Raw genomic sequence first — 72,089 nt, forward strand, 5'->3', positions numbered from 1 at the left:
GATGTTCTTATTGTTTATTTTAATAGCTATAATAGTTTTAAAAGTTATGTACTGATAATAATGTTACATCAGCCTTTTAGGACACCTTTGAACACAAACTGTATTAACTCGGTTGGTTCATCAACAGTAATGGAATTATTATTGCTATAAGCCACAATTTCCATGGAAATTAAAATTGCAGTTTTTTAAATACTATAAATGATGTTTGGAAGTCCTGTAATCCTTGAATCAGAGAACTTACATTTTTATCTGTATTTTCAAGATCAATTGTAGTGTAAGAAGCACATTGGAAGAAAATCTATTCATATATTAATTTATAAAAGTGGTAAATATTGGAAAAGAAATTGCCCATGGTTGAATGCTGGGTCGTGAAAAGAACATAGGCTAGAATCGCAACATCCAGGTCCTTCCCAGACTCCGCTGCTTACCTGATGGTGGGACCAGGGGCTCCTCACTTCCTCTTTGGGCTTTGGGATTCCAAAACTGTAAAGTAAAGGTACAAAGGAAAGAACTGCATTATTTACAAGATCCTTTCAAGCTCTAAAATCCTGTTGCTTGTGGACAGTTTGTTCTTATTCCTCTGCAGCATATTTATATGGGCTCAAGATTTCATAGTCAGGTTTTCATCCTTTTTCTTAATCAACAAATCTCTCACTAACCTCTCATTCCTCTGCCTGCCAAACAGTCCAGCCAGAGGCTAGGACTGAAGGAAGGAGACTTGAAGCAGCGTCCTGCAACTGGTACTTCACCTACAATTTTGTAGTCTATTTATCGTACAACCTTGCCCAGTCCAGGAGACAAAGGAGCCTGAACTCCAAACAGAGCTCCCCTTGCCAAGCCATGCACCCATGAGGTTGCATCGCCCAGTGGCAACACCTTTTCCTAATTGCACAAAGGCACCAAAGAGGTTAGCAGCAGTCTTGCTCCCACCCCACTGGGCTCCACAGTTTCTTTGAGAGGCTGCCAGATTACTTTCTTGCTTCAGAGAAGACAGCTAAAGAACATAATTTTCACTATTGCTATTAATTTATTACTGTTTATTATTATTCTTAACAATGATGAAAAGCTTACATGCACATGAACCTAGAGAACTCTCAAAAGAAACACACTAGCTATATAATTTCAAAATTGAAAAGTTGTCCTTATACCACCAGACTATACACATGACAACAATCTAAGTCGTTAGCTGTAGTTTAAATTGTTTAGCTTAAATTGTTAGTTTCATGATTTGTTCTATAATCATACTATCCTGATTATAGTGTATCTCTGTTTAACTTCTATCCAAGTTTCTTTTTTTTTTTTTTAACTTTTTTACTTTTAACTTTGGGTACCTAGGACACGTATATATTTGTGGGGAACATGAAATGTTTTGATACAGGCATGCAATGTGAAATAAGCACATTATGGAAAATGGGGTATCCAGCTTCTCAAGACATTCATCCTTTGTGTTACTAACAATCCCATTATACTCTTAGTTATTTCAAAATGTACAATTAAGTTAAGTCACCCTGTCAAGTTTCTGACATCAGATTGCTCTCACACCATGCAATTCACAGAAACTTGAAGCTAGGACAAAAAATATATAGGCATGTAACACAGACTCAGCACAAGGAGTAAAGTGAAACCTCTTCCATGCAGGTGAGCTATCTCTTGGATGGATGGCCCATACCTCTATCCCCTCCTGAGCCACCTGGACTCCAAGTTACCTTACCTTGGAGACACAAGTAGATGCATTGGGTCTTGATATCAAGCTTCTGGCTGGGTGGTTTCCCTGAATCTTTTAAAGAGTTTTTAAATGATCCATCAAGATCCTTGTAAACACTGCCTCCATCATTGGTTGTCATTGGCTTGTTACACTTGGGGGAAGTCTAATTGGGCTGGATTGAGGCTAGTTCTTGTCCTTACTTCTTTCCTAAATAAGACCAAAATAGGAATTCACTGTGAAGCTAATAATGTTAAGCTTCAGAAACCCCTCACTTGTACCAACCCCTTCCAAACTTCTGGGAGGGACCTTAGCAATTCATTTACATGGTCAATTTTTTTGCAGTAAATAAAATATATTATCAGCAAAAACTATACAGCCAAAAAACTCAGGCTAAAAATTATGACGCTGAACTTCTACTTTGGGCCAAAATTGAATAACAGGAACTGTATTTACCATCCCACCTGAAACAACAAAAAACTAGATATGTATATTGTGTGTGCACGTGTGTGGGGGGTGGTGGGCGGTGAGTTCAGACTTTGGACATCAGGCAGCGCAGGTTAGTGATCCCTTATTAAAAAAGGATGTAAGCTCTATGAGTGCCCCAGCTTACTGCCTTGAAAAAGTATACAGGCTCAAGTAGAGAGAGGACAAACCCAGTGGTCTGAGTTGAGTTGATGAAGCTGAGAGTCTATTGAATCCAAGATGGCAGGGCAGAGTGTGGAGAAGAGAGTTGCACAGAGAAAAACCTTTGAAGATCTGTAGGTAGGTCTATTTGTGTCTTCAGCTAAGTAATGATCAACATATGCATAGGGAGAAACCAACCAAGGCCAGGAAAAAACATCTGCATGATAAAAAATTAAAAAAAAAAAAATCCCTAGAGCTCAAAAAGGGGAAAAATCATTTGTGTTTCTAAGAGCCTGGTGGAAAGCAGAGGAGGGAATAACATTCCCGGGGCATGAAGTACTCAGAAGGATATCGCTTCAGGAATGTTCAAAATCATCTCTGGAGAAAAGGCTGATCTCTAACAAAGCTTAAAAATCAAGCTTTGAAAGAAATTGTTCCCAAGTAACTGAAGTGCATCTAAGAACAAAGATCAAGAATATCTACAGAATACCAAAATTATCAGCACGCAACAAGGTAAAAATCTGAATTATTTTTTACATGCTGAAATTACATTTAAGCTTGGAAAACAGAAACATGGAAGATGTTAAAATGACTTAAACTGAACCCAGAGAATTATAAAATACAATATCTGAGGGTTTTTTTTAAGATACACTAGATGAGATTAACAGCAGATTAGAAACTACAGAAGAAAATATTAGTAAACTCAGAAATACAGAAACAGAAATATCCAAAATGAAACAATGAAAAAATTGAAGAAAGCATCAGCGAGTTGTGGGACAACCTCAAGTGACTAAATATACATATAATTGGAGACCATAAAGTGGAGAGGGAGGAGAAAGAAAACATATTTGAAGAAATAATGATTAGAAAATTTCCAAATTTAACAAAAACTATAAACACAGACTAAAGAAGCTCAAGGAACAACAAGCACAGTAAACATGAATAAACCTACATCAAACACATCATAGTCAAATTGATTTAAACCAATGAGAAAAGAGATCTTAAAAGTGGCTACATGAGAAAAGCCTCATTCTGTGTAGAGGAACAAGAATGATGGTAGACATCTTGTTGGAAACAGAGTAAACCAGAGTTCAGTGGCAGCACATCTTTAAAGAACTAAGAGAAGAAAAAAAATTAATGCCTAATTCTATAGCCAGAAAAAATACCTTTAAAAAATAAGTTGACACAAAAACTTGTTCAGCATGCAAAAGGTTGTTAACGTTAGCCTAAAGCTGCCTCTTTACACATTTTCAGTTTAGCCTAACAGTTTCTCTGTACACAGTGAACTCTAACCTAACTGGATGAATAACCTACTCATGAGCCAATCACTGAGTTCCAGCCAATCAAAGACAGCCAGCTGTTCAAACTGTGTTCAAATAAGCCAAATGCAGGGCTATAACCAATCTGGCTGTTTTTGTACATCACTTTTGTTTTCTGTACATCACTTTCCCTCTTCTGTCCATAAAGTTTCTCCTACCATATGCTAGAGTCTCTCTGAACCTATTCAGTTTCAGGTGCTGCCCAATTCTTGACTCATTCTTTGCTCAATTAAACTCTATTAAAGGTAATTTGTCTAAGGTTTTTTCTTTTAACAAGGTGAAAGAATCCATACTCAGCAGACCTGCACTATAAGAAATGCTAAAGGATGTTTTCAGGCAGGAGAGAAATAGTGTGAAGTAGAAATCTGAATCTACACAAAGAAGTGAAAAGTATCCTGAATTGTCAACCTATGGGTAAATATGAGGAATTTTTCATTTTTTAAATAAAACTGACTGTTTAAAGCAAAAATAACACCATATTGTGGGGATTTCCACACATATGTTAAGTAAAATGCATGACAAAATTGGCACAAAATTGGGAGTTTAAAAATGAATGAATATTATTGGAAGGTTATTATACTATATATGAAATGGTATAATATTACATAAAAGTAGACTGTGATAACTTTAAAAATACACCCACTTCACAGACACACACAAAACCCTAAAATTACTCAAAAATTAAAACAAAAAATTTTAGCTAATAAGCCAACAGAGAAGATAAAATGGAATTTTAAAAATATTCAATTAGTTCAAAAGAGGACAAATAAAGAGGAAAAAGGGAACACGAATAGAAGAGATAAGTAGAGGAAAATAGCAAGGTGGCACATTTAAATCCAGTGATCTCAGTAATCACATTCAACACAACTGGCTTTAACACTCCAACTAAAAGGCAGAGATTATCAGACTGGATAAAAAGGCAACATCAAGGCAGGAGAATGGTGTAAACCCAGGAGGTGGAGCTTGCAGTGAGCAGAGATCCAGCCACTGCACTCCAACCTGGGCGACAGAGCGAGACTCTGTCTCAAAAAAAAAAAAAAAGGCAACATCAGACTATACACTGCCGACAAGAAGTGCACTTTAAACATGAAAATACAAATAAGTTTGAAGTAAAACATAGGAAAAGATTATACAATGCTAATAAAAAAATGAAACATTGTATTTGCAATGCTAGTATTCATTTCAGAAAGATTTTAAAACAAAAATATCAGAAATAAAAAAGGTAATTTAATAATGATTAAAGGGTCAGTTTAATATGAAGATATAACAATCTGAAACATTTATGAACGGAATAACAGAGCTTCAAAATACATAAAACAAAAACAGAACTAAGTTGGTGATGGTAGTTCATTCCTGTAATCCCACCTACACAGAAGGCTGACGTGAGAGAATTGCTTGAGGCCAGGAGTTTAAGACCAGCCTGGACAACATAGTAAGACCTTATCTATTAATTTTTTTTTTTTTTTTACTAGCCGGATATGGTGGCATGCACCTGTGGTCCTACCTACTCAGGATGATGAGGCAAGAAGATCACTTGAGGCTAGGAGTTTGAGGCTGCAGTAAACTATCATCGCACCACTGTACTTCAGCCCAGGTGACAGAGCAGGACCCCATCTAAAAAACAAAAAACAAAAAGGGTGGGAAGCAGAGCAATATGGCTGAATAAAATCCTCTACTGATCATCCTCCTCACAGAAACACGAAATTTAACAATTATTTACATACAAAAAAGCACCGTCATAAGAAACAAAATCAGGTGAGTGATCACAGTACCTAGTTTTAACTTAACATCACTGAAAGAGACACTGAAGAGGGTAGAAAGGACAGTCTGGAATTACTATGCTACCCCTCTCCCATTCCCCAGCAGCGGACATGTAGTGTGCAGGGGGAATATGTGTGCTTGGGGGAAGGAGAGTACAGCAATTGTGGGACTTTGCATTGAAACTCAGTTCCGCCAACACCAGACAGAACTCGGCGGACACCCTACACAGGGAGCATTTAGACAAGCCCTAGCCAGAGGGGAATTGCCCACCCCAGTGGTCAAAACCTGAGTGTCAGCAAGCCTGACCACCATGAGCTAAAGTGCTCTAAATAAACTTGAAAGGCAGTCTAGGCCACAAGGACTGCATGTCCTAGTGCTGTGTTGGGCTCAGAGCTGGTAGACTTGGGGGGCACGTGACCTAGTGAGACACCAGCTGAGGCAGCTAATGGAGTGCTTGTACCACCCCTCCCCCAACCCCAGGCAGTGCAGCTCACAGCTCTAAAAGACGCCCCTTCCCTCTGCTTGGGAATAGGGGAAAGTGAAGAAGACTATGTCTTCCAACTTGGATACCAGCTCAGCCACAGTAGGATAGGCACCAGGCAGAGTTGTGAGGGCCCCATCGCAGGCCCTATCTCCTAAATGACATTTCCAGATACACCCTAGGCCAGAAGAGAACCTGCTGCCTTGAAGGGAAAGACACAGTCCTGGCAGGATTCATCACCTGCTAACTAAAGAGCTCTTGGGCCCTGAATACTCAGCAGTGTTGTGAGCCTTGGGTGAGACTCTGAGATATGCTGGCTTCAGGTGTGACCCAGCACATTCACAGCTGTGGTGGCTACAAGGAGAAGCTCCTTCTGCTTGAGAAAAGCAGAGAGAAGAGTAAAGGGGACTTTGTCTTGCAGCTTAGATACCAGTTTGGTCACAGTAGGGTAGAGCACCAAGCAGCCTCTTGGGATCCCCGATTCCAAGCCTCGGCTCTTAGACAGCATTTCTAGACCTACCCTGGGCCAGAGGGGAGCCAATTGCCCTGAAGGGAGAGATTCAGGATTGGTAGCCTTCATCACAAACTGGCTAAATTGCCCTTGATCCTTAAGTGGACATTGTCACTGGCACTACTCCTTGTGGGCCTGTGATGATTGTTGACATGGGGAAAGACTCCTCTGCCTGGGGAAAGGAGAGGGAAGAGTGGGAAGGACTTTGTTGTGTGGTTTCAATGCCAGCTCAGCCACAGTAGAATAGAGGACCACATAGATTTCTAAGGTTTCTGAGTCCTGGTCATGGCTCCCTGACACTACCTGTGGACCCACCCAGGCCCTGAGGGAACTTGCTGCCCTAAAGGGAAGGGCACAAACCTGGCTGGCTTTACCACCTGCTGATTGTAGAACCCTAGGGCCTTGAGCAAATGCAGGCAGTAGCCAGGTAGTAGTTACAGCAGGCCTTGAGCAAGACCCCATGCTGTGCTGGCTTCAGGTCTGACTCAGCACAGTCCCAGTAGTGGTGGCCACAGGGGTGCTTGTGTCACCCCTCCCCCAGCTCCAGGCAGCTCAGCACAGAGAGAAAAAGACTCCATTTCTTTGGAAGAAAGTAAGGGAACAAGAGTCTCTGATTGGTAATCCAGAGAATTCTTCCATATCTTATCCAAAACCACCAAGGCAGAACCCCTACAAGTCTCCAAGAACCATAGTATTACTGGGCTTGAGGTGTGCCCTACCAAAGATATGGCTTAGATAACAACACCAAAGTCCCTTCAAATACCTGGAAGCCCTTCTCAAGAAGAACAGGTGCAAACAAGCTCAGACTGCAAAGATACAATAAATACCTAACTCTTCAATGGCCAAACACTGATGAACATTCATAAGTATCAGGACCATCTGGGAAAACATGACCTTGCCAAATGAACTAAATAAAGCACAAGGAACCAATCCTGGGGAAACAGAGATATGTGTTTATTCAGACAGATAATTCAAAATAGCTGTTCTGAGGAAACTCAAAGCAATTTGAGATAACACAGAGAAGGAATTCAGAATCCTATCAGATACATTTAACAAAGGGATTGAAATAATTAAAAAAGAATCAAGCAGAAATTCTGGAGTTGAAAAATGCAAGTAACATACCAAAGAACGTATCAGAGTTCTTAACAGCAGAATTAAGCAGAACAAAGAATTAGTTAGCTTGGAGACATGCTTCTTGAAAATACACAGAGGAGACAAAAAAGAATACAACAGAATGAAGCACACCTATGAGATCTAGGAAATAGCCTTGAAAGGGCAAATCTAAGAGTTATTAGCCTTAAAGTGAAGGTAGAGAGAGATAGGAGTAGAAAGTTTATCCAAAGGGATAATAAAAGAGAACTTCCCAAACCTAAAGAAGGATATCAACATTCAAGTACAAGAAGGTTTTAGAACACCAAGCAGACTTAACCTAAAGAAGACCTACCTCGGCCGGGTGCAGTGGCTCATGCCTGTAATCCCAGCACTTTGGGAGGCCAAGGCAAGCAGATCATGAGGTCAAGAGATCAAGACCATCCTGGCTAACACGGTGAAACCCCATCTCTACTAAAAATACAAAAAATTAGCCGGGCGTTGTGGCAGGTGCCTGTAGTCCAAGTTACTTGGGAGGCTGAGGCAGGAGAATGGTGTGAACCTGGGAGGTGGAGCTTGCAGTGAGCAGAGATTGCACCACTGCACTCCAGCCTGGGCAACAGAGCGAGCCTCTGTCTCAAAAAAATAGAAGATCTACCTCAAGGCATTTAATAATCAAACTTCCAAAAGTCAAGGATAAAGAAAGGATCCTAAAAGCATTCAGAGAAAATAAAAAAAATAACACACAATGGAGCTCCAATACATCTGCCCCAGACTTTTCAGTGGAAAATTTACAGGCCAGGAGAGAGCAACATAACATATTTAAAGTGCTGAAGGGAAAAAAAATTGTTATTCTAGAATAGTATATTCAGTGAAAATATCCTTCAAACATGAAGGAGAAACAAAGACTTTCCAAGACAAACAAAAGCTGAGGAATTTAATCAACATCAGAACTGCCTTATAAGAAATGCTAAAGGGAGTTCAATCTGAAAGAAAAGAATGTTAATGAGCAATAAGAAATCATCTGAAGGTACAAAACTCATAATAATAAGTACACAGAAAAACATAGAATATTATAACATTATAATTGTGGTATGTAAACAACTCATATCTTAAGGATAAAAATGAAAAGATGAACCAATCAAAAACAATAACTACAACAACTTTTCAAGACATAGGCAGTGTAATAAGATATAAATAGAAACAACAAAAGTTAAAAAAGGGGGAGATGAAGTTAAAGTGTAGTTTTTATTAGTTTTCTTTTTGCTTGTTTATGCAATCAGCATCAACTTGTCATCACTTTAAAACAATGAGTTATAAGATAGTATTTACAAGTTTCATGGTAACATCAAATCTAAAAACATATAACGAATGCACAAAAAAATAAAAAGCACCAGAAAAAATCACCTTGACTAAAATGAAGACAGGAAAGAAGGAAGGGAAGACTACAAAACAACTAGAAAGCAAAATCAAAAGACATAAAGTGGCTGAATGGATAGAAAACATGACCTAACAATCTGTTGCCTACAAGAAACACACTTCACCAATAAAGACATATATACTGAATAAAAATGGATGGAAAAAGATATTCCATACAAATGGAAACCAAAAAAGAACAGGAATAGCTATACCTATAGCAGACAAAATAGATTTCAAGACAAAAGCTATAATAAGAGACATAGAAGGTCATTATAGAGTGATAAAGGGGTCAATTCAGCAAGGGGATACAATGATTATAAATATATATGCACGCAATTTGGGAGCACCCAGTTTAGCAAATATCATTAGAGCTAAAGAGAGAGAGAGACCCAAAACAATAATAGCTGGATACTTCAATACCCCACTTTCAGCATTGGACAGATCATCCGGTCAGAAAATCAACACAGAAACCTTGGACTTAATCTGCTCTATAGACCAAATGAACCTAATAGTTATTTACTTAACATTTCATCCAATAGCTGCAGAATACACACTCTTCTCCTTAGCACATGGATCATTCTCAAGGATAGAACATATGTTAGGCCACAAAACAAATCTTAAAACATTCAAAAAAAATTGAAATAATATCAAGTACCTTCTCTGACCACAGTGGAACAAAACTAGAAATCAATAACAAGAGGAATTCTGGAAACTATACAAATACATGGAAATTAAACAATATGCTCCTGAATGACCAGTGAGTCAATGAAGATATTAAGAAGGAAATTGAAAAATTTATTGAAACAAATGAAACACAATATACCAAAACCTATGGGATACAGTAAAAGTAGTACTAAGAAGGAAGTTTATACCTGTAAGTGCCTATATCAAGAAAGCAGAAAAACTTCAAATAAATGATCTACCAATCTTAAAGTACTAGAAAAACAAGAACAAATCAAACCCAAAGTTGGTAGAAGAAAAGAAATAATAAAGATCAAAGCAGATATAAATGAGATTGAAATAAAATAATATAAAATATCAATGAAACCAAAAGTTGGCTTTTTGAAAAGATAAACAAAATGAACAAATCTTTAGCCAGGCTAAGAAAAAAAAAAGAGAACAACCAAATAAATAAAATCCAAGATGAAAAAGGAGACATTATAACTGATACCACAGAAACTCAAAGGATCATTAGAGGCTACCATAAGCAACAACATGCCAATAAATTGAAAAACCCAGAATAAATTGATAAATTCCTAGACACATACAATCTACCAAGACTGAACCATGAAGAAATCCAAACCCCAAACAGACCAATAACAAATAATGTGATTGAAGTCACAATAAAAAGTCTCCCAGCAAAGAATAGCCTGGAACCCAATGGTTTTGCTGCTGAATTTTACCAAACATTTAAAGAACTAACACCAAATCCTACTCAAACTATTCCAAAAAATAAAGGAGGAGGGAACACTTCCAAATTAATTCTATGAGACCAGTATTACCTTGATACCAAAACCAGACAAAGACACATAAAAAAGGAAACCACAGGCCAATGTCCCTAACAAACATTGATACAAAAATCTTCAATAAAACACTAGCAAACCAAATTCAGCAACACATTAAAAAGATCATTCGTCATGACCAAGTGGGGTTTATTCCAGGGATGCAAGAATGGTTTGAAATATGCAAATCAGTGTAATACATTATATCAACAGAATGAAGACAAAAACTATATGATCATTTCAATTGATGTTGAAGATGCATTTGATAACAAATTCAACATCCTTTTATGATAAAACAAAAAAACTCAAAAAGCTAAGTATAGAAACAACATACCTCAACATAATAAAAGCCATGTACAGCAGACCCACAGCTAGTATCATACTGAATGGGGGAAAACAGAAAAGCCTTTCCTTTACAATCTGGAACATAACAAGGATGCCCACTTTCACCATTGGTATTCAACAGAGTACTGGAAGTTCTAGCTAGAGCAATCAGAAAAAGGAAAGAAACAAAGGGCATCTAAATTCAAAAAGAAGAAGTACAATTATCTTTCTTTGTAAATGATATGACTTTATGTTTGAAAAAACTTAGACTCCACTGAAAAACTATTAAAACTGATAGACAAATTCACTGAAGTTGCAGAATACAAAATCAACATTCAAAAATCAGTAACATTTCTATATGCCAATAGTGAACAATCTGAAAAAAATCAAGACAGTAATCCCATTTATAATAGCTATAAATAAAATAAAATACCTAGGAATTAACCAAAGAAATGAAAGATCTCTACAATGAAAGCTACAAAACATTGATCAAAGAAATTGAAGACACACAAAAAGATGAAAAGATACCCCATGTTCATGGATTGGAAGAATTAATATTGTTAAAATGTCCATGCTGCCCAAAGCAATCTACAGATTTAATGTAATCCCTATCAAAATACCAATGACAGTCTTCACAGAAACAGAAAAAAAAAAAAAAAATCCTAAAGCTTATATGGAACCACAAAAGACACAGAATAGCCAAAGCTATCCTGAGCAAAAAACAAAACTGGAGGAATCATATTACCTGACTTCAAATTACACTACAGACCTATAGTAACCAAAATAGCATGGTACTGGCATAAAGACAGACACATAGACCAATGGAACAGAATAGGGAACCCAGAAACAAATCTATACATCTACAGTGAATTCATTTTTGACAAAGGTGCCTAAAACATACATTGGGGAAAGGCTAGGCCCTTCAATAAATGGTGCTAGGAAAATTGGATAAGAATAAAACTAGACCGCTACCTCTCACCATACACAAAAATCAAAACAAATTAAAAACTTAAATCTAAAACCTCAAACTACGAAACTACTAAAAGAAAACACTGGAGAACCTCTCCAGGACATTGGAGTGGGCAAAGATTTATTGAGTAATACCCCACAAGCACAGGTAACCAAAGCAAAGACAGACAAATGTAATTATCAAGTTAAAAAGCATCTACCTGGCAAACAAAACAATCAACAAAGTGAACAGACTACCCACAGAATGGGAGAAGATATTTGCAAATTATCCACCTGACAAGGGATTAATAACCAGAATATACAAGGAGCTCAAACAACTCTATAGGAAAAAGAAATCTAATAATCCAATTTAAAAATGGGTGGAAGATCTGAACAGACATTTCTCAAAAGAAGATATACAAATGACAAACGAGTGTATGAAAAGGTGCTCAACATTTTGCTTTCTGTTCCCAGCAATGAGGACTATTTGAATCATCTGGATTTGGTTGATTTACTATCCTAAATCTTTATTTGAAATAGACCCTGTGTGCTACATTTGACACAGCTGCCCACAACTGACTTTTAGCGTTCTCTGAATGCATCTTCATCTAGTTCTCCACGGTTCTCTCTAAAAATTCCCAGGTTCCTATTCCTACCCATCCATTTAATGCAAATGTCTACAGGGTCTTTTACTCAAACAGTTTCTCACATGCACTCTTGGCGAGCTCATCTACTTGCCTGATTTTAACTTTCATTGTTTGAAGATTACTCCCAAATCTGTATCTCTAGCCCAGACCTCTCTCCTGAGCTCCAGGTCTATATCTACCACTACCTTCTGGAGTCTCCACTTAGATGTAGCAAGGTACCCCAAGTTCAATACATCTAAACCCCATAGCCAGGTCTGGTGGGACATGCTTGTAGTCCCAGCTACTTGGCAGGCTGAAGCAAAAGGATCACTTGAGCCCCAGAGTTCGAAGCTGCCGTGAGCTAGGATCATGCCACTGCCCTTCTGCCTGGGTGACAGAGCAAGATCCTGTCAATGAATGAATGAATGAATGACCCTACTTCTTGCCCTGGATTTCCCTACCTCACTGAGTGGCCCCATCATCCACCCATATACCGTCACTATAAATCTCAAGAGTCACTTGAGTCCTCCCACTTCCTCACTTGTGGTAGGCAGAATTCTAAGAGTGACCCCCCCCCATGACCCTTGCCTTTGTATATTCTCCTCTCTTTGAATTACGAATATGATTAGTTGCCATTCCCATGATTATGTTATGTTACATGGCAAAAAGGGAATTTTTTTTAGATGTAATTAATGTTACTAAATCAGTTGACTTTGGGTTAATCGCAGAAGAGATTATCCAGTTGGGACCAGTTAAATCACATGACCCCATTAAAAGAGAATTTTCTCTGGCCAGTGGCAGAAAAGGAAGTCAGATAGATTCTAAGCACGAGAAGAATCTGATGTAAGCTGGTGGCTTGAAAATGGAAGAGGGGAATTTGAGAAGAAGGTGAGTAACCTTTAGAAGCTGAAAACAGTTCTCAGCTGACAACTAGGAAAGATGTGGGAATTGAAATCTGTCCCAAACCTAAATGGGCATGGAACTGGATTCATCCCCAGAGCCTCCAGATAAGAACCTACCTTATCTGACATCTTGACTTCAGCCTTGTGGAACCTTAAGCAGAGAACCCAGGCAAGCCTTCTTTAACTCTGACCTACAGAACTGTGATGTAATTTTAAAAAAAAAGAATGAAAGGAAAGTACTCAACATCATGGATCATCAGAGAAATGCAAATCAAACCTACAATGAGATTTCATCTCGCCCCAGTTAAAATGGCTTTTATCCAAAAGACAGGCAGTTACAAATGCTGGCGAGGATGTGGAGAAACGGGAACCCTCATACGCTGTTGGTGGAAGTTTAAATTAGTACCATCACTAGGGAGCACAGTGTGGAGGTTCCTCAAAAACCTAAAAATAGTGGCTCATGCCTATAACCCCAATACTTTAGGAGGCCAAGGCAGGTGGATCGCCTGAGGTCAGCTGAGACTAGCCTGCCTAACATGTCGAAACCCTGTCTTTACCAAAAATACAAAAATTAGTCAGGTGTGGTAGCACTTGCCTATAGTCCCAGCTACTTGACAGGCTGAAGGAGGAGAATCAATTGAACCTGGGAGGAGGAGGTTGCAGTGAGCCAAGATCATGCCACTGCACTCGAGCCTGGGTGACAGAGCAAGACTCCATCTAGAAAAAAAAAAAAACCCTAAAAATAGAGCTACCATATTATCCAGCAATCCCACTGCTAGGTATGTACCCAAAAGAAAAGAAATCAGTATATTGAAGAGATACCTGCATTCCCATGTTTATTGCAGCATTATTCACAATAGCCAAGATTTGGAAACAACCTAAGTGTCCATCAAGAGACTAATGGATAAAGAAAATGTGGTACATATACACAATGGAGTACTATTCATCCATAAAAAGAATGAGATCCTGTCATTTGCAACATAGAAGGAACTGGAGGTCATTACGTTAAGTGAAATAAGTCAGGCATAGAACGACAAGCTTCTGGTCAGGTGTGGTGGCTCACACCTATAATCCCAGCACTTTGGGAGGCTGAGGCAGGTGGATCACCTGAGTTCAGGAGTTCAAGACCAGCCTGGCCAACATGGTGAAACCCTGTCTCTACTAAAAATACACAAATTAGCTGGGCTTGGTGGCAGTGCCTGTAATCCCAGCTACTCAGGAGGCTGAGGCAGAAGAATTGCTTCAACCTGGGAGGCAGAGGTTGCAGTTAGCTGAGATTGCACCACTGCATTCCAACCTGGGCAACAGAGTGAGACTCCATCTCAAAAAAAAGAAAGAAAGAAAGACAAGTTTCACATGTTCTCACTTATTTGTGGAAGCTAAAAATAAAAGCAATTGAACTCATGAAGATAGAAAGTAGAAGGATGGTTACCAGAGGCTGGGAAAGGTAATCAGGTGGGTAGAGGGGAAGTGTGGGGATGGTTAATGGGTACAAAAAAAAAAAACAGAAAGAATGAATAAGATCTAGTATTTGATAGCACAAGTCACTATAGTCAATAATAATTTAATTGTACATTTTTAAATAAGTAAAAGAGTATATCTGAATTGTTTGTAACACAAAGGATAAATGCTTGAGGGGATAGATACCCTATTTACTCTGATGTGATTATTACACATTGTATGCCTACATCAAAACATCTCATATACCCCACAAATATATACACCTACTATGAACCCCACAAATATTAAAAATTAAAAAGAAACCAAACTAAAAGAAATAAACAATCCACAATCCAGTTGGAAATTTCAAGACTTTGAATTGATAGAAAAAGCAGACTGAAAATTATTAAGTATATAGAAGATTTGAACACCACTATCAAGCAACATGACCTAATTGGCATTATAGATTACTTCACTCAACGAAAGCAAGACACATTCAAGTGCTTGCAAAACACCACAGTGGATTATCTGTGGACCGTAAAAACTGTCTTAGACAATTTCAAAGGAATTAAATCACACAAACGATGTGTCCTGACCATGATGAAATCAGTTACAGAAAGATCTTTGAAAATTCCCAAATATTTGCACACTAATTAACAGACATTTCAATAACCCATGGATCAAAGACAAAAATCTAAGGGAAAATTATGAAGTATTTTGAACTCAATGAAAATGAAAATACAACATAGCAAAATCCGTTAGAATACAGCTAAAGCAGTGCTTTGAAGGAAATGTATAGCACTAAATACATATATTAGAAAAGAAAGATCTGAAGTCAATGACTCCAGTTCACGCTTTAAACTAGAAAAAGAGGGCAAACTAAATCCAAAAGAAGAAAAAGAAAATAAATAATAAAGAGCAGAAATCAGTGAACTAAAAAAGAAAAATTGATGACAGTGAAATCTGATTATTTGAGAAAATAAATTGATCAACCTCTAGCTAGACTGATCAGAATAAAAAGAGAGGAAGACACAAGTTAACAATATTACGAGTGAGAGAGGACATCAGTATAGATCTTACATGTATTAAAAGGTAATAAGGAAGTATCACGAATAACTTCATGGCAATAAAGTTGACAACTTAGATAAAATAGACAAATTTCATTAAAGATACACAACATCAATGCTCATTTAAGAATAAATAAACAAGGGCCAAGCATGGGGATGTGTGCATGTAGTCCCAGCTACTCAGGAGGCAGGAGGAGGAGGATCTCTTGAGCTCAGGAGTTTGAGACCAGCCTGGGCCACATAGTGAGAACCCAACTCTAAAACAAAACAAAACAAAACAGAACAAATAAACCCTAAGAATAAATAGCATGAATAACTCTAAATCTAGTTTTAACATTGAATTTGTAGTGTGAAAGGCTATTCCAGGCTCAGGTTGGCTTTTTTGAGGTATTCTTCCTAACAATTTGACACAAATTCCTTCAGAAAAGTGAAGAGAAGGGAATTACTTTCCAACTCATTCTACTAGGCAAGCATGACCCTTATACAAAAAACCTCAGACCAATTTAAATACATTTAATCAAGTAGCAACATACGTTGAAATGAATTTGAAAAAGGTCTGGGGTTGGAAGACCAATTCGTAGGCTACAGAAACAGACTAAAAGGAAAACGGCAATTCTAATACTATAGTTACTTTTCTGCTAGAGTGATTCTACTCCATGTAACTAAAATCATACAAGGGCATACTTAAGATATTCCAGAGGACATGCAGAATTGGGAGGACTTAGCAGATGTGACTGAGGATGGGGACAAGACGGAAGTTGCAGGCATTCTCAGGAATATTAGGGGTTCAGTTCCAGGCCACCATAATAAAGTGAGTATCACAATAAAGCAAGTCACATAAATTCTTTGGCTTCCCAGTGTATATAAAAGTTATGTTTTATAACTATGGCCTATTGAGTGTGCAATACCACTATATCTAAAAAAGTATATATACCTTAATTTAAAATACTGCTAAAAAAAAAATGCTAGTGATTGTCTAAGCCTTCAGTGGGTCATAATCTTTTTGCTAGTAGAGGGTCTTGCCTTGATGTTGATAACTGCTAATAAATCAGGGTAGTGATTGGTGAAGGCTGAGGTAGCTGTAGCAATTTCTTAAAATAATAAAGTTTGTCACACTGATTGATTCTTCCTTTCACAGATTTCTCTGTAGCATGTGATGCTGACAGCACTTTACCCATGTAGTACTTTTAAAATCAGAGTCAATCCTTTCAAACCCTGCCACTGCTTTATCAATTAAGTTTAATTAATATTCTAAATCCTTTGTGGTCATTTCAACAACATTCATAGCATCTTCACCAGGAGTAGATTACATCTCAAGGAGCCAATTTCTTTGCTCATCCGTAAGAAGCAACTCTTCATCTCTTCAAGTTTTATCATGAGATTGCAGCAATTCAGTCACATCTTCAAGCTCCACTTCTAATTCTAGTTCTCATGCTATTTCTACATCTGCAGTGAAGTCCCTCAATGAAGTCTTAAGCCCCTCAAAGTCATCCATGTAGGTTGGAAGCAACTTCTTCCAAGCTCCTGTTGATGTTGATTTTTTTTTTTTTCTTTTTATCTTTTGAGACAGTTTCCCTCTGTTGCCCAGGCTGGAGTGTAATGGCGCAATCACAGCTCACTGCAACCTCCACCTCCCAAGCTCAAGCAATTCTCATGCCTCAGCCTCCTGGGTAGCTAGGATTACAGGCATGCACCCACCACGTCTGGCTAATTTTTGAATTTTAGTAGAGATGGGCTTTTGCCATGTTGGCCAGGCTGGTCTCAAACTCCTGACCTCAACTGATACACCCACCTCAGCCTCCCAACATGCTAGGATTACAGGCGTGAGCCACCCCGCCTGGCCTCATGTTGATGTTTTATTCTCCTCCCATGAATCACAAATGCTAATAGCATCTGGAATGGTAACTCTTTCCTAGGTTTCCAATGTACTTTGCCCAGATCCATCGGAGGAATCGCAATCTAGGACAGCTATAGCCTTTTGAAATGTGTTTCTTAAATAATAAGACTAAAAAGTCAAAATTACTCCTTGATCCATGGGCTACAGAATGAATATTGTTTGTACAGGCATGAAAGCATTAATCTCCTTGTACATTTCCATCAGAGCTCTTGGGCAACCAGGAGATTGTCAAGGAATAGTAATATTCTGAAAGGAATTTTTTTTTTTTTTTTAGCAATAGGTCTCAAAACTGTATTTAAAATAGTAAATCATGCTGTAAACAGATGTGTTGTTATCTAGGCCTTCTTCCGTTTATAAAGCACAGGCAGAATAGATTCAGCACAATTCTTAAGGACTCTAGGATTTTCAGAATGATAAATTAGCTTTGGCTTCAACTTCAAGTCACCAGCTGCACTAGCTCCTAATAGGAGTCAGCCTGTGCTTTGAAGCTCTGCAGCCAGGCATTAACTTCTCTCTAGCTATGGAAGTCCCAGGTGGCATCTTCTTCCAATACAAGGCCGTTTCATCTACATTGAAAATCTGTTGTTTCATGTAGCCACCTTCATCAATGACCTTAGCTTCTAGAAAATCTACTTCTAGATAACTTGCTGCAGCTTCTTACATCAGCACTTGCTGCTTCATTTTACACTTGTTAGAGATAGCTTCTTCCCTTTAACCTCATGAACTAACTTCTGCTGGCTTCCAACTTTTCTTCTGCAGCTTCTTTACCTCTCAGCCCTCACAGAATTGAAGAGAGTTGAGGCTTTGCTCTAGATTAGGCTTCGGCTTAAACAAATATTGTGGCTGGTTTGATCTTCTATCCAGACCACCAAAAACAGCAATACGGCTATTTTGCTTTCTTATCATTCATGTGTTCACCAAATTAGAAGTAGTACTTCTAATTTCGTTTAACTTCTTTAAATTCAAACTCGGCTTTCATACCTGGCTCACTGCATTGTACAAGAGGCTTAGCTTTCAGCCTTTCTGGGCTTTCAACATTCTTTCCTCAGTAAGCTTTATCATTTCTAGCTTTCAAGTGAGACACGAAATTTTGTCCTTTCCTTGAAAACTTGGAGGCCATAAGATTATCAATTGGCTTAATTTTGATAATGCTGTGTTTCAGGGAATAGGAGACCTGAGGAGGGGGAGACAGAACTGCCTGTCAGTGGAGCAGTCAGAACACAAACGTTTCTCAATTATTTTGCTATCTTATATGGGCACGGTTTGTGGAGGCCCAAATCAATTACAATAGTAAGATCAAAGATCAATGACCACAGATCACCGTAAGAAAAAGTTCGAAACACTGCACGAATTACCAAAACGTGACAGAGACACCAAGTCAACACACGCTATTGGAAAAACAGTGCCCACAGACTTGTCAGATGCAGGGTTGTCACAAACCTTTAATTTGTAAAAATACAGTATCTGCAAAGTGCCATTAAGATGAAGTATGTGGCCGGGCCCAGTGACTCATGCCTTTAATCCCAGTATGAGGCCAACGTGGGTGTATCACCAGAGGTCAGGAGTTCAAGACCAGCCTGACAACTTGGCGAAACCCCATTTCTACTAAAAATACAAAACTTAGCCGGGCATGGTGGTGCATGCCTGTAATCCCAGCCACTCGGGAGACTGAGGCAGGAGAATTGCTTGAGCTTAAGAAGTAGAGGTTGCAGTGAGCCGAGATTGCACCACTGCACTCTATCCTTGGAAAGAGAGTGAGACTGCATCCCAAAAAAAAAAAAGTATGCCTGTAACGATGGCAATGTGGAATTAGAAAAATGGTAGTGCTGGTGAAAGACAATAAACAGTATAGGCATACACTTGGGATTGGAAATTCGATGTTTTATTTGGAATGAGATGAGTTTAGTGTTCTGGCAAGATACCCAGTACTGTAATAGCTGATACTCAGTGAGTTCTTAGTGTCAGATAGTTGAAAAGGTGACTGAAGCTCAGGAGAGAGGGAAACATGGTACTGAAGGTCATGCCTATATAATTTATTTCATTTACCACCTCTCATCGTCAATTGTGGCTATTACTACATTAAATACAGTAGTATACTTTTTAAAGAGATACTTTTCTGCAAATCTTAGGATGTTCTTCCCAAAGTAAGAAAATGGTAATTATAAAAACTAAATTACTATAATGGTACTCTTAAGTAATTATGATTTGGTAGAAGTCTGCTGTTCAAAGCAGCTCCTATTACAACCTGGCATTGCTTTTAAGAAGCCCTGTGGAGAAGTCCACACACACAAACCCAAACCCACTACCAGCAAGGTGTGCATTTTAAAGACCTCTGCTCTCCCACCCCTACACATGCAGTTTAACACATCTGAAAACCAAAATGGCAGCTGGGCACGGTGGCTCACATCTGTAATCCCAGCACTCTGGGAGGCCAAGGTGGGAGGCTCACTTGAGGCCGTAAGTTTGAGACCAGCCTAGCCAACATGGTAAAACCCCATCTCCACTAAAAATACAAAAATTAGCTGGGCGTGGTGGTGGGCGCCTATAGTTCCAGCTACTCAGGAGGCTGAAGAACGAGAATTGCTTGAGCCTGGAAGGTGCAGGTTGCAGTGAGCTGAGACAGTACCACTGCATTCCAGCCTGGGCAAGAGAGCAAGATTCTGTCTCAAAAAAAAAAATAGAGAAAAGAAAACCAAAATGGCTCATGTCCTTTAGCCACAGAAGGCAGCTAAGATAGCTAGCCTATGTAGATAAATCAATATACATAGCCTCAACATCTCTAGGCCAGCTAAGCCAACAGGTCATGTAGGATTCTAAATTTATCTAACAGGTAATTTTTTTTAGACTAATAGGCTAATAGGCTGTCTTACCTAAGTGACCACCCTGAGCACACAGCTCTTTCACCAAATGGAGAGTTACACCTGTTATAAATGGGAGAAGGCATTCCACTTGCTGTTAAAAGACTAAGTGATAGTTTTCCTTGTACAAATATCCTAGCAAGACGCTGAATTTGTGCGGGCTGGGGTGAAGGGAGATTCAGAGAGCAGCTATCACTTACTTGGGTACTGCAAAATGTTTAATATGAAAAGCCTTGACTAGAGTTAACTGCCACAGAACACGAAGATTGCCCAGTATGCAAAACCTTCCATTTTTGGTAGTAATCTTGAACCCTGGAAAAGCCTATTATCCCCTTTCAGTTACAGAAATAAGATGTAAATATGCAAATAACTGTTCCAGAAATAGTTGAAATTACTACTCAACAGTGGCAAGATTTTAAGATTTTCATTTTATTAAAAATATAGCAACATAATAGCAGCATCATTTGATAAATCTTTACTAGTACCATTTAAAAGTAGTCCTACTCACAAATAAACACCACCTATGCAGCATGTTTATGTTTACATTCCAAACTCTTCCCTTGATAATCTAACACTGTTCTATTAACCTAATCATTAAGGAGGTAATTTTTTAAGCATTAAGTTGATCTACACAGCTACACAGTATACTCAAATTTTCATACTTAAATCTATTGTAGAAATCAGAAATTCTTTAGTTTATTCCCCAACAGTGTGTTACCTACCAGTACCCTCAAAATGGTTGAAATCAACCTATTCTTTCAGTGCGATTTTTATGAGTTTATACTTACATATATAGTTATGAAATTATGTCTAGCAAATAAAAATAAACCAAGAATACAAGGTACTACTCCTCCATACCAATCCTGGAAAAATAAAATTTAGAGGTAAAATATGTGAAATCTCCCAAAAGTTGGCAATTTTTAAAATTAAAATGTTAACTAGATATAAATTTAAAAATCAGGCAACAGACTTAAAACCTTTTATAAACATTATATTAAGAAATGTTATATCTGATATAAGCTAATTGTAACAAACTAATTGCTAGAAACTATAAAAGTACATTAGAATGGAAGAAAGCTAGTTAGTAGTTACTAAATCCAACTGACTGAATATAACCAAAGTCATAAATGGCTTAGCGTTTACTTTTAAAATAATGTATTGCCAGGTGCAGTGCCTCACACCTGTAATCTCAGCACTTTGGAAGGCTGAGGCAGACGGATTGTTTGAGCCCGGGAGTTTGAGACCAGTCTAGGCAACATGGCAAGACTCTGTCTCTACAAAAAACTTCTAAAATTAGCTGGGCATGGTGGCACATGTCTGTGGTCCCAGCTACTCGAGGCTTAGATGAGAGGATCATCCATGCCCAGAAAGGTCAAGATTACAGTGAGCCATGATCATGTCACTGCACTCCAGCCTGGGTGACAAGTGAGACCCTGTCTCAAAAAGAAAAGTAATAATAAAAATGTATTACTCTTCACGCAAAACCACCAATAAAAGTGTACTAAAAACAAATTCACCCACAAACCCAAGACTAAGTAGGGAAGTCAATTTTATTTTAAAATTTTATTACATTTATACTAAACTCCTGCTTCCAGAAATATAATTTAGCTCTTTTAAGAGCACTAGCTTTTAAAATTTGAAAATAATCTAATTTTAAGTGAAAATTACATTAGTAAATAAACATGAGAAAATAATATGTATGTAGTGAAAATAAAAAATATTTAAACACAAGAAACACATGGGCACTGCACATTTACTTCGTAGGAATGGCTCTACTTCATAATGCACCCAGTTAAAATCAGATACTGTCTTCCAATGAAAACATAAATGATTCACTGAAATTATAAGTTATTCAATGCCATCCCTCCAAAGGGATTCATTTTAATTGCTAATTCAACAATAATTAAATCATGCTCTTTATTTCTAATAAGATTGAAAAAAACTTAAAGGCCTATTACTCTACATTATAACTCTTGAATCTACACAGTGTCTTCACTTGAGAGGGGAGTTAGATCAGGATTCTAAGTTTTAAAATAAAGATAGCAACATAGACATAGGAATGACTGAAGGTCTTGAAAATTATTACTATCACAAAATAAACTCTCTTGGACCACCCCCCTGCCCCCCGCCAGCAAAAAAAAACCTTTTCGTTATAAACGCCAGTGTTTATTTTTAATTGAGCATGTCAAAATTTAAGCCTCTGGCACTGCCAAAGATCAACATAGTAGGTACTGAACCTCTTGAAGAAAAGAACTTGAAACACAGAGATCACAAGCTGACTAGTGTTTGCAATTATAAGCTAATTAGATAGAAAATAACTACGACAGTAACTGCAGAACTTCAGGATTTGAAAGTTTTGACACAAAACTGATGCACTAGCTTATGAACTGATGCACCATCTTATGATACTAGTTCAGTATACGTTGCTGAAAGGCAACAGAATTTGTCTACAATGATAAATAGCAACTACAACTTAAGGAACAGAGTGTACTCTATGTAATCAAGCTAAAAAAGATAATTACAGAAAGTATCAAGTATAAAATGTCTGTCTTCTTGGCCTTACCTCAAGTTTATCTGACAACATCTACCTGGGATTTAAAAAAAGAAGTCTTAAAGAAAAAAACAAAATACCCTGAAAGAAAATAAACAAATGAAAATATGAGCTCTTTTAAGTCAACAGAGAAAGTATGTCTCAAACAGATACACACGTGCGCGTACGCACACATGGACACACACACATCCCTCTAGACCCTAGAATGCCTTGCTTCCATAAGCCCAAGTAAGAAAATGTTAAACCCCAATAACAACCTGATTTGTTTCTCCAGATCTCTTGTATTCCTACTCATTCTTAGTTTTTACAAATCAGTGTTTCAAGATTATAGTAAGATCATTTTAAAGCTGAATAAATATCAGCAAAGAAAATAATTAGCAGCAGGAACCAAATTAAATATTACCAACATAAAAAAACATGTAATAGGTGCAGAGTACAAGAAAACACTCATACCTTAAATGACTTGTTTTATAGACACCACACAAACACACACTCTCCACGTCACAACAATCTCAATGCCAACTAAAACGAGCAGGATAAAACTGAAATGCTTTTTTGAAATGCATAAACAAATATTTTCCTCTAAAATACTTAGCTTTATTAAAGAAATGGTACTAAAAATAACAGATTTCAACAACATTTGCTCTATTTCTACTTATATATCATAAATAAGACAGCTGTTGATGCAAGACACACTCTTTCACAATCTTTCCATATGCACCCAAGCATTCTTGTATCAGAATAAGCTGTTTACCAGCCAACCATATGTGGCTGAATGATTAAAATGACCATCTATACTTTACATAGTAAAGCATCTTCCAAAATTTTAATGTACACAGTGACAAAAAGGAAAAACAAACAAAAAAAAACAGTAATTCTGAACACATGAAGAGTGATTAAGCAGCTTCATAATCAAATCAGGCTTCATTACTTGCAATAAGGGCAACTCTTTCCATTCCCCACCAAATACTAAAGTTTCAATCTTATTAACATTAAAAGAAAACTCTAGTTGAAACCAAGTAACGAACATGCTATTCAGCTTTTTAGATCTAGAAAAGTAACTCTTCCCATGAGGTAAGGCAACTGAGTAATCTGATTGTATTAGATTGCATTAAAATAATTATACTTAATTTTTTAATACACTAATTAAAAGGTATTACTTTTTTGAAAATATAGTAATAATCAGTTCAGAAACCACAAGTTATAGTACTGGGGGAAAACATTAGCAGTGTTGTCACTTTACTGTTTGCATACTTTCTGTAAAAAGTGAGCCTAAGAATGATGGATGACCTGTATCTTAAACTCAAGTAAACATATCCTTAAACATAAAACCAATAACCTCCCATATACTCCTAAGTCCTTAAGTACAATTTCTGCACATCATTTATGAAAAGATGATTGAGAGGTAATAAGGCCATCCAATATAGAGAACTAAAGGGTTTCCTTCTATTTAAGGAAAATAAGAACATGTTTCATTTTCAATTATCACAGTATAAAACTGATGGTCCCAAAGCTGCATGACTCTAATGTCATTCTTGAAAACAGGACTTCCTTCTCATATTAGGTGAAATCTGTAAGAAGCTGTTCTGACATACCACTTAAACACTTCTCTACAGGTATGAATGAAATATCCATCTAGATTCCATATGAATTGAGAATGACTAGCACATATAAAATTCTAGAAAACAGTATACCACATTGTAGAAGGCACTAAAGCTTCAGCTTGTGCTCCCATAGCCCATTTTGAAAAGCCAGTTTCCTTTTTATAAGGGCACCTTTGCCACCTACAGCTGATAAGACACACTGCAATATTATTCATAATAAGCTTGGAAATGTCAAGAAAATTTAAAAAGAAATGTTCATTTTGCAGGTAGACCCAATGATTCTAAACACTGAATACTAATTCATCATTATTAGTATTCAACACAGTTGCTCTTCCTTTTGAAAGAGAACAGTAGCATGCATTGTCAGTTTTTGAATCCACTTATTTAAGCAATTTTAATCTGCAAAACTATTTTAAAGAAAAACTGTCCTAAACAGTGAGCCAAAGAAAACACAATAGTGAGAATTTAACACAATCACCATAAGTCCTGTGAAGTAAATGTTAAAACTTCTTACATACTTTGCACTTACAAGGGTGTGTATATATTTGCACCAATTTCAAGCACATCATCAAACTGTATATACTGAAATTAAAAAAAAGTAAAACAATACAAAATTCAGTAACTAGTATTTTTTAAAAGAGCCTCCAATGCTTATCTCCAGTCTCTAGGGATAGTACAAACTTGGATCTTTGATGTTCAACTTATTTGCAATGGTTCTTGGCAAACACTAACAAATCACATGACAAGTGTGTCAGCCACCATGGAAATACACAGATTTTTAGAAGATGAGTTTGGGTAACATCTGTTATTTTCATGATGTCCATGCTTTATTTTCTTACTCAATAACAAGATGGTCACAAAGTCATCTAACAACTGGAAAAGCTGTTAGATCCTATCTTTACGCTCAACTAGATTTCTTTCCTGTTTACATCTTGTTGAGAGAATTAAAAGCTTTGGATTTGATTTCAGCATTGAGTGCAGAGGTACACTTGTCGGTCCTATACTGCTTCTGTTTTGGTAGAGAGGTTTTCTTCACTCAGCTGACAATTTCCATTGTGCTGTACTTTGTTTTCCTCAGTCCTTGGTGCATCTTTGTCATCTACTTCTTTGTTCATACTTGAATCTGGTTCTTTATTGTGCTCCTTCTCCTACAAAGAGTAATTAACGTATGAATTTAATATTTTCCTCAAGAACTGCCTCCTATTACGACAAAAATGTGAAACTTTATCTTTTGCAAATTAAAAAAGCTGGGTATTATTTTCTCCCATTACGTTTTCACATGTAAAGAATACGCAAACACTATCAATTTCCCCTTTGTATTCTCATAAAAGATGGACAATCCATGGAAATTAAATTAGAATTGGTGAAAAGAAATTTTAAGCAAGTGCTCAGTAAATGTTGCTGACAGACTTGAAAAAGTGAGACAGATCTATTGAAAGAGTGAAATAAATTCCAAGGATGCCAGGATATATTTTTAATCTGGAAACCAATGCAGCAAAAATAAGGAAATGTAGAAAAGGAAGTCATTATGCCTCCTGGAAAAGGCTGTTCAAGAACACTCCAATTTCTACCCTCAATTTAAACAAGAATTAAATAAGAACAAACAGTGCCCGGAACGTCGTAAATGCTTAATAAATGTTATCAATGTTATTGATGATGATGATAATCCTCTATCAGTATTATAGTAAATAAAACTATAAGATAGATGTTCCAAAATTCATAATTTCAAAATACAAATATACTTTACCAGTGTAAGTAACTTAATTCACAACTACTTATTTATCCAAGTGACAAAAAAGCTCACTTGGTGGAATGTGATTTTCCATTAGGTATTCTAACACAATAAACCTAATGTTAACCACACACAGTCTTTTCAAATTTGTTAAAACATAAATTGAGGAAAATGGCATCAGGCAGAAATACTATCTATATAAAATCAAATACATTTGTTACTGTTGATTTCTTAAATTTTTCTTATTGCATGCCACATTATGATTTAACTTAGTTTTATTTTAGTTTTAATTGGCTCTTATCTCTTCAACATTTAGTTTTTTTAATTACCAATTAAATATTTTAAATATTTTAAAATGCCAACAATGTACAAGACACTGTTCCCCAAAGAGCTTTCAGTCTAAAACCATTTGTATGCAATAAAGAACAATCTCAAGTGCCAAACACCGAATGACTACTGCTTACTTTAAGTGAAGTACTGTTCTTCTCCAACTTCTCTTTCCCATCTCTATCATTAGAACTCTTTCTCATAGACGTTGAACGTTCTCTCTCTCTTCTTTCACTGATGTGGTCCCTTTCTTTTTCTCTCTTTTTATCCTTCTTATTTCTGCTATAAGAATATTGATATGTCAGTTAAATTCTAAGCAATTGAAGATTGATTATATTCTTGACAAGATATCCTTTTCTAACACTGGATATCTAAAATAATGCATTGTTAATAAGCATTAACAGTAAGCTGGTTTGCAAAGTAACATAAGTGAGTCCTACAACCTGACCTACTCCACCCTTACCCCAGTTAGTTTCTTAAGTATACAGAAGTCATTTTGGCAGAGGCACCATACGTTCTCATAAAACACTGTTTGGTATAGCCTATTTAATAGTTTTCGAATATTCAAGATTTGTTTATGTACTGCAATAAGGAGAAAATAAAACCAAATGAATATGTATCTGCCTCACTTTGCAAAGAGAAACAAAGAAAAGACAATCAAATGATTGGTCAATTACACAGGGTGAATGGGAACAAGGCAGACGGAATGGAGACAGGAGTGACATTTTCTGAATGTATCTTTTTGTGTAATTTCAGTTCGTAAGACCAAAGTTTTGACTTTCCTGGGTAAAGCATTTGTTTCAAAAATACAAATATGGCCTGCATCTATAGTATCCTAAGCCTTCCGTTATTCTCACAAAAGCCAAAAACCTATCAGCAAATAAACAAAAGACCCCTCTGCTGGAAAATCACAGAAAATCATCTAAAAAACCATAACCAATTAGTAAGGCAGTGGGATTAAAAAAAAAAATAACAGAAATCAATAACTTTCCTATGTACAAACCTAACCTCCAATTAAACATAATGAAAGAAAATACCTCATTTCCAACAGCAACAACAAAAATTTCTAGGAATTAAGAAATGCATAAAGCCTGTATGAAACAAACGCTGAAATACTCCTGAAAACACTAAGGATGGCCTAATAAGATATACCACATTCCTTGTCTACAGCCATTATCACCCTGAACATGCCCAATCTCATCAGATACACCACATTCCTGGACAGAAGACTTGTCATCATAAATCTATAAAACCACAAAAGTTCAAGAAAAAACAAAAAGTTCTATCATAATCTTGGTATAGGAAAAGCCTTTTATCAGTTTTTGACTCACATAAGAAGTCATAGAAGAGAAAGTTATTTTAAAAATGAAAAACCTTTGTAAAATCAAGTCTCACCATTTTTTAAAAGAAACAGCAAACTGAGAATGATATTTATAATCACATCACTAAACAATAAACTCCCTATAATAAAAGAGTTCTTGGAAACAGAAAAGGAAACAAAAAGGCCAACAGAAAAATGGGCAGAGTACACAGACAATTCGCAGAAAAAGAAATACAAATGGCTTTCAAATGTATGAAGTGGTCACTTCTCTCACAATTAAGACTATAAACTGCTGCAAACCCTTATAGAGGATAATTTGGAAATATCTTTCAAAAATTAGAAACATGCTTATTACCTAACCTAACAATGCCACTTCTTCAGATTTTTCCTACACACATGCACACTAAAAACAACTTAAGTCCAAAGTTATTCATGATAGCATTACATAATTTATGGTAAGAAATTCAAAAAAACCCCTTCTACTGTAGCCTAGTTAAATAATCAAGGTACTGGCCGGGCGCGGTGGCTCAAGCCTGTAATCCCAGCACTTTGGGAGGCCGAGACGGGCGGATCACGAGGTCAGGAGATCGAGACCATCCTGGCTAACATGGTGAAACCCCGTCTCTACTAAAAATACAAAAAATTAGCCGGGCGAGGTGGCGGGCGCCTGTAGTCCCAGCTACTCGGGAGGCTGAGGCAGGAGAATGGCGGGAACCCGGGAGGCGGAGCTTGTAGTGAGCTGAGATCGCGCCACTGAACTCCAGCCTGGGCGACAGAGCGAGACTCCGTCTCAAAAAAAAAAAAATAATCAAGGTACTGCCATACAATGGAAGCCTATGCAATTATAAAAAGGAATTGAAGAAGCTCTCTCTGACCTCGTTAAGTGACAAAAAGACTTCCTGGTAGTTAAATGACAAAAGCAAGTGCACAACAGTGTGTATTTTGTGTTACTTTTTGTATTAGAAAAAAAATGATACATGCTCATCTTGTTATCTGTATATGAAACTGGAAACATATACAAAAAAACCTCATGAAGTCATTACTTATGGGGACAGTGTAGATGGGCACCAGTGGAAATTAAGACTTCCTGATACATAACTTTTTATCTTTAATTTCTGAATGATGCATATGTATTATTCATTCAAAATATAAAGTTAAAAAATAAAGAGAGAAATTTAAAATTTTTAAAAATATTTCTTGCTTTCTCCTGTTTAGTTTCAGCACAAGTTTCCAACTTACCTCCTAGGGGACGGAGATCTAGAAGATTTCCTTTTTATGGTTTTTGACGTTCTTGGTGATCTGGAAGAACTCCTGCTCCTCCTCCTACGCCTTTCCCTGAAAGCCAAAAATACATCACTTTTAAAAACAGCAATTAAAATAAAGGGCAATTCAAATATTCAAAAGCAGAAGGGTCCTTGATATTCTCATATGAACAGTATTTTTTAGAAGCCAGTTTAAACTGATGTCCTTTATGAACATGTTCAATTACCTAACTTTAGAGTGGGTCAAATTATGAATCATAAATTTTACAGACTGATGAAATCATCATCTAAGACTTCATATTAGGAAGGGTAGAAGACCTCCTCCTTTTCACATCATTTATTCGAACAATTTCTTCAGTAGAAAAAATATTAATGGTGTTTCTGCTTCTCTCAAGGATGTTCTTTCTCAGCAGCTAAAACATGTTTTGTTTATCAAATCCTTTGTCATGTACCTAGCTCCTCGCTGCCCCACTGTGGATTATAACAAAGTAACAGACCCCTTGCAAGACCTGAAACATAAATTGGCTTGTAAAATGTGAACTTTCTATACCCAATTATTAACAGTATCTACTTTAAAAAGCATTTACATTACTATCATTTTAGAGAAACTGTTTTTCCCTCCAACTTCCTATCATTTCATTACTGTTGTTCTATTAATTTAAAATTTAGTGTAAAAGCTGCTTAGGTTTAAGCAAAATAGTTACAATCTGAGATGTAAGTATGACAGGAATAATTATAAAATAGATTACATTTTTATTATTAACCATTTTGCTTATCAGATTAGCAAATGATACATATTCTAAACTACTTCAACTCAAGAACAAGGAACTTCACTAGGTCTATAATTTAAGGGATATGGTACGAGGACATATCCAATGATCTATCTCACAAGTTCTGATAATCACTGACCACACATAGCTGAAAAACCAAATCCTCTGGAATTCATGTTATCCTTACCATCTCAGGAAACTGATTCTAAGAGACTAATAAAATATTTTAAGTTTTTCATTTCTAAAATAAAAAATGCTCACATGGTATATATAATAGACATTAAAATACAAAGTTCAAGAACTTTGAGACAAGAAGTCAATTCTACCTCTACCTAAGACTCTCTCCTCCACTTTTATTCCCAAGACACTCCAAAATTACACTTCCTAAAATGGAAATTAGATACCTTATTTCATTACATCAATGCCATTCTCTTAACAGTTCAGCCTAAGAACCAAAAATACTTTTTTCATAGCATGTGAATGTCAGTGAATTCCCGACTTTAAGATTACACAAAATGGCTCTGCCTTGATCAGTGTAATTCTTTTACTTATTTGTTAAGAAAGCAGTACAAGTGGATGTCTAATACCCACTACCTGATGATAAGGAGAGGAAAGTCCCCATAGACAACAGCAAGCCAGACAATTACTTGAGAAAGAAATAGTATTAACTACTAGAGTTGGTGAGATTTAGACTTAAATTTGAGTTACACACCTTACACAACCAGGATATTACTTAACCTAATCTGTTTTTTCAACTGAAAAATAAAGACAATTAATAATTCAAGTCTTATGAGGTTGTTGAGGATTTAGGATAAAATCTGTAATGTACAAAGCATAGAGTGTGACACAGAGTAGGTGCTCAACAAATTCTGTTTTCTCCTTCCTTTTCTTGGTATCCCCTTTATTGACAGTAACTTTTAATCATTAAAAAATTCTTTAATATCATTTTCTTTAAAAGTATAAATTGGGAGAAAATGTTAGAAATAAAAATATTAACTATTTTTTGAACAGTTAAAATATTTTTATTTAGTAACAAATCAGAACATCTGAAATGCAGAAAAAAGCTAAAAGACAAGAAATTGTAACTCTTGGTGCAGTGGCTCAAGTCTGTAATTCCAGCACTCTGGGAGGCTGAGGCGGGTGGATCACCTGAGGTCAGGAGTTTGAGACCAGCCTGGCCAACTTGGTGAAATCCCATCTCTACTAAAAATACAAACATTAGTTGAGTGTGGTGGTACACGCCTGTAATCTCAGCTACTAAGGAAGCTAAGGCAGGAGAAATCGCTTGAACTGAAGAGGCGGAGGTTGCAGCGAGCAGATATCGCACCACTGCATTCTAGCCTGAGTGACGAAGTGACACTCTGTCTAAAAAAAAAAAAAAATTCAAAGAAAGAAATTGTAACTCTTTACCAAGCTCTTCTGAAAGCATGAAACATTCCAAATTGCTGCCTTCATGAACTAATGTCAGTCACCTTTTATTCTCAGGGCCCCAGATGTTATTGAAGAATACATTTGAGCCAGGTGCGGTGACTCACACCTGTAATCCCAGCACTTTGGGAGGCCAAAGAGGGCAGATCACTTCAGGCCAGGAGTTCAAGATCAACCTGACCAACATGGTGAAACTCCATCTCTACTAAAAATACAAAAATTAGCCAGGCATGGTGGTGCACACCTGTAATCCCAGCTACTCTGGAGGCTGAGGTACGAGAATCACTTGAACAGGGAAGGCGGAGGCTGCAGTGAGTCGAGATCATGACACTGCACTCCATCCTGGGCGACAGAGCAAGACATTGTCTCGAAAAATATATACATATACATTTAGGAATGAATGTGAACACTCAAAGTTTCCTCTACACCAAACAACTTAAAATGGCCCAAGAAAAAGTTAAATATTCCCATGTCATCAGAAAAAGTAAATTCAAGTTATTAAAAAGGAATTAAAATAGTATTTGGTGCTGTGAAAGGTAATGTCTAAACAATCACAGAAACACAAAGGCACGTGTGACTCAGAATCAATAAAATCACTTTGCAGTAAAGGTGCAGTTACAAGGCTCAAACCGATACCCACAGCAAATGAGGTTACATTAATTCTTCAATTTGTGGTTCAACGTGCTGAAATAAGGCAGTGATCTGTTTATTTTCAGCCTTGTTTTAACATATACTATTGCTTTCAACTTTACACTTCTGAGGCAGTCTTTAAAAGTAAGTACCAAGTACTAGTGAGAGAATTCTCAAACTTAATCTCTAAAATAAACTAAAAGGGTTACTATACTTCTTGTACAGAGCGTCAGCTTCCTCATGTTTTAAAACAGTGATGATAATAATCTTCTCCCAGGCCTGCTGTGAGGATTAAACAAGGTGAGACATGAAAAAGTATGCTGACATGATGTCTGGCATATAGTAAGTACACAATAAAGGTCTACGATTATCTTTTATTATCTAGTCAAAGGTTGGTATTAAAAATAAACTACTAAAGCACAAGTTTTAAAAATGAGAAACATATATTCCTTTATCTCAAATTATTTTCTATTAAAAAACCATCTTAAAAATCTCTTTAAAAATGTGCTAATATATATTTAGTATTTTTAAGATAGTGGAGTACAAGTTAGGAACTTCCATTTATAGTCATGGTATCATCTGAAGTAAAGGATGTAGATTTAGATAATCTCAAATCTCAAGGTTGTTCTCATTGTTCAGCTGTTACTGTGGCAACCTGCTGCCACCTGGTGGTAGTAAACCTATTAATAAACTGAAATCACAGTCCTAAGGAAAAACTCTAACCTCTAAAACTGACAAAATACAACATAACCAAAATTTAAATGTTATACACTTAACAAAATAAGGATAAAAATTAACTTAGGTGACAAAGAGGGCTAACACTGCAACTTCAGAAACCATTTTACATATTAAAATTAATCACACCATTCAAGAAAAGTCCAGGAAAAAGCCTAAGAGGCAAATTCTTACTGTGCATTTTTTTAAAAGTATCTTTCCCTGCCATCCTACCCTCTAAGAAAATAACAATTATTATTATTCTATTAAAATAGTGGTTACAAAGAATAGCTAAAACTTTTCAAATAATGTTGTCCAGTATCATCTCTTTCTCCACTCTGCTAGAGAAATGTTTACTCTGAAATTAGGAGAAAATGTTTTTATATTACTTTACAGGTTCCACTTGCATATAGTAACCTTTTCTCCCTCCATAAAAATTTTTGTTTCCAATTGTCATCAGCAAATCCTTTTGTAAAAATTTTAAGCATCATCAAACCTGCTGGAACTACGAGATCTTCGCGATGCATTATAACTCCTGGGTGGTGTTCTGGATTTTTTATCCTTCTTTCTTTTTTCATCTATCTCTTTGGATCTGTCTTTTTCTCGTTCCTTTTCTTTGTCCTGTTCCTTTTCCTTCTCTTTGTCTCGATCCTTTTCATGCTCTTTTTCCCGTTCTCTCTCTCTGTCCTTTTCCTTGTCTTTTTCCCGGTCCTTTTCCCGTTCCTTGTCCCGGTCTTTATCTTTGTTTTTACCCCGTTCCTTTTCTTTTTCACGTTCCTTTTCCCTCTCTCTCTCCTTTTCCCTGTCTTTCTCTTTCACTCTTTCCTTTTCCTTGATCTTTTCTCGAGTGTCTTTTCTCTTGTCCCTTTAAAAACAAAAATAAATAAATTCGTAACTAAAATAATTCTACCTCCTCCAAAAAGACCCCTCTCTCTCTTCAACAATTACCAACACAAGACAATTTACAGCAGCTACAGACATTTACATATACATTTTCATGAAGCTCAGGTGTACAAGAAGCTGCTAAACAAAGCTATTAATATTATACAAGCTGAAGTGAGTAGTTTGGAAACCTCATGAGTCACACTGACATCAGATTCAAATCAATGGTAATCAATAACAATACTAGATTATTAAAACAATAAAAAAGGTTTCAATTCTCTCATTAAAAACCTAAACTACAACAGATTTTTAACAAATGAAGCCAATTAAAATATTATCCCTCAGCACTAACAGAACTCTGAGGAAAAAAAAAAATTATTGTTAATTTCTCTAAAACTCACCGTGAACGCGAACGACTCCTTGACTTCCGTCTCTCCCTTGATTTAGAGCGTTTTTTATGTGGGCTCTTAGATCTTCGTCTGTCTTTCTGTCTTGAACGTGATCTATTATGGGATCTACTTCTAAAGAAAAACAAATTGTTAGAATATCAAAACTTATTCTTAGAATTTCAACTTTTAAGAATTTACGATCCTTCAAACAAGAAAACAAAATCTGTCCTAACAGTATTTGACAATATTTTAAAATTTTCTCTTAAATAATACTTTAGTTACATAATCCCAACGTTTATTGGAAACTTTATTGGATATTTCACTGTCTAGAACAGAGATAAAAACAAAGAACTAAACAGTTATTTCGTATATTTCAGATGTGGCTTTTGCTAGTCATTTTGTGCCTCTAATCAGTATAGAAGATTTTTCCCTGTTGACTTGCATGTAATCTGATCATAACACATCATGATAGGGAGTAGTGGTTACATGGTTCAGTAGTTCCTGTGAATGTGTAGTGATTGTCAACAAACAAAAAGAATATATAAGGAAGCATAGTCCTAATGACAGCGCTACTGTGACAGGAAAATAAAAATCATTAATCATAAGTTAAAACTAGATATAATCAAACATTGATTTGCAATGCCTTGATTTTTTAACTGTATCAAGTTATAAAATTATGTGTAACTATAATCACAGCTACCGGTTGAGTATCCTTTATGTGAAATGCTTGGAACCAAAAGTGGGTTGCATTTCACATTTTGGGAGATTTTGGAATATCTGCATTACATATATACACACACACATGTATAAAACTGGTTGAGCATCCCAACCACACAACTGAAAAATCCAAAATGCTCCAGTGAGCATTTCCTTTGAGCATCACGAAAGCATTCAAAAAGTTTTGGATTTTGAAGCCTTTTGGATTTCAGATTTTCAAATTTGTGAGTCTCAACCTGTATGAAAAGAAACCTTTAACTGCAGGAAACATTCAATTGCAGGAAAGGTAACTGTTATTTTAATTTGGACTAGGCCCCCTTTCTCACTGAAAAAGTGTTTTGAGAATTTGATTTTTTGCATAATGAGGTATCCTAACTACTTATTAAAATGTTAACAAAACAGATGCACACAACTTAAATAGCAAAGTGATTAGACTCAACAGCTTTGGAGTCTGACAATCTGGCTCTGAGAGTCAGCTCTGCCACACACTAACTGAGAACTCTGGCTAGTCACTTAACCTCTCCAAGCCTGAGTTTCTTCCTCTATAAAGTAGACTAGGAATCATACCTACATCTCTTAGGGCTGTCATGAGGATTAAAACTGATGATGTATGTAAAACTGCAGAGTATTCTCTAGCAAAAAGTAAATGTTTAAAACTCTTAACTCTCAAAGTCATCATCATTAAAAGTTAACATAAATGTAAACTTTGTATCTTTATGTATGTATTCCAAGGAAGCTGAATGAACTTCCATAAGTATCCTTTATACAGCTAAAACTCATCTTGATAGTCATGTTTTAATAAATTAAGTTAGAGCAATTATCAGTAAAAGAAATACAGTTGGGCCGGGCACAGTGGCTCACACCTGTAATCCCAGCACTTTGGGAGGCCGAGGCAGGTGGATCACTTGAGGTCAGGATTTCAAGATCAGCCTTGCCAACGTGGTGAAACCTGTCTCTACTAAAAATACAAAAATTAGCTGGGTATGGTGACATGCACCTGTAGTCCCAGTTACTCGGGAGGCTGAGGTGGGAGAATCAATTGAACCCAGGGGGCAGAGGTTGCAGTGAGCCAAGATCACGCCACCGCACTCCAGCCTGGGCAACAGAGTGAGATTCCATCTCAAAAAAAGAAAAGAAAAAAGAAAAAGACCATGCTTTGTGGTATGCTCTGAACCAGAAAAACCTCCAAATAATCCTCATTAATAACAAAATCATTTTTTGTTTTTAAACACATTTTTCAGTTAGTCAAAATGTTGATTAAAATACTAAACACTACAAATCAAAATTTCAATAGCTAATTTCCATTTAAACTACTCATCTACTATTTGGCTTTAAAAATAATATACAATTGTCTTCATTCCATATATATTTTTTTAGCCTCATTTAGTTCAACATACATTATTTTTCATTTTTTTCCAAAGACCCTAGATAAGAAATCACATACCACGTTTTTAATACAAAAAGATAATTCATAGCTTACTGAAATCTTTACCACTAATAACTTAAGAGCCATGAAGGTTAAGGAGTAGATGTTAAGGCAAAACTGAAAAACTGAGAACATTATTAGTCCATTTACAGATATCCACACAGGGTAATCTTTTAAAGTGCCTTTGCTTCTATATACTTAATAAAAAGTCTTACTATAAGATTTGTTTTAAGCTGTCCTTGCTAAAAATATTATTCTTTTGTTTTCCTCAAAGCAATGCTTTCCAACCTTAAGCAAAAAAACTTATTTTAAAAAATAAGTATAACTCTCATAAATAAGTTAATAATAAAAAGCACTGATCACTTGGCTTCCAACCTTATCCTGCAGCTGAGATGTCAAAAGACAGTGACTAAGAGTAATTATTACATTTTAAGTGTGACATTAAATATTTTCATGTCAATCTTACCCACTAGTAGTTTTCTGATTAAGAATGCTAAAAGCAGTCAAGAGCAGATCTAATCTAACTAAAGATTTATCACTAGTAGCTCTCATTTTTAATGAGAAATTGTATTATTCTGAATAATGTAAAATCATATTTTTAAATTAAACTGTAAATAAACAGCAACTTACCATTATGCTGCATCAAAGTTCATTTGTAAATCAGTTGTTCTCCATTAAAATATTATAAAATGTCTAGTAGTTCCTGTGCTAATCTATAATCTATAAAAGTTACTTAAAATTATAACAATTATAGTACTATCCATCTTTTCTATGTCTCAATAAATAAAACAGGCATCAAAACTTGGACAAAATGGAAACATACCTCCCTAGTCCTAGCCAAGGTCACAGTGACAAGAAACCCCTTCCTCTCTCTAACCATAAGAAGGGGAAGGAACAGGGAAAGGCTGTGGGGGGAGGGATGGGAGGTAGGAAGCATGGCTCTAGAAGCATTTGAAAATGGTGAAAAAGTAGAAGGTGGGCCTTTAAGTTAAAGGGTTCCTGCAACCCACACTCGTGCTTAGTCTAATAGGTCAGGGTGAGATTCAAGAACATCAACTTCCACTAGTAGAGGAGGAAATGACAAGAAAGGCCTATCATCCCCTTCCTGATTTCTGGGGGATAGCGGGATCCTTCCAGGTCAGAATCTTCAAGTCAAATGTTTTTAGGTATGGAATTTTTTTTTTTTCTCATTTAAAGAGAACTTATTCTCTTTTGTACTTGTTCATGAACTTAAGGCTACATTTCCACACGCATGCACGAAAACAGAATATGCTGACAAAAATATGTATGTATATATACATGCCAGTTAAGAACATGTATACCACGCCTGTAATCCCAGCACTTTTGGAGACGAAGGCGGGAGGATCACTTGAGCTCAGGAGTTCGAGACCAACCTGGGCAGTATGATAAAACCCCGTTTCTACAAAAAATACAAAATTAGCCAGGTGTGGTGGTTATTGTCTGTGGCTCAGCTACTCAAGAAGCCGAGGTGGGAGGACCACTTGCGCCTGGGAGATGGAGGGTGCAGTGAGCCGAGATAGAGCCACTGCACTCCACCCTGGGCAACAGACTGAGACTGCATTTAAAAAAAAAAAAAAAAGGAACATACATACATTATTTCTAACGCTACGTAGACATTTTGTGTACATTTGTATAGACAGATCCACACAAAAGTACTCCCATAAATAAGAATACTAATCAACAAATTTCAGTTTAGACTGAATAATCCCTCACCCACAAACCCCTGGAGGGGGGAATATCTGTATATACTTAAAAACAAAAACTTCAGAGTAGATAGCAAAATTATTTGCTATAATTTCAAAAAGCACATAAAACTTCACTTACATCATCAAAGAAACAACAATGTTATTAATCATCAAGTTTTGGCTCGTTCCAGTCTTGGACATTAGCTCTCTCTTACAATCAACACAATGAGATTCAGGTCATCAATCTTCCTCAGAAAAGAAGTTGTAATATTACTCTTCAGACCAATTCTATTATTTCCTTGATTTCCTCTACCCTCACCACATCCTGTCAACGTATGGAAATATCCACAGTCTAGTACCACTGCAGCTTCTGTTCCACTATCCTTTCCTGATTCTGGCCTCTGCTGCACTGCCTTATTTCTTGTACATGAAACAACCTCCTTCACTTGGTTCTGAAAGTGCCTTACGGTAAGTCCTTGGATAAAGGCAGTAAAACCAAATTCTAAAGGAGACTTTGCAAACTAAGAATAGACAAGTATACACTAGTATATCTGGTGTATACTTGTTTACTAGAATCTAAGAAAGAACATCCTATTTTTCCTCATTCTTTGAATCTCCTTGATCAACACACACAAACACACAAAAAAGTGAACTGAGCCTGCTGGTAAAACAATGGACAATCAACTGGTTCCTTTTCCCTCCCCCAAATCCTTTCTCCTTCTTTAAAACCCCAACATACACAGATATGCTCTTCCCTCTCTGCTCTCTCAAGGTGTATGTATGAGTACATATGTACATGTAACATGCAATTAGGATCCACTACATATACTTTCACACTTCAACAACAGCCCCCTCTGTACCTTAAAAAAGACAACAAAATTTGTAACTTTAGTAATGCTCTTTAGGGTACTTCCAATCAAGATGGTATTGCCAAGTTTGCATTTTGAGGTTCCCTTTATACCAAAGACAAAGAAATGACAGATAAAATCAAAAGGACAAAGCTATGATGAAAAATAAGATAAACAGAGCTTAAGCAAAGTACTATAATTGAAGCTGAAACTGCATGTTACTCCTGTGTTTCAGGTCCAAAAGTGGGCAGAGGAGGCTCTTATCACCAGCAATACCAAGGACTCAAAGTGTTCCTTTGGACACATGGTACTGAAAATAGGGAACTGTGCGAAACTAAGATCTGGGGTGGTGTTCCCCAGACCTGGAATAGACTGGGAAAAGAAAACACAAAGCTTCAACTTGGGCAATTATTTTCAGCATGGTCACTAAGTATGTTCCCTTTTCTCAATACGAAGAATGAAAACAGCTTTTGTCACTTCTATATAAAGACTAGTTTACTCTTAGAAAAATGTGGAATAGAGTATCTTTAGACACAAAACTAATTTCTAAAAATAAAGTTAAGTTCAAATATTTAAAAATTAAATATCATTAGACAAAATTTCATTCTCAACTACAGAATTACAATTAGAACAGTATTTAATGCTGATCACACTTCAAGTGTACACTACTAAAATTTCTAAATTCTGATATTTTGACAAAAACTCATACACTCTTAATATTTTAAATACAAAACTAAAATAAAATTTAAATATGACAGCAGAAATTCTCACCTGTGCTTTGATTGTGATCTTTTCCTTCTAGAATGGGATTTTGAACTAGACCTGGATTTTGAGCGAGTATGGGAACGAGATCGACCGCCTTTTCTTTCATTGCTCTTTCCAGACTCTGGGAGGAAAAAACCACTTTGCAGTGTAAGCTCAGAACAATTAAAGATCCCAGTTAATAATCAGGCACAAGTGGAATGTACCACATATAGTGCAAGGGGCCTACTCTCTGTACATCCTCCTCCTTCAGAAACATCCAAGAAAGTCATTGCATAAACTCGTTGAGTGCAGCCACCCTGCAGCAGTACATATAAACCAGATGATTATAAACAGCTGTTCGTAATATTATGTTGCTGCCGTAACGTACGATTATAACATGTCTGTAATTCCTGTGACAGTGATTTTAAGTCCTTTCTCCACTTATTCTGCTAGAATTGAAGCTTAAATTCCGAGTGTTGATTTAGAAAATCTGCTCAAATGTAAACCACCTAGATGTTTTTAGAATGGGTTTTTAAATTATTTTCATTAGTAACACAAAAGATTGAATAGGTGGTGTTCCTTTACCTTGCTAAAATACAGTATCTGTATTTTTTTCTAAATCACGGGCTCTCTTTTCTATTTTCAAAATTAAAATGTTGAGGAAAAGTAAACCTGCTGAATCATAACATCTTAAATATATTTACTCTTTTTAGCCTTGCAGTAACATTTTTGCTTTTAGCAAATCATTTTTGAGCACTGATTTTGCTATGAAAATACAGGGCTGATTAGCTCAGACTAAAGTGCCTCAATTCAGTACCACGGAAAAGAATAAAATACGTGCTAAGTTTTACTTTGACATGAGTATGCTACTTACTATTTCTTGAGTTTCAGTCTTCTTGTTTGTAAAACGAAGAGACTGAACAAGATGATTTCTAAAATTCCTTCCAGTGCTAAGATTCTATGATCTTTAAACTATGACCTATGTAACAACATTATGGACTTACCTGGTTCAATAGCTGCTGAGATAAATGACTGAGCTTCTCGTACTCGCTTCATTACTTCTTCTAACTCCTTAGCTGCAGCCTGAGGTGTCATCTCAGGGGGTTTTACTATTGCATTGTTGGAGTGATTTATTCTAAATTAAAAATATTAGCATATCACAAATACACACATTTTATAAAACAAACATATGATACACATATTTATAAATTTGAGGACATCTCAGAAGCACATGAGAATGATATAAATACAGAATACCCAAAAGCAACCTCAAAACCATGATTAATCTCTCATCCCCACTTCCTATCATTCCTTGCTAATACAACCAAAAACGGGAGATAAAGAAAACTGGACCCTAGCTAACTTAATTCAAACAGACTAGATTAAGTGCTTTTCCATAGCTTAGAATTAAAATAAATTAAAATGCTGATACCAATATGAAAATGAATTATTTCTATTTTCAGATCAGAAGATCTTATTGATATCCTGTACACTCTAGAAGAAGGGAAAGCTATCTGCATATTATCATATTATGTGCATCATTGTAACCAACCCTAAACCATGGCTGAGTCAGACATAGCTTTGAATGTGCAAGGCATCTGATAAAACTCTTTCTCTACGAGATATGAGCGCCTTCTCTGATGCACATGAATGGATGTTATGTGTCTTGCTTTACCCCTTCCACACTGAGAAGTACCCACTAACAACAATTAGTTATCCTTTAACAGAAAAATCCTGATCAAACTGTGTAACTAAAGCAATCTATGAAATTCAAGCAAAACTATATTTGCCTCAATAATCTGCATGAAATAGAGTATCTGGTGTGGAGTTCATCTCGAAGGCTGTATCAACGTTTTACAAACAAGCATGTAAGCAAACCTTAAAAGTCAAAATGTCTGGTTTAAAACACTTGTAGGCACTTATAATTTCCTTCTGGAGATTTTTGAATTTACCACAGTTATTACTGGAAGTACTATAGTTCAACCTACATGTTAAGTTGCTCAATTAGTCTAGAGTCATAATGTTAAAACTAACCTGACTTATTAAAGTCTATGGAAAAAGACCTACAACTGTTGTGCAAGGTATATAAATAATGTTAACATTGAATTAGAACCTAGAAAACAGAAAATGAGAAAATAAATGTCTCTAAATAAAGGAATTTAAAGACTAAAATGGTAAGTATCTCATGTATTCATTTATACTTAACACAAAGTCTTCCTTTCCACAAATTGCCAATTACTATTAAAAAGAAAAAAAAAAGCCTTAATTACATCAAAAATACTTTAAATTTTTTCAAAATCATTAAAATTTCTTTGTTTAGGATTTCTTACTTCAGTGGCCTGTCTCCAAACATAACTCCATTAAAAGCAAGGGCCCTTGGTACAGAATTTTGGTCTGCAAATTCCACAAAAGCAAACCGAGTTGGCTGAGTCTCATCACCTGCCATCCGTACAAACTTCACTTCTCCAACTTGTTTAAAAAATTCAAGTAGCTGATCAGCTGTCGTTGTCTAAGGAAACAAAGTGACACTTTGATAAAATACATCCATTTAAAAAATCAGGTACATATTACTGTATCCACTGATACGATTTTTAAGAAGAGAAAAAGAATAAGGGCTACTGCTGCTTTGTTTCTTCTTAAATTAGTTACCTGGGAATTCAAATTTCCAACATAAACCGTTCTCCTAATTTCATCTATTTTGGAAGGATCCACGTTTCCCATAAGTGGTGGCTGTGGTATCTCTCCAAGTGTTGCAATGTTGGGGTCTAGTGCTGCTGCTGGTATAGCTCCCAAACTGCTAAGTGAAACACCAAGCTATGGAAAGAAGAAAAAAAACCACACAGAACACATATTTTCTATTAGTATCCAAAGCTACCATTCTCTAATCTTGAAAAGAATGAACTCAACAAGAATGAAAGGAGACTAGGGACTCCAAACTTTAACTCATATATATGTCTGACTTATTAAAGTTAGGTCACATTAGTTTTAAATGTAATTCAAAATATATTTTACTGTCTGGATATTTTAGCCACTTTTAAACTTGACCCTAAAAAACAGGCTGTTTCTCATTACTTGAGGTAGCTATGTTCTATAGTTTCCACGAACAATGAATTATTGACTACTGAACCATTATTCCCAGGGAAAATACAGGGTGGAGTTCCTATGAGCCTCTGGTCACATTTACATTAACTAATAAAATATTTAACCTTATTTTATATGTGCTTCTGTTTAAAGACACCTTAGCTGTTATATATTGTCAATTCATTAACACTGAACTCACAGCCAGCAGCACCACAACTCAGGCCTGAATGAAGCTTATCTAATACATGTATTTAATATTTTCTCCATGAGGCACTTCACAATCTTCCTGTACCTAGGAACACTACACAGCAGTTTGGCACTACACTTGTGGGCCCATCTTAACAGTGAAATCACCAACAAAAAGCACAACAATTCAAAGAACATAGCACTAAACAGACTACGTGCCTGTTTACAGCCTGAGTGCCAAAACAAGAAGACTTTGACCTCCATGCACATAGACGAACCCAAATTTTTCATCACTCTGTGTATGTCCACAAATGACCACAAAAGTGCTGCAACTGTTGATGTGGGGTTTCAAAAAAATTTTACTAAGTGAATTCAAAAATACAGAATTCACAAAGAATGAGAATAAACTGTACCTTGGTCATTGAAAAACACAGACTATGCGTTCCTAATAGTCAACAATTATCACAGCATCGAATTTAACTGAAGTAGTAACTTAATCCTCATATCAACCCTAAGAAATGGGTATTATTATCATGCTGAAAGTTTACGTAAGAATATATATCTAAAATATTGAGCCCTTATTTATGCCATGGTAGGAAAAGGACAAAAAGCTTTAAAAAAAAAATCTTTGAATGATCTTTCTATAACATTACTAAATTCAATTTTTACTTTCAGCATTAAGGAACATATTATTTTTAATGTGAATGTAAACTAGAAGAAATACAAGATCTCAGAATTTGAAAGCAGAAAAAAATTTTTCAGAATTAAAAGAGATTTCAAGAAAAAAGACAACTCTTTTCATTTCCACTTTGCTATTAGAGAACATTTTGACCATTAATGACTATATATACAAACATGGTGCAGAACTAAGATTTAACAACTGTTAAGTAACGGCACTTCCTAAAGGTGAAAGCGGAAGTTTAAGAAATCAATGTCACCTATTATCACAGCAGCCAGTCTGATCTTTTTAAAACATGTCAAATCACGTCATATCCCTGCTTAAAACCCATGAATGGTTTCTAATTACCTTAAGAATAAAATTCAAACCCCTCTTTCCATGGTCTAAAAAGCCCTACCATAATCTGTGTCCTATCTATCCCCTCCAATCTCAAACACTCATGATCCTCACTCACTATGCCTCACCCATACTGACCACCAGACTGTTCCCTGAACACGTAAGTTCAGCTAAAAAACATTTCCCCCCAAGAATCAGAATGTAGGTCTTTAGCATAGCAATGTTATGTAAAAACTACAAATCTAAAATTTTGCACTTCAAAATTTCAGGAACCACTCTTACAATCTAGATAAATTAACTACAATCACATAGTTCATTTCTTAATTCAATCCCTATCCAACACCACAAAGCTAGATTCAACTTCCAATTAAGGAGAGCTTTCTATTTTGCTTTAGGTTGCCTTCTGAAGAAAAATGGCACTTCTTTTAAAATAAATACGGCCAGAATTTTTTAACCAAAAACCAAGAGCCAGTAACAGTAATATCCTTTTTAAATCCCACTTGGAAATCACCAAGGAAGAATTACTAAATTATGATTTAATTCTGCATAGTTAATGGAAAAATATTTTGCCATGTTTTCACCTTATCACATTTTCTCAATATCAGACAAAGGCCTATTTTTTCCCATTACCAAAGTTGTGGATCATTTCACATATTTTAAATGGACTTAGTCCTCATTAACTGAGAAATACAGTTACCTAGATAATCTATGCTATTTAAAATATTGAGTTTTAATAACTAATTTTCTAATGAATAATCTATTTGGGTTCTCAAATTTAAATGAATCCCCTATTACTTCAGGAATAAATCCAAAACGCAGTTTCAGTGATACAGTGAAAAAAAAAAAAAAGAAAGCTTAAGCAGTCATTTTTGAATCCTCTCCATTAAAAAAAAAAAAGAAGATCCAAATGCAAATAATTTGAAGCTCTCTATTCAACTGGTCACATAGTTTAACATTCACCTCTTTCATAAGAGGGCTTATAGTACTTACAGTAGTCAAAGGATTTGGGGTCGGTATTGGAAGCAATCCTGCACCAGGCATCAGACTTGTCATGGTTGGAGCAGGAGCCAATAAAGAGAGGGCTTTGGATTCCTCTGGGATTTTACCTGCAGAGGCAAGTTCCAAACATTACAAAAAGCAGAAACACCAAACAAACTTTACACTATGATTTTACAATTACCCTTGCAGTTAAAAAATAATAATAATAAATGTATCTATCTATCAGATCCGTATAAAGAAATAAATAAGAACTTAAGTCTTTCCTTTTATCCTGCTCTACTAGGAAAAATAAAAGTGAGCAAAACTTCAAATATTAACAATCTCATTAATGGAATATTATTTTAAAAACTGAATAATGTAGACAATTATTTAACACTTTGAGCTATGGGTCACCTGTACTGGAAACTTAATGTTCATGAACCAAACGATATCAAGCATGGACGCTTTCCCAGGACGGTGTTTTCGCGGTGATCGAAAGTTGTGTTACACATGACAACCGTTCGTGTTGGCTGCATCACTAATAGCACACAGAACATCAGATACAGAAAAGAAGAACATTTTTTAAAGTTTAATCCCCAGAAATGGCAAATAACCAAATTAGTCAAAAAAAAGAAAAAGAAAAAACAAATATGTGCGAATTGAAATTTCTTAATGAGTGCCCCTATCCTGTTACTGAAACTACCTACTTGTGATGCAAACAATTTTGACAACCTTCCAACAGATTCCATTTAATTTCAAATAGAAAACAAAAACTTACTCCATGTAATCAACTTCAATGTAAAAGGAAGCCTACATCCATTCAGTTAGTAAGGCATCTCACCAACATCGGAGATGCCTAAAAGAATTCAGTTCCAAAAAATTTGCCTTGGGAAACTACTAAAAATGTTTTAGGAAAAAAAAAGTTCCCTGGTTTCAGAAAACTTCTTAAAATATTAACTTTTAGAACCAATTTATGTATACTTATCTGAAGGGGGAGGTTAATGCCTTAGAGCTTGCTTAAAAACATTTTAACTGCCTAATAAAAATAGTAACACTAAAATAATCTAATAACATTAACTAGGAAAGAAAATCCCTACAACCTAAAAAAGTGAAAAACTTACTCTGAAATAAGTACGATTTGTCATATTCATTTCTGAATTCTAACCAATTACTTCTGATAAGGACTGCAACTTTCCCATAATTTTTCCTTATCCCCTTAGGCAAAAAAAAAAAAAAAAAATCTTAAATAGTTGACTACATGTGGATATATTTAGAAGAACACTCAGGTGGTAGCTGGTGAAGCATTTCCATTATTAATTCTCCAAAAGTGTTTTAAAAGACAATGTACAAAAGCATGCTAAACTGAAATACAGCATACGCAGTAAATTTTTACAAGCACCATGCCTGGTTTCAGTTGTAAAAATATTTAAAACAACCAGATGTGCAGAGATAAATCCCTAAACAATATTATCTGAATATATCTCTAAACATGGATGGAACTCAAGTCGGAATTTAAAACTTGATTTAAATAATGGCTATGCCTTATTTATAGAAAGCAAATAAAAATTACGTTTTATTAGCTTTAGCAAATGTCTACTATTTTCTAACTTTGCAGCTTCTAAGTTTATGTTACTTTATTAATTTCAAAAACAAAGTTATCTTTATTATTTCAGTATAAATTCTGGAGAACAGATTTCTTAACATGCATCAACAAAAGGCAGGTAGGCCTTATGGAAAACATCAAAAAACAATAATCTGCTTTATATGTATTAGTTATTGATAGCAACACATGTATTTATATATACCCACATATACACTATACTATTTATATTGATTTCACCTGTCTTATCTGTTATAAATTGGTATTATCTTAAAAGGTTTGTAAAACCTGAACATTCTTGATAAATTGAGGTTTTGAGGCAGAAATTCTATCTTCACTACCTTAATGTATGCACCTAAAGAAACTAAGAGTTCTAATCTAGTAATGTTCCACATTTAATATTACTTGTCCATTAACAAGCAAAACTACCTATTGAAGACATTGTAGAAAGACTATACAAACAAAAAGGGTATTCAACACCAGCCAAAAGTTGACTACTTAGTGTTATGAAGTCTTTCACTTTTAGCTTAAATAAAATATCAGTAGGTTGTCAGACTCTCTCACTGCCTTTCAAGAGAGTAATAAACTACTATAAATGTATAACTTCACTATAAGCACATTTTTAAACAAATTAACTGTTAATTACCATTCTAATTACTCTATATACTTATTATAATTACCTAAAGGTAATGGTAAAAGTACTTTAAGAAAAAGCTCCATTGCTTAATTTCCAAGACAGAATTCTACCAAATTTACCCTCCAAATAACAGAGTTTATAAAAGTATAAAACAAATAAGCATTTAGCATTTTTCCCAAACTAAACTCCTCAAAGTCAACTGAGGAAAACATCTCTCACTGTATTAAAGTAATAGTCCTAATCTCAGAATCCATTTAGAAGCTAAAAACCTCTGAAAAATATTCAACGAAAAATTCAAGCTAACAAAAACCTACATGCAAATAAGTTTCTCAAATATCCACTCCCCACACAGGCAACAAAGTCTTCGTAAGTCAAGGAAATAAGTTCTATAATAAATAAAAATGAAAGGCTCTTCTCCTCTACTCCCAGATTGTTACATTTACTTATTTTCCTTGATGATTTTGTATGCCTAAAATTTCAAGGGGAAGGACAAAAATTAGAAGCTATCAGTTTTTATGAGAGATGTATACTAGGGGAAAAAAAAAAACACTGGAAAAATGTTGCGCTGAGATCAGAAAGTGTTCCTGACATACCTATCAGTGTTTTAATGTTTCAAGAACAAAATGTACCTTATCAGTCCATACACACGAATTAAGACTCACACTGAGCTTCACAACACTGTATCCTAATTTACCACATGAAAATTTGCTTTATCTTAAGGTTGAGCTCTGCTAATCATCTCCCAATATAATTTGCAACACGTTATGAACCCTTAATGAAATACCATTTACAAAGAACTGGGAAAACCAGCTCACAAGTTAAAGTGAAAGAGATTTAACAAAACAAAAACAAAAACGAAAACAAAAAAAGGGACAAAATAAAGAAAAAGAAATGAAATTAAAGTAAAACAATAAAAAACAGAGACAGGGCGTCCATCTTCTGCGGTTCAGACTCCGATCTCATTTCCCCAATGAAGATTTCACTTGACGGCAGGTTTAGTGGCATGGCAAACAATGCCTAACTCAGGCAAGTGTAACAGGTCTGCCTTGGCCAGTCTAGTCATCTAATAATGCACAAATATCACATAGAGAAAACATACAAAACCAAATTAATAGTCAAAATCCATCTACTAGAAAATGTGGACATAAAGTTATGACTGATGATTAGGCTGACACCCTTGTTATGTTTGACCGTATCTTTTTCTACGTGTTAACATTTATAAAAAGAAATCTGAAATGCACGCAACAACAAAAAGAGGTCATATTTGGACAAGCATAATGCAAGCATATTTTATTTTGAAATGGCATGTTTTATTAACAAAGGCTAAGGCTTAATATGCATGAAACTGTTACACATCAAATGTTACTTTTACAACTTAGGATCTTCTCACATTACTGTCTGCACTAAAAAACAGCAATTCAAAGAAACTGAAAAAACTTCTTAAAATTTTTTCTATGGTTTTTCTCACTTATGATGCTGTTTGTTCAACATCAAGGAAAGGATGCAGTCAGTGAGGTCAACAGAACACTGCTTGCTTATAGCACCACAGCACATCTCCTCTTACAGTACTCCACTGGAATACTTTCCTTTGGTTATTTCACACTCACTCTGCTATCTTTTTTAATACAATAATGCATTATTTCTTTGCTTGTAGTGCATAATCAGACTTTTAACAGCTCACTGTGAAATTCTTGAGGTTCCCTAAATTCATCTCTGCTGTATTTAATACAACTAATGAAAAACACATATCTGAATGTTTCACCAATACCAATTGTAGGTTAGTGTTTTAAAATATTTACTTACTTATAAATTGCAATAAAAGTATGCTTAAATTTTTCTGTTCAAAAACGGTAAAACTGTCCAAGGTTTAATATTAAAAATCTTAAAAAGGTACATCTGACTGTGCATTTATTCATCTCTATCAAGTAAAATAAACAATAAAAGGGACATCTACATGCCCATAATCTTGAACATTTATAACAAAATACTGTAGGGCTTCTCAGATATATGAAAGATTCTATGGGAATATAGCAATTTCCAACCAAGCAACACTGATAAAATTATTCCTTCCAATTAAGTAATAAGCTAACATAATAAAAGATCCTGTGTTATTGGTGGCATTAATTTTCTGATATAATTAATATTCCACTTTAATAAACCTTTTACCTGATTTCTTTTTTCCCAGGCAGTTTCTCAGTATGAAATTTCACTATAAAGTTTGTAGAACAAAACTATTAACCAGCTCCTTTCCCACCTCACCAATCTGGGGCTCACGGTAGCCTTACAGATCAGCAGATAAAGATATATTTGGCCAATAATGAACTTTAATCCATTTTTATCTTCCCTACCCACTCTAACCCCCAAGCATGGGAAAGACACTTCCAAGTTTATCTGAAAAATACTGAGAATGTCCTATTCTGGGACTTCAAAAATGCCAGCCTGGTACTCACTGTATTACATATATAATAATGATCTCATAGTAACAATTAAGGTAAATTACCTTAAGAGTGTACTTGAAAGTATAAATTACAAATATTTTTCTTATAAATATCACTTAACCCCAATTTGCCAAAATGTGTACATTGTTTTCATTTGTAATAGTATTAATGTTTTTGTAATGTTTTTGACGTCCCAGAACAGGCATTCTGAAATAAGCATAAAACCTTGAAAGCGCAGCAAACTGCTTATTATCTCTTATTTTAACGGTAGCCTGGCCACTGAAAGAGGTTTTAAAAATTACATATGAAAGCCCATCAAACTGTTTCCCATAAACTTTTAGGTTTAAAACAGTTTCAGTTACAATCATCCACCAGAGAAAATCTACTTAAAGACATTTTAATTAATAATAACCCAATTCTAAAATCCTGTACACACGCTAGTCAGTGCTCTGAATAAAAGTTTATTACACACCAGAAGTGTCAAAATTCAGCACAGTCTATTATACGTGAGTGGCTCTGTAAATAGAAGTTACTAAAAAATATTAGTAATAATTAGTTCTTAAAGCAGTTTAGGTCGTAAAATTTAATGGATACTTTAAGGCCTTTGTTCCTATCTTCAAGAACTATTTCCTTTATGGAGGCTTTGGAAAATTGCTTTCCTTTTTTTCCAACACTCCTCCTGCCCCTTTCTGGGGCCAATAAAAGAAAAAATTAAATTCCAGTTGCAAAGCAAACAATTACACTGAATATAAAATAATGATCTCATAGTAACAATTAAGGTAAATTACCTTAAGAGTGTACTTGAAAGTATAAATTACAAATATTTTTCTTATAAATATCACTTAACCCCACTTTGCCAAAATGTGTACATTGTTTTCATTTGTAATAGTATTAATATTGAACACACAGGATATATGCTTAATTACACACTTTAAATAATTTCCCATATCAATTTTTTTTAATTTCAGAAAGCTTTCTTTGCAATCTGCAAATTGACTACAGAAAGCCAAAGCAAACCAGAAGCCAATTTATGAATGTTAAATTGTAAAATCTCAAATGTACATAAGTCATAAATTAACCATTTTAATATTACTATTAGGTAAAAATGTTTACCTTCTCCAAATTTCATTCTTACTTTCACACACATACCAAGAGTATTGTCTACTTGCCAATCTCTAGGAAAGCTAAAGGCAATAACAGACAGGACAGAAATTAAAATAAGAGGAAAAAAGTGAGATACCAACCTTCTGCACAAGGAACAACTATCAGAGCTCTGTCAATAAAAACCGTGTTAGTTAGATGCTGGGCCACGCCAACACTTGATGGATCACGAAACTTAACATAACATACTTTGGAGGAAAAAGCAAGAGGTGCGTTGCTGCAAGATAAAAAGAAAAACAATTGAACTAATAAACATTTGCTTGGTTTTATCATTTTCACTTAAAATTTCTTTCTTAATCTTTACATAATCTTACGAAATTAAGACTTAAAAACTTTTTGTTGTTAAGGATCATTAACACGTAAAATAGTGAAACTTAGTCATTTAATGGTGATTTGCCTACCAAGACAGAAGGCAATCGACGCAGGCCTACTGCGTTACTTGTAAAACTTGGAACTCAAATTAATCAATCCTTAATCTGAGTGAAATGTAAAAAAAGGTAATTTAACCCAAAAATTAACTCAAAAAGTGTATCATATGTAAGCAAAAATCCCTTTATAAAAGCTCCAATCCTCAAGATTTCAAATTTTATCGTCATTCCAACTCTTCTTAAATGTGTTTCCCAAGCATTTAGATCACTAAAAAACTTCAAAACAGTCTTAGAAACAATCAGGTAATATGGAATTTAAATTAAGGTCTTTTGCATACACCAGAGCTGGACAGTGATATGGTTTTCCAGACAAAAGATTTTACAAACAAAATCTTACATATTTTATAGGCAAAACAGCACAGACTCTAACTGGTCCTACTTGATTCAGTTCAATCCAGGCAGGCCTATAGTAAAAATGAACCAGACATAGCACAAATGAAAGGAACTTTTCCTAAAATGAATACATCCTGTTAGATTCGAAAATACACTATCCTCATGGATAATCATTTTGTCAGCCCATCCATAATTACTTTTCATTAAAATCTGTAACTGTTTAAAAGCAGGACGAAACTAAGTATATATGTAAACTGTAACACAGATTTTATGCTAAAATCTATTTGAAACATTTAAGATTTTTCACACTAAAAAAAGAGATCACTTGAAAAATACATGACTTAATAGTCAGTTACTTTTGTTTACAAAACAGGAAAGAAAACCGACTACAATTCCGGAACTAGTAAATGGCAAAGTTAACATCTAACATCTAATCATCTAATTCCAAACTTCATGCAACTAATCATTCAACTAACCAAGAATCTTTAAACCATTCTGAAATACTATTAAATTAGCAATTCCACAAACAGTCATTTTTAAAATCCAAAAATCCAGATTTCTTTGTAATTCTTCACGTTCAGGAACAAATCCATCTTTAAACAATGTAGAATAACCACATTAATAATGGTTAAATTTATATACTTATGCTATTAACCAAACAATGTGATAATAAAATGTATCTGCATTTAGAACTTAAAACTATTAACATTATTAACACAATTAGTAAGGCCAAAGTTGAAAATAAAAGATGTACCTCTTAGCATCCAACTCACTTCTGCCTAGGCATCCAATTCAGGATTCACATCAGCCCTCACCAAAAATCCCTCTTTACCCAACCCAACACCTAAGACAAAGCAATTTGTGTACTGACACTGAGGTAATCATATCCACATCCAGACTTAACTCACCATCTTTACATGACCAAATCGCCAATTCAGGCCTCTTGTGAGCTCTAGACTCCCACTCCCACGTCCAAGTGCCTGATGGAATATTACACCTTGATAGTCACTAAATAAGTCCAAAATACATTCACCAACCTCCTTCCTTACCAGTCTTACCCTCTGTCCCCTATATTCCATATCTCAGTAAAAGATACCATCATATTACCCAAGTCTGAAACCTAGGAGTCACTAGAGTGACCGTCCTAAGCGCTGCCCACCAACTACTTCCAAAGCTCCTTCCGGGTACACAATAAAATTTCATTTTTCTGTTCCTTTAAAGTTAGGTGTGGCCATGTAACCTGCTTTGGTCAGTTAAATATGAGCAGAACCAACATGTGTCACTATTCTGAAGAAGCTTTGAGAACCACTGTTTGGCTCTTTTCCTCTGCCACAATGACTGACAACATTCAAAAGATGGTTGGGACTCATCAACTTCATCCCAGAATGAATAACCACAATGAATAAAGTTCCCACCCCCATGAATTTAGTCTTAAAAATAGTATTTTGTCAGCCAGGCAGGGTGGCTCATGCCTGTAATCCTAGCACTATGGGAGGCAGAGGCAGGCAGATCACCCGATGTCAGGAGTTCAAGACCAGCTGGGCCAACATGATGAAACCCCGTCTCTACTACAAATACAAAACTTAGCTGGCTGTGGTGGCACACTCCTGCAATTCCAGCTACTTAGGAGGCTGAGGCACAAGAATCGCTTGAACCCGGGAGACAGAGGTTGCAGTGAGCTGAGATCATACCACTGCACTCCAGCCTGGGCAAGAGAGTGAGACTGTGTCTCAAAAAAGAAAAAAAAAATTGTCAAACTACAAAGATTTGAAGTTATTTTCAAAACTCTACTTATTCTAACTGAAAAATTATCCTTGACCTTTCTGTCCTCCTCATCCAATTGGTCAATAAATCCTGCGTAGAGTACCTTCTAAATATTTGTCACATTAATTTTTTCATCATTCTCATTACCAATGCCTTAATTCAGACCCTCATCATTTCTCATGTGGATTACTAAACAGCTCTTAACAAATCACACAGCACCCAACCTCAAATCCTTATTAATGGTCTTCCACAAAAACTCCCACAGTGATCTTTCTAGACACTAAATTTCACTGTGTCACTCCACATATTAAATTTCCTTAAAGTACTATTCCATTCTTGCCTCACCATGTAAATGATGATAACCAAAAATTGTACCTGTGGTTCCAACAACACATCACAAACATAAGGGTCTTCATATATGCTGTTCCATTTGGTTATGGTATCCTAACTCCCATTTTGAATGCTAATTCCACTTTTCTTCAAGGCTGAAATTTCCAAGTCTTCTGGTAAACCATCTTAAGATACCACAATCATTAGGTACAGCCTCCTCCATGTGCTACCAAGACATTCTATATTGTTTCGGCACAGGCCTTAGCATTCCTTATGTGAAACCCTCAACAGATCCTGTAAGCTTCTCTAGCCACAAGTGATTAGTAACCAGTCTCAAGGGCCCATTTCCCTGGCTGACCAGCAGCCTATAATTTGGGAAGTCAGGCTCAACCAAATGAGCTAGATCAATCAATCAGGTTCTCTCTATTGGGCTGGAAGGTGACTTACAGTAAGCTGTAAGCCAAATGATGAGTACAGAATAGGTATGCAAAGAAATAGAGTAGACAGAAACAAACTGAATTAATAAACACTGGAGAGAAAGCAGCAGATAGTCATCTTGATTGCTGATACTCTTTCAGTTCCCAGTCATAGTTCCCATGAGGCCTGGCTGTACTACAATCTTTATTTTTCAATGTAGTGAAATCTTTCTTTTTAATAATAATGTCTCTTCTTGATCTACCTTGGGTAACACTCTTTCCGTCCTTTGTAACCGAAAACAGTCTATGATTACAATAACCTACTAAAGCCCTAGCAATTCCAACAGGAATAACTCTTTTGCCTCTGAAACCTTCAAGAGCCTGACAGTCATCACTGAAGCAGCAATTACTAAATTGACCAATCCTTTGGTGAAGGAATGTAAACGTAAGTAAGAACTACTGAAAACTAAAACCACATTTCCAAATACCCCTAGTTGAAATCTACTTCATTTCAAATTTAAAACATCCACAGAAATATGCACTCTGAGTCTGGATTGTAATGTAACTATATGTGAAGATACACCACCAACATTTCACAAGCCTGGGAACTGGTTAAAAAAATGTTGGTCTGTTCTGAATAGCATTATCATGGAAGTATGGACACTAGGTATGGCTACTCCACTAATTTAAGCAATTTTTTTTTTTTTTTGAGACAAGAGTCTCACACTGCCGCCCTAGCTGGAGTGCAATGGCGGGACCTCGGCTCACTGCAACCTCCGCTTTCCACGTTCATGCAATTCTCCTGCTGCCTCCCAAGTAGCTGGGATTACAGGTGCACACCACCACACCCAGCTAATTTTTTGTATTTTTAGTAGAAACGAGATTTCACTATGTTGGCAAGACTGGTCTTGAACTCCTGACCTTGTGATCCGCCTGCCTCAGCTTCCCAAAGTGCTGGGATTACAGGCGTGGACCACTGCACCTGGCCAATTTTCTTAATTTTCATTTCCAATTACCTTCCTTAAAATAGAATAAAGATCAACCTACATTTACTTCATAAAAATACAAATATTTGGAATTTTCAGGAAAGGTAACACTATTTTATTTTGACCATTATAAACTAAAATTATTAGAGTGGCAAGCCAACATACAGACAGCTCATCAAACAAATGTGTACTTGCTTGTGCCCAGGAATTCAAGACCAGCCTGGGCAACAGAGGAAGACCTTGGGGAAAAAAACAAATAAAAGGGGGTGACATATTCCATTTGGTCTAAATGTATCCATCTATAGAAACTAGCAGGCCAGGCACAGAGGCTCATATCTGTCGTCCCAGCACTTTAGGAGGCCAAAGCAGGCAGACTGCTTAAGCCCAGGAGTTTGACTCCAGCCTGCGTAACATGGTGAAATCCTGTCTCTACTTACTAAATAAATAAATTAAATAAATAAAATTTTAAAAATAAATTTTAAAAAAGTAGCAGTACCCAAATTTAGCAGATTTTAGTTTGATCTCATTCGTTGACTTAAGTTTTGTTTTTTTAAAATACAAAATCTTACCAATTTTTCAAGAAAAATTAAAACTTCTCACTGGGTAGTAAACGCAGAAACCAAAGAACCAACTTTTTGGGCATCAATTAAATTTCTTGGCCCTAATGGGTTATTTTGTCTTTTATTAAACATAATAATAGCACTATACAATATTTTTAAAGCCAATGAGGTAATAATATGTCCAATATTTTATCAGTACATTAATATATACATCCTTTAGAGGACATAGGACCTACCAAAAATGATACGCCAAAACATGAGCAAAGCACACAGTATTATGTACAAAAATATTAGTTGGTGCATTATTTGTAACAGGGTTTCTCCATTGGGCTTCAGTGGCCCTATGGATTAGCACAATTCCTCCTGTTTAAGACTACTCATTATGCATTGCTAACATTTACCCACTAAACGCCTACAGGCCCTCCAATCATTGTTGACAATCAAAAATACACACCTCCCAATGTTTCTAGCTAAAATCCACTAATTTGAAATACCAAAAAAAGCAATCAAAATATCCAACAATAGAATTTCAAAACACACAATACACTCAGAAATTACTAATCTCTAAATATTATTACTATAAATAAAACAATATGGAAAATGCTTATGACAAATTAAGTGAAAAGTTTAAAATCAGAGTGTATGATTCCTTTGATTACACTATATTACACATGTTACATAATGATAGCACTATACAATTATTTTTAAAACCAATGAGGTAATACGTCCAATATTTATTAATGCATGTGAAAAGGACGCAGGGAAATACATGGAAATGGAAACAAGCTTTGATAGAGTGGTGGGATCACAAGTGCTGTTTCCTTTTCTCTATTTTCTATAAAGTGGTTTTAGTGGTTATTTTTTTTTTTAACTAAATAAACTTAAATAAGTAGTTGACAAATTTTTCCATTCTTTCTTAGAACTTTTGAAGACCAGAGAAGTGAAGGAAATCAAGCAAAAAAAAATCAACACAGGAAAAATACCTAGTGTAACAAATCAGGATAGGCTTACCCTTCAGGGTTTAGTTACCTGAAGGGGGTCACGGGGAACTTACAGGGTGCAGATAATCCTGTTGTGCTGGTTATATAGGTATAGGCCTACTTTTTAAAGATTCACCAATCTGCGCTTACCATCTGTGCACTTCTCTGTAGGTACATTAAACGTCAATGAAAAATTTACCGAAAAAACAACAAGGATTTCTTACTTGTGTAAGAAAGTTTTCACAAGCTGTGAGATTGATTTATCGTGCAAAAAGTTAATAGTAATTCTACATATTTATCAACTGGCAGCACAAAAAAAGGATGACAAATTGCAAATAAAAATTAATGCTTACAGTGAATGTTCACAAGAATTCCCTAACCTTAAAAAATTCTTAACGTTTAAAATATAAAGATGAAACTCAACCACTGCATCATGCCAAAATCTGAATTTTCATATTAGCAACTTAAGTCATTTTTTTTTCAGAGATAGGGATCTCAATATGTTACTCAGGTTGGAATCAAACCGTGGGCTCAAGCTATTCATTCACCCACCACAGCCTCCTGAGTAGCTGGGTGCACACCACCACACCTGACTGAATCATAAAATTTTAATGAGAAACTATTTTCACATTCTACTACTGTATTTCCAGTATACTTGGAAATACATATATATATGGAAATAAATATACGAATATATTTCCAATTTTAAAACGATTAAGTTTCTACTCGGTTCTAAAGATGTCATAAAATAATTTATGTGACACTGTAAAACAATATATTTTCAATATTTTCAATACAACTACTACTATTGCAATTTTTATCCATTTCGGGCCAAATCTGCAAACACGTCTTCTAATATAAGGACCAGGCAATGACAACTTCATTACGAAGCAGAAAACCTGTGAATAAAGCATGTTAATATTGCTTTAAAACATGAATGAGGGATCTAGTATTGCACTTAGGGAAAAACTAGTTAAGGATTCTGCCTGGCCTATATATGTTACATGTATGCTATAATTTTGCTTTACATGTTACAGTTTGTGACACACACTACCGTAATCTTCCATACGTTTAAGTACTTTTTATTCTCTTTGACTTTTAAACTCCAAGTAATAACACCTGGTTTCAAAAAAGTAGCCCATTACTGTCAGTTAATAACTGCTAATGTGTTGTCACCCAAACCCAGGTTTCAACCAAATAAATGTTATGTTGATAATGAAGAACATTCTGCAATATATTTCTTCTACCTATGAGATACCTTATTACCACAGCCTTGAAAGCAAGATTTACAAAGGTTCATGTACAAAATATTTTACTGATTGATTCCAATGCCTGCAGGATACGGCACTCACCCCAAACAATTCTCAATTATTAAGAAATGTTCTGAGAGCTTAAATTGAGATGGCTGAAAGCATTTCCAAAAGTTAATTAAAGCAATAATGCCATGGTTAATCAATCAAAATGTATGTGCGTGCACTTACGCAGTATTCTCGTCAAAAATGTATTACCTGAATCTCGTCATGAAGAAATATAAAGAGATATATATATGCACATCTCTCTATATATCTCATCTATATAAACTCAGATTATGGGTCATTTTACAAGACAAAATGAACTACAAAACAAAATGTCAATGTCACGACTTTAAAATCTTTTAAAAGGTGACGGGACTGTACTAGATTAAAGGAGACAACTATTAATACATGGATTACTTGGCATATTCAAGGGAGACATTATATCTAATTATATACTACATCAAAAACAGACAAAAAAGCATTATTAGAATAACTGGGGAAATTTTAATAATCAACTGTAGCCAAAAAAAGACAAAATGCTCGTGAAGAGAACATGGATGTTCAATGTATTACTCTTTCAACTTTTCTGTATGCATGAAATATTCCAAAACAAAAAGCAGACAAGAAAAACTTAAAAAGTAAATCTTAAATAACCACACAACTTTTACATAGCTATGCAGCAATACTGTTATAACCTAAGATAGAAAACTAAAGAAAAACAGGTCTAAATGCATCACGAGGAAATAAATCACTTTCTTTTTTAAAGAAAGAAATCTTGGGTAACAATTACCCCTTCCCTCAAAGGATTTTGATACCATGAACAAAAAACAGAATCTTAATACTGTAAGATCTACTATTAAAAAAAAAAAATGTTTCTGTGTGCAAGAATGTGAACAACCTGCAAACCCCTTGCGAGTTTTCTAAATAGATAACATCGTACGTGGGAAATTTTACCATTCCAAAATACACCATCTGGGAAGTGGCCGGGAGCCGCGAATGCCAGCCAAGATCTGGATTTTAAATGTATACGGCAGGGATAACCCTGCACCGACTGACACTTTTTCTGAAAGCTCTGGGACAGTGTGACCTTTGAGGAGGAAAATTTAATCTGTTGCCAAAACGGCGAACAGACATGATCTTTGGGAACATGGATGCGCTCGGTTAGATAAACCAAGATGCTAAGTTTTGTGTGACCGTCCTGGGAAACAAATACAGCCCCAGTTCCATCTTGTCATCAGCAGCAGGCTTTCTCGTCAGCAAAACGGCCTGACACCAAGGCCTTAAAAACTGGACAGTGGCTCAGGCGCGGTCTCCGCGATTTTCAGAGTGCAAAAACGCGATGAGGCGTTTGCCATGAGGGCTGTTCCGGGCCCACCTGCGGCCATCTTAAGTTCGGGGGGAAATGAGGAGGAGGGGGCACGGAATTCGAAGACCCATGAGCTAACACAAGTCCCGGAGGCACGGAAAGGGCAACCATTCTAAATCCTTGGTAAGGGCTCCGTGCAGTAGTTAACCCCCCAAATCCGACTAATAAGGAGAGCCGGACGGCGGAACCCGGTGCCGTAATCAAATATGGGCACCAAGGTAAGCCTGGGCGATCACGTGACACGCACCGCGCGCCCGCGCTCTCCCCCACGCCTCGGCTCCCGAGGTCTCTATGGCGCCCGCGCCCCTCCCCCAGCCGAGCTCCAGCACTTACTCCGGGGGGTAGAGCCGCAGCTCCTCGATTTCTCCTAGGAAGGAAAAAAGCGTCCGCATCTGCTCACTGGTCACCGCCGACGACAGATTCGTCACCTGAATCACCGACGTGGGGGTGAGGCCGAAGCCTAAGCCCAAACCGAAGCCGCCGCCGCTGTTCATCCCGACCCCGCTGCCGCTGCCTTCCCGCTCCCCAACGTCTACGACGCGTCAGCGACGGAACCGGGAAAGCGGAGAACGCGCGGCCGCGAGCGCGCTCCCGCTGGCGAATTCACAGCGCCGGGCAGATCTAGCCGCCCATTTCACAACTCCCCTGCTCCCGGGGCTGCGCGCGCCAGCCGGAAGCGTCGCCCCGGCAACCCGGCGGGTCTCGCGGGGCTGCGGTCTCCTGTTCCCGGGTGCCTGGGGCTGTTGCTGCTACTGGTTTCACCGCGAGTATTTTTTTTTATCGGTGTTTTTGTTTTCCCCAGAAGTCGATGCGAATCTTGTGCTCCTGTCTACCCGGTTCCTTCCGGTCTCGGACTGGGAAACCAAGCGGCCTGGCCTGCTGGTGAGGGACTGTGAAGGAGGAATGACTCTTCGGTAACACAGAAAAACACTTGACCAAACTATAGGGCATCCTTATCACATACAGGCAGCACTCCAACTCCAACTATTTAAAAAAATTGGCAAGCGTCCTAATTGTGAAAAAAACAAAATTTTACAAAATGTGTAGGTTCAGGTTGAATTAAGGAAAGAGGCAGTAAGATGAAGGCTGCGCACGGGTTGTTTATAACCTGTATTTATTCCCTCTTTCCACAGGTATTGATGTTTATTGAGTGCTGTGTCCCAGGCACCATGAGGCAAGGGCGCGTAACAGACAGTTACAGACAGTTCACATAGAACTTGCAACCTAATGAGAGACAATAGTAGTGAGTCCAGGGCAGCTGCTCCCAAAATGCCCTCCGCAGATCCCTAAGGGTACCGAGACCTTTTCAGTGGGTTGGCAAGGTCAAAACGATTTTCATAATAATATTAAGAGTTTGTTGACCTTTTTCACTTTGTTGACATTTGCACTAGTAACGTGAAAGATTAAACTGCTGACACCTTAACAGCAATCAAGGCAGTGGCGCCAGTCTGTACTGGTAGTTGCATTTTGTATTCTTCACATCATACAACATTTCAGGTTTTAAAATATGCTAGTTTCACTTTAAAAATGTCCTTCATAAAGAACTAAAAATTACATATATTTTTTCAAATCCATCCTTGCATACATGTCTTTTAAAGAATATGTGTGAAAAAATGGAAACTACTGCCGCTACATGCCCAAGTGAAATGGTTGTCTCCGGAAAAAGCACTAGTGTAGCTCTGAATTTTCACGGGAAAATACAAATTTTGTTACACTTGTATCCACCAACTTAAGCTTGACAGCTTTCCAGTACTTAGAGACTTTTCTAGTAAAAGAAGCATGATATTAACAATTTATTTTTGACATTATACAATGAAATATGTCAACATTTTTGTGATTTTTACAACTTAGTGGTGACCTATTTTTCAAATGGCCACTGGGTGCCATTACAAAGGCAAAAAGATTCTGGTATGTGCAAGATAGACTGTTGGATTTCAGTGCTTAATTGATGTGGTTTCAGATTCAGTCCACACTGCAATGCAGGCTAAGAAACTACCACATGTAAGTTTGGGACAGTATCAAAGAATAATATCTAGAACTACTTGGAAAGGCTATAAAGTAGTTTTCCTTTTTCCAACACCTTATGTTTATGAGATCAGATTTCCCCCATATATTTCAACCAAAACATATCACAACAGATTGAACACACAGAAAACTCACGATCACAAAGAAGGACACATCAGACGCTGGTCTACTTGAGGGTGGAGGGTGGGAGGAGGGAGAGGAGCAGAAAGTTATTGAGCACTGGGCTTAATACCTGGATAATGAAATAATCTGTACAACAAACCCCATGACATGAATTTAACTATGTAACAAACCTTCACATGTACCTCTGGATCTACAATAAAAGTTAAAAAAAATAAAGAATACATACATAGGAGAATTCAGCTGTCTTCTATTAAACCAGACATTAAAGAGGTTTGAAAAATGTAAAACAATGCCACTCTTCTCACAATTTTTTGGGAAAATATTTTATCATAAAAAAGCATCATTTTTGCCTTCAGTCTCAGTTTCTAAGGAAAAAAATGCATTATTTATATTAACAAAATGGGCTTATAATTATTTTTAAATGAATCTCAAAAAGTACCAAATTTCTCAGGTTTAATTTCTAATATGGATAGTAATAAAAGCATTTTAGAGTCCTTAATAATTTTTAAGAATGTAAAGGGACCCTAAGATCAAAATGTTTGAGAATTATTATTACCATAGGGATAAGCATGGGGGGATTCAGAGCACACAGGAGGGCCTCTTAAACTGAGTTCTAATGGAAGACCCCAGAAGAAATATTGCTTGAGCTGAATATTGAACAAATAGGAACTACCCAGGCAGGGAGGGAAGGAGGAGCAGTGAAGGGCATTCCAGACGAAGCATGTACAATATACAAAGGCAGGGAGGTAAAAGAGAGCTCAAGTGAGGTCCAAAAGATTCTAAGTCTATTATTGCTGGGCTGAGAATGACTAGAGATGCGTGCAAAGGAATAAGCCTTTATGAAGGGTATTATTTGTCATGGTAGAGGTTGCTTTATCATAAGCAGGGAACCACTGAAGACCTTGGAGCTGAAGAATGACCATGATCGGATTCATGTTCTAAAATGATTGGCCATGCGTGGTGGCATATGCCTGTAATTCCAGGAATTGGGGAGACTACTGCAGGAGGATTGCTTGAGCCCAGGAGTTTGAGACCAGCCTAGGCAACAAGGAAAGACCCCGTCTCTACCAAATAAACAATAACAGCAAAAAATTAGCTAGGCACGGTGGTGCATGCTTGCAGTCCCAGCTACTGGGGAGGCTGAGGTGGGAGGATTGCTTGAGCCTGGGGGTTCGAGGCTACAGTGAAAATGAGTTGTGATTGTGCCACTGCACTCCAGCCTGAGTGACAGCGTAAGACCCTGCCTCAAAAAAGGAAGGAAGGAAGGAAGGAAGGAAGGAAGGAAGGAAGGAAAGAGATGACTGTCACTGCAACCTGGAGATACATTGGAAAGGGTGCAGACTAGAGGTAAAGAAGCTGAGTAGGTTATTGCAATAATCCGAATAAGCTATAATGAGGTCCTGAACAAAGGTAAGAGGTAGTAGTGATGGAAAACAAGGAACAGCCCCACATTTAAGAATCATTGAACTCATTTGAAGATAAAAGGAATAAAAGCTCTCCACTCAGAAAAATATATATGGGCATACACTCAGTTTTAGCTACAGTTACTGATGCTTTCTGATCCTCCTGAAGTCCAGTCATAGATCTCTCAGATTAACAACTAGTTTTGAACGGTTCTCAGACTTCAGTGTGCATCAGAATCAGCATGTCGGCATGTTACAACAAATTGCTGGCCCCATCTCCAGAGTTATTAGTTCATTAAGTCTGGAGTGGGGCCTAAAATTTTAAATTTCTAACAAGTTCCCAGGTGAACTCCTTCTTGTGGTCTGCAAACCCCATGTTAAGAACCACTGGTTTAGAAGGTTGTAAAAGCAGTATTCTTAATGGACTTAATCTACTCTTGACAGTAAAGCAGAAGGAGGAGTTTAGATTTATGTCTTGGAGGATTAAGTAAACAGTGCATAATTTAGGTCCAAAAATATGAAGGAAGAGCAGCTGTGGGAGGAAAGAGCAGAAAATATTGAGATCCATTATGGACAACATTCTGAAATGAAATTTAGGAAAGATGTCTAGAACTAAGATATAGCACTTGACTTAAGATTGAGATGAGATACAGATACGCCAGGAACGTTTGTAGCAGGAAAAGTGCTGTGGACAACATTAATCAGACAAATACAACAAACAGCCAAAAAAAAAAAAAAAAAGCCACAAGAAAAACTGGGAGGGAGGACAGTCACAAAATTTAAGGGAAGAAAAAGTTTTTGGTTTAGGGGGAGGGGGGTGTTGTTGTTGTTGTTGTTATAGAGATGAGATCTCACTATGCTGCCCAGGCTGGTTTCAAACTCTTGGGCTCAAGTGATCCTCCCACCTCAGCCTCCCAAAGTATTGAGATTCCAGGCATGAACCACCATGCCTGGCCAGGAAGAAAACATTTTAATATAGAAAAAGTGAGAAATGGGGTGGAAAGAATGGTGAAAAGTGTCAAATTCTGCAAAGATGACAAGATCAGGGAAAAAATATGCCTACTGGTAGATACACTGTGACTACTGAGACAGAAGCGACATGAACATGTGTGGAGAAGAAGAGGTAACAGTATCCCTCTATAAATCGCTCGGGGAAACTTACCAACCCTGGGCCTATCCCAGCTCTGCCACTCTGGCCAATGTGACTATCCTACCACAGACTTCTGAGATACATTTTAAAATTCCAACCTCCATGCCATGTTCTGCTTCCAAACTCTGTAATCATTCACATGGCTCCAATTTTTGCCTATTTCTTTATCTCCAGGCCTCTTGATTTCATCTGCATGCTGACCTAACACCTTCAAAAACAACATCATAGGACCAGTAATGGCAAAGTTTCAGTGAAAAAAAAATAAAAAGAGCTCCTCACAAGGAGGCTCAGGCCCATAAGAGCCAACCAGAAACCAAAAATTCAAAAAACTAAACCCCAGTAAATAAAGCAACAGAAAAAAAAAAACAAGAGAAAGATATATATTACAGATTTTAGGTACTTACCAGACTGAGAACCAGGAGGTGACTTTGGAGAGAGCAGTTCTTGGGTGTACAGGGACAGGAAGAGAATGCTAGAGCTGGGAAAGTATGTAAGATAAGGGTGGGTTGTACGTACAAGAAGAGGCTTTGATGACTGTTAGTCTTCTTGTTTTGGTTTTGAATGAGTGGGATCTGCTATGAGTCTATGGAATCTGAAAGGAAATTCTGACAGTAGGGAATAATTTAGGAGTCATTTCAGGTTAGGAAAGACCTGTAAGTAGTCTTATGTTTGAAAGAAGAGTGCTGTTTATATTCTTAGGAAGAAAGCTAAATAGGTTGTACTAGAAATAATCAGAAAAAGAGTGGGAACTGTGCATACATAAGTGTGCACGTGTGTGTGTGCATGCACAGGTGTAATGTGTTTTGGAGTAGTACTCTTCCAAAACTGAAGCAGAAACTCTTCAGTGCTAAACCACATGACCTTTGCCTTTCAGAATACAGAACCGTCAATCTGTGATGTCTCTAGTGGGCTAGCTCTGGAACCTTAACATTGGCATTACTTTTTACTACTAAAGAAATGACTCTAACTTAAACCAAAAAAAAGTGTACACAATGATGAAAGGGCATTTCATGGAGTGGAAGAAATAATTACACAACCAAATCTTGATTTGGGATGTGACTAAGGCATGTTTAGAAACCTCAACAGACTTTGACTACACAAAAGGAAACAAAATACATTACAAGACTAAAGTACCTAAAAGATTTGCAAGAAGAATTGCACAAATGTTAGAAAAGGAGGTGACCAGGGAACCTCTAAGAACTTTGGCAGCAGACGTTCATAGACCACCTCAAGTGTGCTGTTGATAAGGTAAATCAACTCCAGTAACACCCAGCTCCTGCAAGCACTGATAGGCTTTTTGTCTTTATCCATACATTTGCCTCTATCTATACATTTGCCTCTGCTGGAAAGTGTGTATAAATGGAATTATACAATATACAGTCTTTAGTGTCTAGCTTCTACCATTGAGCATAATGTTTTTGAGGTTCATTCATGTTGGAGCATGTATCAGTAGTTCATTAATTTTTGTTGCTGAATAGCAATCCATTGTTGAATATTCAACATTTTGGGTTTTATTCATCAGTTGGTGGACATTTGGATTTTTTCCAGTTTTGAGCTATATGAATAATACCATTGCAAACATTCACATACAAGCCTTGTTTCTCTTGGGTAGATATTTATGAGGGGAATTTCTGAGTCTTATGGTAAGCTTAACTTTTTTTTCGAGACAGGGTCTCTCCCTGTCACCCAGGCTAGATAAGTACAGTGGCTCAATCATGACTCACTGCAGCCTTGACCTCCCAGGCTTAAGCGGTCCTCCCACCTTAGCCTCCCTAGTAGCTGGGACCACAGACACATGCCGCCACCCTTGGCCTAGGTTTAACTTTTTAAGAAACTGCCAAACTGTTTTCCAATGAGGCTGTACTATTTTACATTCCCACCAGTGATATGAGAGCATTACATTTGCTCCATATCCTTACCAACACTTAGTATTATCATCCTTTTTGATTATAGCCATCCTAGTGGGTATGTAATGGTATCTCATTGTGGTTTTCATTTCCATTTCCCTAATGGCTAATAATATTCAGCAACTTTTCGTATGCTTATTGTCCATTCATATTTCTTCTCTGATGAAATGTCTATTCAAATATTCAAATGTTTTGTCATTTTCAAATTGAGACATTTATCTTTTGTTATACAGTTGTAAGAGCTCTTTGTAATTCTAGTTGCAAATCTGTAATTTTTGCTATTCTAGTTGTAATTCTAATCTTTGTAATTCTAGTTGCAAATCTGGACATATGACTTGCAAATATTTCTGCCCAATCTGTAACTTTTATTTTCATTTTTTAATGATATCTTTTAAAGAGTAAAAGGTTTTTATTTTGATGAAGTTCAAATTATCAATGTTTTATTTTGTGTATTATGTTTTTAGTGTCACAACTAAGCAATCTTTGTTTAATCCAAGGTCACAAAGATTTTATCCTGTGTTTTCTTCCAGAAATGTTATAGTTTTAGCTCTTATATTTAGGTCTTTGATCCCTTCCTGATTATATTTTGTGTATTTTGTGTCTGGATCTATGTATTTTTTTCCTTCATATGGTATCAAATTGTTCTAGCACCATTCATTGAAAAGACTATACATTGCCCCATTAAATTGTTTGGCACCTTTGTCAAAATTCAGTTGACCATATGTTGAAAGATTTATTTCTGGACTCTCTGTGATACACTGTCTTACTTACTGTCGTTTTGTTAGTTTTAAAATTGGGTAGTATAAGCCATGCAGATTTATTCTATTTTTCCAATTGTTTTAGCTATTGGGTTCTTTTCACTTTCTGGATCTGCTTGTCCATTTCTTAAGAAACTTCACCAGGATTGTGATAGGGATTGCACTGAATTCATAGGTCAATTTAGGAATAATTGTCATTTGACAATACTGAGGCTTCCTGTCTGTGAATATGGAATGTCTGTTTAGTTAGGTTTTCTTTCAGTATTGCGTTCTACTGGTTTTGCACTTCTTTGTTAAATTTATTCCAAAAGCATTCTTTTTGAAGCTATTGGGACAGGAATTGTTTTTTCATTTTATTTTTGGACTGTTCCTTAGTATATAGAAACCTACAATTATTTTTGTTTACCGATCTTTGATATGGTTTGGCTTTGTGTCCCCATCCAAATCTCATCTCAAATTGTAATCCCCACATGTCAGGGGAGGGACCACGTGAGAGATAATTGGATCATGGAGGTGGTTTCCCACATGCTATTCTCATGATAATGAGTTCTCATAAGAGCTGATGGTTTTAAAGTGTGGCACTTCCTCGTTCGTGCACACGCTGTATCCTGCCACCTTGTGAAGAAGGTGCCTGCTTCCCCTTCTGCCATGATTGTAAGTTTCTTGAGGCCTCCCCAGTCATGCAGAACTGTGAGTCAATTAAACCTCTTTTTTTTATAAATAAATTACCCAGTCTCGGGCAGTTCTTTATAGCAGTGTGAGAACGGACTAATACAGTAAATTGGTACCACTGGGAGGGGGGCACTGCTATAGAGATACCCAAAAATGTGGAAGCAACTTTGAAACTGGGTAACAGGCAGAGGTTGGAACAGTTTGGAGGCCTCAGAAGAAGATAGGAAGGTGTAGGAGTTTGGAACTTCCTAGAGACTTGTTGAATGGTTTTGACTAAAATGCTGATAGTGATGTGAACAATGAAGTTCAGGCTGAGGTGATCTCAGATGAAGATGAGGAAGTTATTGTAAAGATTTAGCAAAGACACTGGCAGCATTTTGATCAAAACCATTCAACAAGTCTCTAGGAAATTCCAAACTTTCCCACATCTTGCCTGTCTTCTGAGCCCCCCAAACTGTTCCAACCTCTGCCTATTACCCAGTTCCGAAGTTGCTTCCACATTTTTGGGTGTCTTTATAGCAGTACCCCATCCTTTTGTCCTGAGACCTTGTTAAACTAGTTCTGGTAGCTTTTTTGTTGATTCTTTTGGATTTTCTACATATAGGATCACATGGTCTATCAACAGGAACAATTTTTCTTTCTTTCCTTCTAATGTGTATGCCTTTATTTTTTCTTTTCTCATTGCATTGACCAGAACCTTCAGTACAATGTTGAATAGAAGTGATAAAAACAGACATCCTTGTCTTGTTTCCAGTCTTTGGGGAAAACAATCAGTGATTCACCATTAAGTATGAGTCTAGCTCTACATTTCACTGATGTTGTAGTTTTTAAGCCACCCTTTAATAGGTAAGGAAATGCCTAGGTTATTGAGAGTTTTCATCATAAATTAATCCTGGATTTTTGAAATGCTTTTTCTGCATCTACTGACATGATTACATGATATTTCTAGGATAAAGTCCACGTGATTATGATATGTAATCTTTACATGTTGCAAGTATATAATTTATATGTAAATATGCAATTATAATTTGTTGGCAAAAAAGTGTTAAAATGCCTTATTATCCTTTCAATTTCTGTAATGTCAGTAGTGATGTTCCCTCTTTCAATTTTTTATTTATTTATTTTTTTTTTTTGTGACAAGGTCTTGCTTGTGAGAACTGTGGCGTGATCATAGCTCACTGCATCCTTGAACTCCTGGGCTCAAGCTATCTTTCCACCTCAGCCTCCTGAGTAGCTGGGACTACAGGGGTGTTCCACCATGCCCAACTCATTTTTAAAATTATTTATAGAAACAGGGTCTCACTATGCTGCCCAGGCTAGTCTTGAACTCTTGACTTCAAATGATCTTCCCACCGTGGCCTCCCAAAGTTTCTTTCAATCTTAATATTGATAATTTGTGGGTATTTTTTTCTTTGGTTGATCTAGATAAAGATTTATCAAATGTGTTGATCTTTTCAAATAAGTGACTTCGAATGTCATTGATTTTCTCTATTTTTTTGTTTCTATTTTATTGATTTTAACTCTGATCTTATTTATTTAGTTAGTCTTTGAGACGGAGTCTTGCTCTGTCACCCAGGCTGCAGTACACAATCTCAGCTCACTGCAACCTCCCCCTCCCATATTCAAGCGATTCTCCTACCTCAGCCTCCTGAGTAGCTGGGATTACAGGAGCCTGCCACCATGCCCAGCTAAATTTTGTATTTTTAGTAGATACAGTGTTTCGCCATGTTGGCCAGGCTGGTCTCGAACTCCTGACCTCAGGTGATCTGCCTGCCTTGGCCTCCCAAAGTGCTGGGATTATAGGCATGAGCCATTGCGCCCGGCCTGATTTTATTATTTCTTTAGTTCTGCTTGCTTTGGATTTAATTTGCTCTTTTTTTCTACTTTAAGGTAGAACTTACCTTGAGACTTTTTGTTTTCTGATATTGTCACTTAAAGTATGTATTTTCCTCTAACCACTGTGAGAAATACTTCATTTCTTTCTCATAGTGTTGGGCAAAACTGCTTAGAAGTAGAAGTCTCACCAGAAGCCTATGATACAGGTCCAAATTTCTTTTTGTTATTGATTTATAATTTGTGTTGGTTAGAAAACATACTATGTATAATTTCAGTTCTTTTAAATTCATTGAGATTTATTTTACAGCCTAGCATATGTTCTATTCTGAAGACTGTTCTGTGTGCACTAGAAAAGAATGTGTATTATGCCGTTGGGTGGAGTGTTTTTAAATGTACCTCAGGTTGACAATGTTGCTCAAGACTTTTATATCTTTGTATGACATTCTGTGCAGTATCCTAGCACTAGAGAAGCTGCCCACACTACAGAAGAGTGGTGATAGGCAAGCGTGTAGGCTACAGGGGCTGTATTCTGGTGAAACCATGCATTCTACTGGAGCTGCCCAGTGAAAGACACCACAACCAGGAAGGAAAATCCTTTCCTATTGTAATGATTCTCCAGCGCCTTCTACTGACAAGTTTTGACATTGTGCCGTCTGGCAAAGGAAAAGTACTCAGATTCATTCTCACAGAGCTGACATTCAAGGGTGAATTTGAAGCCAAGAGGCAGTAGACTGATAACCGAACCTGCTTCCCCTGCGGTGTGTGGCCATTAATGTCCCTGCTGCGTTTTTTAAAAAATATTTCTCTTATGTTTTAACTTGCTTCCTAGGTGTTGTCTCTTGCATAACCTGGCAGTCAGCCAGTGATCAGTCTCAGGCTGTACCAAAATTCCTAAAGCCAATAGGGTTTCCAGCCCCTGTCAATGGGTTTATATGTGAGTTTATGAGTACATTCAAATTCAGGCAGTTTTGAAGTCTGTCCCAGGTCTTACTTCTTACTAGGCCCTCTCAGGTCTCCCTGTACATGCATGCAGTCCACAGTCAGCCAGAGATGTGTGGTGTGGAGAGCTTGTCCAGTCTGTCTTGGCTCTCTTATTGCCAGAATATATCACTATTCTATTTCTCGCTAGTCTGTGGGTCTGCTACTCATTCCAACCAAAACCAGAAACTAAGATTTGTCGAATTGTGGACCTATCCCTTTCACTTCTTATCAGGTTTGCTACTTTTATTAACTACACTATTAGGTGGTGTTTTCTGCCCTTTGCTCCAAATCAAGTTAACCTCCTTTGGCAGGGAAGCTGCCACGTTCCACAGTCAGTCCCACCCTGCTGGAACCTCCATGCCACTGGAGCATGGAGTGGGATGGAAATGGGAGTAGCCCCAAGCAAGAACCCCACAGACTCCCACTGCTCGTACCTGAGGTTTAACAGCGTTTCAGGAATAAGCACTTCTCAATTTGTCTGCCTTTAGTCAATTTTCCAGAGCGCTTAAGTGTCTGGTTCTGATCATTTCATCCAGTTGTTTGTTAGGAGAGCATTTGCCAACCTCTTTACCTCACCATGGCCAGAAGTCCCTGCCACTGGACTTTAAAAGGAACATTATGGACAACTTAAAAGGGAATTTAAAGGGGCATTTATTCACCTCTGGGAATAATTTCATGATAAATACTTGTCATTGATATGAGAGTCCTAAGGAGGACCCTGCCATATGACCAAAGCTCTAGAAAGATGAATTGTGGATTTAAATAACACAAATTACTCTCATTACTTGTCAAATTTTCTATGATTTACAAATGAAGGAACCAAAGCACAGAGAGTTCTACTCAACAAACATGTGTTGAGCATAGAATGTGTCAGGCATTATTCTCAGTGCCGGGGACACACCGGAGAGCAAAACAGCCCCTGCCTTCATGGTAATGTTCCAGCGAATTAAATCCCAGAGGCTAAGAAGCTTGTCCAAGGTCACCTAGCCAGTGAGTGATGACTCCAGTCTGTTTGACCCCAAAACCCTTTTCATTTTTCCACATTGCCCTCTCAGTAACAACTTAGGTGGTGGGAATAATGCTTTTCAGTATAAAGTGAACTTTCAACATTTCAACCTTATTTAATCCTTGTAAGAAATCCATGAAGTAGAAATTTTAATGAAAGTTAATCTGAGGTATACCTGAGTAACTAGATCTTGAATTAGAAAAGTTGAATTAAAAAAAATTGCAAAGTAAATTTCATGTGGACTTTTCCCTTTGTACCCTAAGGGAAGCCAAACTATTTCACAAAACAAACTTAAGTTTCTCTACCTCTAGAGGCAAGAATGTATTTGTTTGAAGCAAAGAAAACCAAGTTAATCACTCTGGAAACAGAAATTCACTGTGAGGTTTTTAGACCTGAGTTTAATTAAAACCTAATTATTTTTAGCACCGAATTAACTAAGAGTTTTTAAAAATAAGGAATCGAGATGGGGAATAGGAAAGAGTGGTGATGTTTCTTCTCTAAAAGCAACATTTATAGGCCAGGTGTGGTGGCTCACACCTGTAATGGTATCACTTTGGGATGCCGAGGGGGAGGATCACTTGAGCCCAGGAGTTTGAGACCAACGGGGCAATGTAGTGAGACCCTGTCTAGACACACACACACACACACACACACACACGCATAAATGCTGAGTGTGGTAGCACATGCCTGTGATCCCAGCTGTTTGAGAGGCTGAGGTGGAAGGATCACTTGAGCCCAGAAGCATGAAGCTGTAGTGAGCTCTGATCTAGCCTGAGCAACAGAGTGAGACTCTGTCAGGAAAAAAAAAAAGAAAAGAAAGAAAGAAAACATTTATAAAATCTGATTACAAAAGTAATATATCTTTGGGCCAGGCACGGTGGCTCACACCTGTAATCCCAGCACTTTCTGAGGCCAAGGAGGGAAAATTGCTTGAGCCCAGGAGTTCGAGACCAGCCTGTGCAACATAGTGAGATCCCATCTCTGAAAAAATAAAAAAGGTAATACATCTTTGATATTTTAAAAAATATATAGAAGCACAAAAGAATTCATCTAATGTCTGACCACTCAGAAGATTTAACATTTTGTTGTATATACATTTAGTATTTTGTGTATGTGTATGTATATTTATATTATACATTTTATATATGTG

General features: G+C 36.5%; 1 protein-coding gene across 5 annotated transcripts; it reads right to left on the bottom strand.

The window, feature by feature from the left end:
* Positions 1–22,005: 22,005 nt before the first annotated feature.
* On the bottom strand, positions 22,006–59,731 carry SREK1 (splicing regulatory glutamine/lysine-rich protein 1). Of its 5 annotated transcripts, none has more exons than XM_011961290.1 (13): positions 59,412–59,731; positions 50,704–50,837; positions 45,199–45,322; positions 44,797–44,912; positions 42,174–42,338; positions 41,855–42,033; positions 40,529–40,659; positions 39,552–39,666; positions 34,096–34,215; positions 33,309–33,677; positions 29,248–29,343; positions 26,825–26,966; positions 22,006–25,776 (listed from the first exon to the last, which is right to left on the bottom strand). In XM_011961290.1, the coding sequence occupies exons 4-13, from the start codon at positions 44,857–44,859 to the stop codon at positions 25,627–25,629; spliced, it is 1,530 nt and encodes a 509-aa protein (XP_011816680.1). In that variant the 5' UTR covers positions 44,860–44,912; positions 45,199–45,322; positions 50,704–50,837; positions 59,412–59,731; the 3' UTR covers positions 22,006–25,626. The 5 variants fall into 5 exon arrangements, with proteins under 5 accessions (XP_011816680.1, XP_011816679.1, XP_011816678.1 ...); XM_011961289.1 differs by having other exon boundaries at positions 26,825–26,969; positions 58,769–59,653; XM_011961288.1 differs by lacking the exon at positions 45,199–45,322 and having other exon boundaries at positions 26,825–26,969.
* Between the last annotated feature and the right edge of the window lie 12,358 nt (positions 59,732–72,089).

This window comes from Colobus angolensis, unplaced genomic scaffold, assembly GCF_000951035.1.
Source record: "Colobus angolensis palliatus isolate OR3802 unplaced genomic scaffold, Cang.pa_1.0 Scaffold546, whole genome shotgun sequence".
Lineage (NCBI taxonomy): Eukaryota > Metazoa > Chordata > Mammalia > Primates > Cercopithecidae > Colobus > Colobus angolensis.

Excerpts from the sequence above, each read along its gene's own strand:
- SREK1 (XM_011961288.1), bottom strand. The coding sequence starts at position 59,572 with ATGAACAGCGGCGGCGGCTTCGGTTTGGGCTTAGGCTTCGGCCTCACC. Across the intron at positions 42,339-44,796 it reads CCCCAAATCCTTTGACTACT|CTTGGTGTTTCACTTAGCAG; the intron begins GTAAGTACTATA and ends TTCTTTCCATAG. Across the intron at positions 26,970-29,247 it reads AGATCTCCGTCCCCTAGGAG|CAGAAATAAGAAGGATAAAA; the intron begins GTAAGTTGGAAA and ends ATATTCTTATAG.